General features: G+C 44.0%; 1 protein-coding gene across 1 annotated transcript; it reads right to left on the bottom strand.

Moving 5' to 3' along the window:
* Positions 1-13110: 13110 nt before the first annotated feature.
* On the bottom strand, positions 13111-59864 carry LOC311108682 (low-density lipoprotein receptor class A domain-containing protein 4-like; the record flags this gene model as incomplete). The annotated part of the gene is made up of 3 exons (XM_084151392.1): positions 59471-59864; positions 14494-14648; positions 13111-13647 (listed from the first exon to the last, which is right to left on the bottom strand). Exons 1-3 carry the CDS (start codon positions 59565-59567, stop codon positions 13111-13113), a joined length of 789 nt encoding a protein of 262 aa, XP_084007518.1. The 5' UTR covers positions 59568-59864.
* Between the last annotated feature and the right edge of the window lie 12225 nt (positions 59865-72089).

Genomic DNA, 72089 nt, shown 5'->3' with positions numbered 1-72089 from the left:
GATGTAGCTCAGTTGATAGAGCATGGCGTTTGCAACGCCAGGGTTGTGGGTTCGATTCCCACGGGGTACCAGTATAAAAAAAAAATATTCAAAAAAATTGTATTCACTAACTGTAAGTCGCTCTGGATAAGAGCGTCTGCTAAATGACGTAAATGTAAATGTGTTCTTCGGCTTTCAAGCAACCCCCTTTTTTCTCCAAACATAACGATGGTCATTATGGCCAAACGGTTCTATTTTTGTTTCATCAGACCAGAGAACATTTCTCCAAAAAGTACGATCTTTGTCCCCATGTGCAGTTGTAAACCGTAGTCTGGCTTTTTTATGGCGGTTTTGGAGCAGTGGCTTCTTCCTTGCTGAGCGGCCTTTCAGGTTATGTCAATATAGGACTCGTTTTACTGTGGATATAGATACTTTTTTACCTGTTTCCTCCAGCATCTTCACAAGGTCCTTTTCTGCTGTTCTGGGATTGATTTTCACTTTTCGCACCAAAGTACGTTAATCTCTAGGAGACAGAACGCGTCTCCTTCCTGAGTGATATGATGGCTGCGTGGTCCCCTGGTGTTTATACTTGCATACTATTGTTTGTACAGATTAACGTGGTACCTTCAGGCATTTGGAAATTGCTCCCAAGGATTAACCAGATTTGTGGAGGTCTACAATTTATTTTCTGAGGTCTTGGCTGATTTCTTTTGATTTTCCCATGATGTCAAGCAAAGAGGCACTGAGTTTGAAGGTAGGCCTTGAAATAGATCTACAGGTACACCTCCAATTAACTCAAATGATTTCAATTAGCCTATCAGAAGCCTCTAAAGCCATTACATCATTTTCTGGAATTTTCCAAGCTGTTTAAAGGCACAGTCAACTTAGTGTATGTAAACTTCTGACCCACTGGAATTGTGATACAGTGAATTATAAGTGAAATAATCTGTAAACGATTGTTTGAAAAATGACTTGTGTCATGCACAAAGTAGATGTCCTAGCCGACTTGCCAAAACTATAGTTTGTTAACAAGAAATTTGTGGAGTGGTTGAAAAACGAGTTTTAATGACTCCAACCTAAGTGTATGTAAACTTCCGACTTCAACTGTATATAGCCAAGTTATCGTTACTCAATGTGTATTTATTCCTCGCGTTATTATTTTTCAACTATTTCTCTATTTGTCTCTCTGCATTGTTGGGAAGGGCCTGTATGCATTTCACTGTTTTACGAAGCGTGTGACAAATACAATTTGATTTAATATAGTTCATGCAGAGTTAAACTGAAGTAGGGAACGACCATGTGTATTTACACAGCTGGAGCCTTTTACTAAGAAAACAGGTCCTTTCCTGCTGCTGCTGCAAACCAAGGGCGATATTCTATCATACAGTATTTTAAAGTTGCATTGTGAAAACCCCATCCAGTAAAATATGACAGAGACACATCAGTGGTTCACTTTTGAAGTTGTATATTAATCTGCAGTTTGACCACAGCATTATAAACCCAAGCATCACATCTTGGGACTACAACAGCACCTGGAACAACATTTTTAGATTCGTCATTTTCAGTAAAAGTATTGCAATAACAGACCTTAGGCCTAAAACCTAGTACGTCACAATAACAGACCTTAGGCCTAAAACCTAGTACGTCACAATAACAGACCTTATGCCTAAAACCTAGTACGTCACAATAACAGACCTTAGGCCTAAAACCTAGTACGTCACAATAACAGACCTTAGGCCTAAAACCTAGTACATCATAATTGCTTGAAAAAAAAAAAAGAGGCTAAATACACAACAGTTTTACCTCTGTGCGTGTGTATATATATTTGTATATGTGTGTCTATATACAGCTATTATATATATATATATGGACACAGAGGGGGGAAATGAGAAGGGGTCATTATGTAAATAAATCAGATGTTAAAAAACCCATGATGGGAGCAGTCCTGTCTGGTGACTGTCTAACTGTTGAGACATTATTCAACATTAAAAACTGTCTGTCTGTCTGTCAGCAGTGTGACAATAGACTCTGTTGAATGGAAAGAGGAGTGGACTGCAGGAGATCAGTCACAGCCCAACGTTAGTTCTTCAAGCTAGTGCAGGAAACGTAAAAGGTCTATAGCCTGTGGCTTGAACAATAATGACAATGAATATATCATCTCTGAAAACCACACAACTGCTGCCACTTATTTGGTGCTTTTGAAAATGGTATTGCTATGTACATTACCTTTAGATTAGAATGAACATGCTCAACGGTTATCGTACAGTGGAGTCTTAGTACATAAATAATGACAGCAGTTAACATTACTTTTCTTCCAATATACTGTGTGCCACATTCACATAATAACATTTATCAAACAAAGGGAAAGAAAATGATCGTTTGTTGAGCGGTATCATCCACTCAGTGTACTTTCACCTGGTTAACACCTTTCATAACATCACCTGGTTATCACCTTTCACAACATCACCTGGTTAATACCTTTCATAACATCACCTGGTTAACACCTTTCATAACATCACCTGGTTAACACCTTTCATAACATCACCTGGTTAACACCTTTCATAACATCACCTGGTTAACACCTTTCACAACATCACCTGGTTAACACCTTTCACAACATCACCTAGTCGTCAATGCCTTTACTGAGAGCGATTCTACATTTCGCAAATAACTCCATTACAAAATGGCCTCTATAAGACTTAAACCAAAACTCTGACTTGAGATAAGAACGCACCAAGCTAAAATCTTTGACCATATTCTTTCCTGTTTGACAGGCTCTGCTTCCTTCCACAACAGTGTAGCATCTTGGTGTTATTATCTCTGGTCAGTGCCAGCCTGGGCTGATGTGCTAGACTAGAGACTAGAGAATGTCCTGTCAGAGAGTTGATGCTGAGCATGTAGTTTAGGCAGACACAACTACTGTTGAAATGAACCTAGTCGTCTAAATCTGCTTGAGTTCTTGACTGTTGAGAAGCACTACGACAGCAGTCAAACTATTTGTGCTCATTGATAAAAGGCAGAAAGATATGTTCAGCCTGTGCTCTACAGGCTGTTGGACAGCTCTGCATTACTTTGCAAACCTTTTTCTTGTTCATTAAAATAAAGAGCACATTTGAACTGATGGCATTTACACATTTGATGCTGCCTTCTTAAAATGTTGATATAGTCTAGACATTATATTAACAATATTTTCTGTGGTTTTCTACCCACTGGGCAGGATATGTGCATAACATATTACAGTTATATACAGCACCTTACTAACACAGACAGATTTGTGAAAAAGCACAGTTGGAAGTGAGGCACAACAAAGGTGGGAGCTTTTGAGTGCAAGTGGGGTCCTATGTCTGCTCATAACATGACATTAGGGTTCCTATGTCTGCTCATAACATGACATTAGGGTTTCCTATGTCTGCTCATAACATGACATCAGGGGTCCTATGTCTGCTCATAACATGACATTAGGGTTTCCTATGTCTGCTCATAACATGACATTAGGGGGTCCTATGTCTGCTCATAACATGACATTAGGGTTTCCTATGTCTGCTCATAACATGACATTAGGGGTCCTATGTCTGCTCATAACATGACATTAGGGGGTCCTATGTCTGCTCATAACATGACATTAGGGGGTCCTATGTCTGCTCATAACATGACATTAGGGGATCCTATGTCTGCTCATAACATGACATTAGGGTTCCTATGTCTGCTCATAACATGACATTAGGGGTCCTATGTCTGCTCATAACATGACATTAGGGTTTCCTATGTCTGCTCATAACATGACATTAGGGTTTCCTATGTCTGCTCATAACATGACATTAGGGGTCCTATGTCTGCTCATAACATGACATTAGGGTTCCTATGTCTTCTCAACAAGGACATTAGGGGTCCTATGTCTGCTCATAACATGACATTAGGGTTCCTATGTCTGCTTAAACATGACATTAGGCATCTTATTTACTCACATCATAGTATTGCTGCAGAAAACAGTAAATACATTTTATTCCTCCTTTTAAGATGACAGCAGACAGAATGGGAAGAGAACATGAGAAATAACTCTATAACAGAGAAAATCAGTAGAATGCTATAGAACAGGGGAACACATTAATAGAACAGGAGAACGCAGGAATATAACAGGGCAAAGCAGGAATAGAACAGGGGAAAGCAGGAATAGAACAGGAGAAAGCAGGATTAGAACAGAAAGACAGCGGTAGCAACAGCAACAGTGGTAGGTAGTGGTATGTACAGTCGTGGTCAAAAGTTTTGAGAATGACACAAGTATTGGTCTTCCCAATGTTCGCTGCTTCAGTGTTATGAGATATTTTTGTCAGATGTTACTATGGTATACTGAAGTATAATTACAAGCATTCCATAAGTGTCAAAGGCTTTTATTGACAATTACATTAAGTTTATGCAAAGAGTCAATATTTGTAGTGTTGACCCTTCTTTTTCAAGACCTCTGCAATCCGCCCTGGCATGCTGTCAATTAACTTCTGGGCCACATCCTGACTGATGGTAGCCCATTCTTGCATAATCAATGCTTGGAGTTTGTCAGAATTTGTGGGGTTTTGTTTGTCCACCCGCCTCTTGAGGATCGACCACAAGTTCTCAATGTGATTAAGGTCTGGGGAGTTTGCTGGCCATGGACCCAAAATGTCGATGTTTTGTTCCCAGAGCCACTTAGTTATCACTTTTGCCTTATGGCAAGGTGCTCCATCATGCTGGAAAAGGCATTGGTCATCACCAAACTGTTCTTGGATGGTTGGGAGAAGTTGCTCTCGGAGGATGTGTTGGTACCATTCTTTAATCATGGTTGTGTTCTTAGGCAAAATTGTGAGTGAGCCCACTCCCTTGGCTGAGAAGCAACCTCACACATGAATGGTCTCAGGATGCTTTACTGTTGGTTTGACACAGGACTGATGGTAGCGCTCACCTTGTCTTCTCCGGACAAGGTGTTTTCCGGATGCCCCAAACAATCGGAAAGGGGATTCATCAGAGAAAATTACTTTACCCCAGTCCTCAGCAGTCCAATCCCTGTACCTTTTGCAGAATATCAGTCTGTCCCTGATGTTTTTCCTGGAGAGAAGTGGCTTCTTTGCTGCCCTTCTTGACACCAGGCCATCCTCCAAAAGTCTTCGCCTCACTGTGCTTGCAGATGCACTCACACCTGCCTGCTGCCATTCCTGAGCAAGCTCTGGACTTTAGGAGACGGTCCTTCTTGGGCTGGACTTTCTTGGGCGCCCTGACGCCTTCTTCACAACAATTGAACCTCTCTCCTTGAAGATCTTGATTATCCGATAAATGGTTGATTTAGGTGCAATCTTACAAGCAGCAATATCCTTGCCTGTGAAGCCCTTTTTGTGCAAAGCAATGATGACGGCACGTGTTTCCTTGCAGGTAACCATGGTTAACAGAGGAAGAACAATGATTTCAAGCACCACCCTCCTTTTAAAGCTTCCAGTCTGTTATTCTAACTCAATCAGCATGACAGAGTGATCTCCAGCCTTGTCCTCGTCAACACTCTCACCTGTGTTAACGAGGGAATCACTGACATGATGGCAGCTGGTCCTTTTGTGGCAGGGCTGAAATGCAGTGGAAATATCTTTTGGGGATTAAGTTCATTTTCATGGCAAAGAGGGACTTTGCAATTAATTGCAATTCATCTGATCACTCTTCATGACATTCTGGAGTATATGCAAATTGCCATCATCAAAACTGAGGCAGCAGACTTTGTGAAAATTAGTATTTGTGTCATTCTCAAAACGTTTGACCACGACTGTAGGGGTAGTGACGGTAGCAGCAGCGATAGCAACAGCAGCAGCAGTACGGTACTGGTACTAAAGCAGTATGGTACTGGTACTAAAGCAGTACGGTACTGGTACTAAAGCAGTATGGTACTGGTACTAAAGCAGTACAGTACTGGTACTAAAGCAGTATGGTAAAGGTACTAAAGCAGTATGGTACTGGTACTAAAGCAGTACGGTACTGGTACTAAAGCAGTATGGTAAAGGTACTAAAGCAGTATGGTACTGGTACTAAAGCAGTATGGTACTGGTACTAAAGCAGTACGGTACTGGTACTAAAGCAGTATGGTACTGGTACTAAAGCAGTATGGTACTGGTACTAAAGCAGTACGGTACTGGTACTAAAGCAGTACGGTACTGGTACTAAAGCAGTATGGTACTGGTACTAAAGCAGTACGGTACTGCTACTAAAGCAGTATGGTACTGGTACTAAAGCAGTACAGTACTGGTACTAAAGCAGTATGGTACTGGTACTAAAGCAGTACGGTACTGGTACTAAAGCAGTACGGTACTGGTACTAAAGCAGTACAGTACTGGTACAAAAGCAAAAAAAGCAGTACGGTACTGGTGCTAAAGCAGTACGATACTGGTGCTAAAGCAGTATGCTACTGGTACTAAAGCAAAAAAAGCAGTACGGTACTGGTGCTAAAGCAAAAAAAAGCAGTACGGTATTGGTGCTAAAGCAGTACGGTACTGGTGCTAAAGCAGTACAGTACTGGTGCTAAAGCAGTACGGTACTGGTACTAAAGCAAAAAAGCAGTACGGTACAGGTGCTAAAGCAGTATGGTACTGGTGCTAAAGCAGTACGGTACTGGTACTAAAGCAAAAAAGCAGTACGGTACAGATGCTAAAGCAGTATGGTACTGGTACTAAAGCAGTATGGTACTGGTACTAAAGCAGTACGGTACTGGTACTAAAGCAAAAAAAGCAGTATGGTACTGGTACTCAAGGAGTACGGTACTGGTGCTAAAACAGTACGGGACTGGTACTAAAGCAAAAAAAGCAGTACGGTATTGGTGCTAAAGCAGTACGGTACTGGTGCTAAAGCAGTACGGTACAGGTGCTAAAGCAGTATGGTACTGGTGCTAAAGCAGTACGGTACTGGTACTAAAGCAAAAAAGCAGTACGGTACAGGTGCTAAAGCAGTATGGTACTGGTACTAAAGCAGTATGGTACTGGTACTAAAGCAGTACGGTACTGGTACTAAAGCAGTACGGTACTGGTACTAAAGCAAAAAAAGCAGTATGGTACTGGTACTCAAGGAGTACGGTACTGGTGCTAAAGCAGTACAGTACTGGTACTAAAGCAAAAAAAGCAGTACGGTACTGGTACTAAAGCAGTACGGTACCGGTACTAAAGGAGTACGGTACTGGTGTAAAAGCAGTACGGTACTGGTACTAAAGCAGTACGGTACTGGTACTAAAGCAGTACAGTACTGGTACTAAAGCAGTACGGTACAGGTGCTAAAGCAGTACGTTACTGGTGCTAAAGGAGTACTGTACTGGTGCTAAAGCAGTACGGTACAGGTGCTAAAGCAGTACGGCACCGGTGCTAAAGCAGTACGGTACTGGTAATAAAGCAGTACGGTATTGGTACTAAAGCAGTACAGTACTGGTGCTAAAGCAGTACGGTACTGGTGCTAAAGCAGTACGGTACTGGTACTAAAGCAAAAAAGCAGTACGGTACTGGTGCTAAAGCAGTACAGTACTGGCGCTAAAGCAGTATGGTACTGGTACTAAAGCAAAAAAAGCAGTACGGTACTGGTACTAAAGCAGTACGGTACCGGTACTAAAGGAGTACGGTACTGGTGTTAAAGCAGTACGGTACTGGTACTAAAGCAGTACGGTACTGGTACTAAAGCAGTACGGTACAGGTGCTAAAGCAGTACGTTACTGGTGCTAAAGCAGTACGTTACTGGTGCTAAAGCAGTACGGTACAGGTGCTAAAGCAGTACGGTACAGGTGCTAAAGCAGTACGGTACCAGTGCTAAAGCAGTACGGTACTGGTAATAAAGCAGTACGGTATTGGTACTAAAGCAGTACAGTACTGGTGCTAAAGCAGTACGGTACTGGTGCTAAAGCAGTACGGTACTGGTACTAAAGCAGTACGGTATTGGTACTAAAGCAGTACAGTACTGGTGCTAAAGCAGTACGGTACTGGTACTAAAGCAGTACGGTACAGGTGCTAAAGCAGTACGGTACAGGTACTAAAGCAGTACAGTACTGGTACTAAAGCAGTTCGGTACTGGTACTAAAGCAGGGAGAATACACTGACAGTACACTGATCACTGCCTCTTTAGAAAGATGCTCCCTGGAAATAATCTTGAAATAATGTGACCCTATGAAAGCTTGGATTAAAATGAGATTAATATGACTAAGCATAGCTAGGCATAACTAAAATGTTTATCTTTGAATGCTATCTGAAACTCGACTCAATACATGAATACTTCAGTCAGCTAGTGTGGAGAGATGTAGGATCATCATCACACAGACACATCATGCTCCTGGAGGAAGCTAAGAGATGATAGTGTTTGATAAAGGACTGACACACACAGGGGAGGATTGCTATAGTACACAGCCAACCAGGGGAGGACTGCTATAACACACAGCCAACCAGGGGAGGACTGCTATAGCACACAGCCAACCAGGGGAGGATTGCTATAACACACAGCCAACCAGGGGAGGACTGCTATAGCACACAGCCAACCAGTGGAGGACTGCTATAGTACACAGCCAACCAGGGGAGGACTGCTATAGTACACAGCCAACCAGTGGAGGACTGCTATAGGAGGACCGCTATAGTACACAGCCAACCAGTGGAGGACTGCTATAGTGTCGACTAGTAAATGAGGAGGACTGCTATAGAGTAGACTAGTAAATGGGGAGACTAGTAAAAGGGCAGCTACATAGGGCGGCAGGTAGCTTAGTGGTTAAGAGTGTTGTGCCAGTAACCGAAAGGTCGCTGGTTCTAATCCCCGAGCCAACTAGGTGAAAAATCTGTCGATGTGCCCTTGAGCAAGGCACTTAACCCTGATTGCTCATGTACGTCGCTCTGGATAAGAGCGTCTGCCAAATGACAAAAAAATAAATGCTGAGAACATTGAGCTATAGAGAAACCTCTGTCTAGAGGAGTCTGCTGGATGGACAGAGAGATATTTTAAAACAACTGGAGGGCTATGTGTTGCTAGCTTATACAGTGTACAGTGGGGAAAAAAAGTGGTGGCTGACTAAATACTTTTTTCCCCCACTGTATATAATTCTTAGTAATGGGTACAATACGTTTTTACAAGACAACATCAAAACAACTTGAGTGAGGTATGAAGCAGTAGAATTCACAGGTTATGAGAATGCGGTAAAATGGAAGACAGACTAACACAAACGTTGTTGATGCGCAGTGTGCAGGTGGCCGTTCTATCATCTCTGACCACAGTACATCCGCCATCATTTTCTATTCACTTTCTGAGGATTCTACATGTTGAATCGCTAGCCTTCATCCACACACAGCAGCTGATCTACTGCACACGGCTGACGTTCCTGTAGGTCTGTCTTCTCTCTAATGGACATCCAGACCAGTGGGCTAGCTAGTTGTTCTGTAAGTCTGTCTTCTCTCTAATGGACATCCAGACCAGTGGGCTAGCTAGTTGTTCTGTAAGTCTGTCTTCTCTCTAATGGACTTCCAGACCAGTGGGCTAGCTAGTTGTTCTGTAAGTCTGTCTTCTCTCTAATGGACATCCAGACCAGTGGGCTAGCTAGTTGTTCTGTAGGTCTGTCTTCTCTCTAATGGACTTCCAGACCAGTGGGCTAGCTAGTTGTTATGTAAGTCTGTCTTCTCTCTAATGGACATCCAGACCAGTGGGCTAGCTAGTTGTTCTGTAAGTCTGTCTTATCTCTAATGGACATCCAGACCAGTGGGCTAGCTAGTTGTTCTGTAAGTCTGTCTTCTCTCTAATGGACATCCAGACCAGTGGGCTAGCTAGTTGTTCTGTAGGTCTGTCTTCTCTCTAATGGACTTCCAGACCAGTGGGCTAGCTAGTTGTTCTGTAAGTCTGTCTTCTCTCTAATGGACTTCCAGACCAGTGGGCTAGCTAGTTGTTATGTAGGTCTGTCTTCTCTCTAATGGACTTCCAGACCAGTGGGCTAGCTAGTTGTTCTATAAGTCTGTCTTCTCTCTAATGGACATCCAGACCAGTGGGCTAGCTAGTTGTTCTGTAAGTCTGTCTTCTCTCTAATGGACTTCCAGACCAGTGGGCTAGCTAGTTGTTCTGTAAGTCTGTCTTCTCTCTAATGGACTTCCTGACCAGTGGGCTAGCTAGTTGTTCTGTAAGTCTGTCTTCTCTCTAATGGACTTCCAGACCAGTGGGCTAGCTAGTTGTTCTGTAGGTCTGTCTTCTCTCTAATGGACTTCCAGAACAGTGGGCTAGCTAGTTGTTCTGTAGGTCTGTCTAAAGTGATGATGTCAGAGAAAGGAAAAGTACATCCATCCAGCAGACTGAGGGCAGACAATGACACGTTCCAAATGGCACCCTATCCACATATAGGAAATAGGCTGCCATTTGGGACCAAGCCTGTACTGCACTATATAGGAAATAGGCTGCCATTTGGGACTCAGACAATCTCTCAGTGGCCTGGTCAGTGTTGTGGATTAGTTAGAAGGTTTTACGGTCTTACTAAGTCTCCCTCTATTGTACTGTACTGTGTGGTAGTGGGACTGATAGATACTAGGCTGGGTATGACTGGGTAGTTGGTGTACTGTGTGGTAGTGGGACTGATAGATACTAGGCTGGGTATTACTGGGTAGTTGGTATACTGTATGGTAGTGGGACTGATAGATACTAGGCTGGGTATGACTGGGTAGTTGGTGTACTGTGTGGCAGTGGGACTGATAGATACTAGGCTGGGTATTACTGGGTAGTTGGTGTACTGTGTGGTAGTGGGACTGATAGATACTAGGCTGGGTATGACTGGGTAGTTGGTGTACTGTGTGGTAGTGGGACTGATAGATACTAGGCTGGGTATGACTGGTTAGTTGGTGTACTGTGTGGTAGTGGGACTGATAGATACTAGGCTGGGTATGACTGGGTAGTTGGTGTACTGTGTGGTAGTGGGACTGATAGATACTAGGCTGGGTATGACTGGGTAGTTGGTGTACTGTGTGGTAGTGGGACTGATAGATACTAGGCTGGGTATGACTGGGTAGTTGGTGTACTGTGTGGTAGTGGGACTGATAGATACTAGGCTGGGTATGACTGGGTAGTTGGTGTACTGTGTGGTAGTGGGACTGATAGATACTAGGCTAGGTATTACTGGGTAGTTGGTGTACTGTGTGGTAGTGGGACTGATAGATACTAGGCTGGGTATGACTGGTTAGTTGGTGTACTGTGTGGTAGTGGGACTGATAGATACTAGGCTAGGTATTACTGGGTAGTTGGTGTACTGTGTGGTAGTGGGACTGATAGATACTAGGCTAGGTATTACTGGGTAGTTGGTGTACTGTGTGGTAGTGGGACTGATAGATACTAGGCTGGGTATGACTGGGTAGTTGGTGTACTGTGTGGTAGTGGGACTGATAGATACTAGGCTGGGTATTACTGGGTAGTTGGTGTACTGTGTGGTAGTGGGACTGATAGATACTAGGCTAGGTATTACTGGGTAGTTGGTGTACTGTGTGGTAGTGGGACTGATAGATACTAGGCTGGGTATGACTGGGTAGTTGGTGTACTGTGTGGTAGTGGGACTGATAGATACTAGGCTGGGTATGACTGGGTAGTTGGTGTACTGTGTGGTAGTGGGACTGATAGATACTAGGCTGGGTATGACTGGGTAGTTGGTGTACTGTGTGGTAGTGGGACTGATAGATACTAGGCTGGGTATGACTGGGTAGTTGGTGTACTGTGTGGTAGTGGGACTGATAGATACTAGGCTGGGTATGACTGGGTAGTTGGTGTACTGTGTGGTAGTGGGACTGATAGATACTAGGCTGGGTATGACTGGGTAGTTGGTGTACTGTGTGGTAGTGGGACTGATAGATACTAGGCTGGGTATGACTGGGTAGTTGGTGTACTGTGTGGTAGTGGGACTGATAGATACTAGGCTGGGTATTACTGGGTAGTTGGTGTACTGTGTGGTAGTGGGACTGATAGATACTAGGCTGGGTATGACTGGGTAGTTGGTGTACTGTGTGGTAGTGGGACTGATAGATACTAGGCTGGGTATGACTGGGTAGTTGGTGTACTGTGTGGTAGTGGGACTGATAGATACTAGGCTGGGTATGACTGGGTAGTTGGTGTACTGTGTGGTAGTGGGACTGATAGATACTAGGCTGGGTATGACTGGGTAGTTGGTACTCCAATAGAAAGAGCTTGAGGCCTGACCTACCATCTCCTCCCACTATACCTTACCTATCCACCAACCAACCAATCAACCACTCCTGACAGGACAACAACACATCATCACATATAGCTCTTCTCTAGTCAACAAGTAGACAACTTTAGATAACGCTTCTTTTTTAAATGTTAGTTACTTAGACAAGTCAGTTCTGCTCCTCTGTTTTCACGGTAACCTTGGCACTAAGATTTGGTTGTGCACAGACCCTGGTCTGTATAAAACTCCTCCTCCATCTTGGTTGTACACAGACCCTGGTCTGATTAAAACTCCTCAGTCCATCTTGGTTGTACACAGACACTGGTCTGTATAAAACTCCTCAGTCCATCTTGGTTGTACACAGACACTGGTCTGTATAAAACTCCTCCTCCATCTTGGTTGTGCACAGACCCTGGTCTGTATAAAACTCCTCAGTCCATCTTGGTTGTACACAGACACTGGTCTGTATAAAACTCCTCCTCCATCTTGGTTGTACACAGACACTGGTCTGTATAAAACTCCTCAGTCCATCTTGGTTGTACACAGACACTGGTCTGTATAAAACTCCTCAGTCCATCTTGGTTGTACACAGACACTGGTCTGTATAAAACTCCTCCTCCATCTTGGTTGTACACAGACACTGGTCTGTATAAAACTCCTCAGTCCATCTTGGTTGTACACAGACCCTGGTCTATATAAACTCCTCAGTCCGGCACGGGGTCGGTACAGGTTGATAATGTTTTGTTTAGTTGTAGCAGGTTGATAATGTTTTGTTTAGTTGTAGCAGGTTGATAATGTTTTGTTTAGTTGTAGCAGGTTGATAATGTTGTGTTTAGTTGTAGCAGGTTGTAGCAGGTTGATAATGTTTTGTTTAGTTGTGCATCCTGGGAGTGTCGGTCCATAGAGAGAAAGGCCACACCTCTTTACAGGGGGTGAGGAGTCTCAGACAGCATAGTCCCTCCCCCATCTCACCTCAGCTCCTCCCCCTCCCTGGCCTTGGCAGGTATTGTGCTTTCTGATTGGCCCTGCTGGCTGGTCCCACCCCCCGTCCAGGTCCCGTGTGTGTTATTGCTGTGCGGGTGGTGAAATAAGGCGGAGCCAGGGTAGTGCTGACCAATCACCTCGCAATATGGCGGAGGCGGGCCCTCCATGCGTCTGTGGCTGCTGCTATTGGCCACGCTGATACCAGAGTTACTGCTGGGTGGTCTCGCCCCCCACCCCCCTCCACTGCGCATGTCTATCAGGTCACTGTGGAAGATGGTTCTGTTGGGGGGGGCTCTGACCGACTCTCTGTTTAACTCCAACTGCTGTTCTGGGTCCCTCAGCTGTAAGGCACATGGACCCTGGTAGGGCGGGGGCTCCTCTCCGTCAGACAGGGAGATGGAGGGGGGAAGGTGGATGTCGTGGGGCAGGTAGGGGTAGGTGGGCTGGAAGCGACTGAAACGCTCCCGGTACATAAAGGAGGAGGCTGTGAACCTCTCCCTGGCCTGGGGAACGTACAGCACCTAGACAAAGAGATAGATAGAGGGTTAGATACATACAGAACCTAACCCTAACCCTGGCCTGTACAGCACCTAGACACTGAGAGTTAGACTCCTGATTCAGGACAGCACCTAGACACAGACAGTTAGACTCCTGATTCAGGACAGCACCTAGACACAGACAGTTAGACTCCTGATTCAGTACAGCACCTAGACACAGACAGTTAGACTCCTGATTCAGGACAGCAGCTGGACAGAGAGACCAGACAGGGTTAGATACAGTCATCAATACCTACCACAGCCATATGAAACAATATAGTGGTTCCATTACTAAACAGATTGGCTCCAGTGAGTTCATCCAATACAGTGGCATTTCATCTCGTTCTATTTCAGACTGATGATCAGAGAGACTGATGTCAGTGACTCAGGGGACTGTGTGTATGGCTAATGGGCAGTAATGTCCCCATCACATCAGAGAGACTGATGTCAGTGACCACCAAGCCTCCCTCCTCGGACTGCACACACACACACACACACACACACACACACACACACACACACACTGCCTGGGGTTTTACCTCGGAGGCACCTTGTCGAGAGCCGCTGTCCGACGGCCAAAGACACCCATCCTGATAACAGAAAGAGACAGTCTGAATATGTGGAGGAAACCATGAACTTAATGGCTATCAAATATTGGTCTGCCTGACTCAATAATACATGTTACGAACAAGAACCAGCTCCAATTTGTGTGTGTTCTCTGTGTCTGTGTACAGGGGCAGTGCAGCTGTCTAGACGGGCGTCTGGTGAATTACACACGAAGAGAGGAGAGATGACTGGAGGACTGGGTATATACACACATACTGTACTGACCTGCTGTAGGTGTTGTTCTCGCCTCCGGGCCGGGCTCTGTCTGGTTCTGAAGAACCAGGTAGACAGCTTGTAGTGGTTCAACAGACAGATAATCACCACCACCATCACTGTCATCAGCACCATTATTATGATGATCTGAACAAATTCCAGTTCAGCTGGAGAAGAGAAGAGAGACAGAGAGAGAGACAACAGGCTTGATTTAACACCCACAATACACACAACATGGCTGCAAATCAATCACTGTCAATGATTGTTTGTGAGGTACTGTATGTAGGATGATGGCATTGAGAAAGCGTATATTTGCGATGATGGGTTCTTTTACATATCCCCCACCAGGTAGAAGCAGAGGTCAACATGTAAAGCTCATCCAGAGGCTCAGAGCGCTTCAGTCTACAGGCCACACACAGACAGGAAGACAGATACAGAGATACAGTGATGCTGGGTATCCCAGGTTATCTGAGTTTCATCATGAACACAACAGGACCACTATAGACAGGACCACTACAAGACAGGACCACTACAAGACAGGACAACTATAGATAGGACAACTATAGACAGGACTACTATAGACAAGACCACTATAAACAAAACCACCACAAGACAGGACAACTATAGACAGGACCACTATAGATCAGACCACTATAGACAGGACCACGAAAAGACAGGACCACGAAAAGACAGGACCACGAAAAGACAGGACCACGAAAAGACAGAACGACTATAGAGAGGACCACGAAAAGACAGAACCACTATAGAGAGGACCACGAAAAGAGAGGACCACGAAAAGACAGGACCACTACAAGACCAGACAACTATAAAACAGGAACACTATACTGAAGCCTTCCTCTAGAGACCACACTATAGACAGGACCTGTCTCATATGAACTAAGACTGACCCTCTTCTCCTCATGAACTAAGACTGACCCTCTTCTCTTCATGAACTAAGACTGACCCTCTTCTCTTCCTGAACTAAGACTGACCCTCTTCTCTTCATGAACTAAGACTGACCCTCTTCTCTTCATGAACTAAGACTGACCCTCTTCCCTTCATGAACTAAGACTGACCCTCTACTCTTCATATGAACTAAGACTGACCCTCTTCTCTTCATGAACTAAGACTGACCCTCTTCTCTTCATGAACTAAGACTGATCCTCTTCTCTTCATATTAACTAAGACTGATCCTCTTCTCTTCATATGAACTAAGACTGACCCTCTTCTCTTCATATGAACTAAGACTGACCCTCTTCTCTTCATATGAACTAAGACTGATCCTCTTCTCTTCATATGAACTAAGACTGACCCTCTTCTCTTCATATGAACTAAGACTGACCCTCTTCTCTTCATGAACTAAGACTGACCCTATTCTCTTCATGAACTAAGACTGACCCTCTTCTCTTCATGAACTAAGACTGACCCTCTTCTCTTCATGAACTAAGACTGACCCTCTTCTCTTCATATGAACTAAGACTGACCCTCTTCTCTTCATGAACTAAGACTGACCCTCTTCTCTTTATATGAACTAAGACTGATCCTCTTCTCTACATATGAACTAAGACTGATCCTCTTCTCTTCATGTGAACTAAGACTGACCCTCTTCTCTTCATGAACTAAGACTGACCCTCTTCTCTTCATATGAACTAAGACTGATCCTCTTCTCTTCATATGAACTAAGACTGACCCTCTTCTCTTCATGAACTAAGACTGACCCTCTTCTCTACATATGAACTAAGACTGATCCTCTTCTCTACATATGAACTAAGACTGATCCTCTTCTCTTCATGTGAACTAAGACTGGTCCCCTTCTCTTCATGTGAACTAAGACTGATCGTCTTCTCTTCATATGAACTAAGACTGACCCTCTTCTCTTCATATGAACTAAGACTGATCCTCTTCTCTTCATATGAACTAAGACTGACCCTCTTCTCTTCATGAACTAAGACTGACCCTCTTCTCTTCATGAACTAAGACTGACCCTCTTCACCTCATATGAACTAAGACTGACCCTCTTCTCTTCATGAACTAAGACTGACCCTCTTCTCTTCATGAACTAAGACTGATCCTCTTCTCTTCATGAACTAAGACTGACCCTCTTCACCTCATATGAACTAAGACTGACCCTCTTCTCTTCATGAACTAAGACTGACCCTCTTCTCTTCATATGAACTAAGACTGACCCTCTTCACCTCATATGAACTAAGACTGACCCTCTTCTCTTCATGAACTAAGACTGACCCTCTTCTCTTCATATGAACTAAGACTGATCCTCTTCTCTTCATGTGAACTAAGACTGATCCTCTTCTCTTCATATGAACTAAGACTGATCCTCTTCTCTTCATATGAACTAAGACTGACCCTCTTCTCTTCATATGAACTAAGACTGATCCTCTTCTCCTCATGAACTAAGACTGACCCTCTTCTCTTCATGAACTAAGACTGACCCTCTTCTCTTCATATGAACTAAGACTGATCCTCTTCTCTTCATGTGAACTAAGACTGATCCTCTTCTCTTCATATGAACTAAGACTGACCCTCTTCTCTTTATATGAACTAAGACTGATCCTCTTCTCTACATATGAACTAAGACTGATCCTCTTCTCTTCATGAACTAAGACTGACCCTCTTCTCTTCATGAACTAAGAATGACCCTCTTCTCTTCATGAACTAAGACTGACCCTCTTCTCTTCATGAACTAAGACTGACCCTCTTCTCTTCATGAACTAAGACTGACCCTCTTCTCTTCATGAACTAAGACTGACCCTCTTCTCTTCATGAACTAAGACTGACCCTCTTCTCTTCATGTGAACTAAGACTGATCCTCTTCTCTTCATATGAACTAAGACTGACCCTCTTCTCCTCATGAACTAAGACTGACCCTCTTCTCTTCATGAACTAAGACTGACCCTCTTCTCTTCATGAACTAAGACTGACCCTCTTCACTTCATATGAACTAAGACTGACCCTCTTCTCTTCATGAACTAAGACTGACCCTCTTCTCTTCATGAACTAAGACGGACCCTCTTCTCTTCATGAACTAAGACTGACCCTCTTCTCTTCATATGAACTAAGACTGACCCTCTTCTCTTCATGAACTAAGACTGACCCTCTTCTCTTCATGAACTAAGACTGACCCTCTTCTCTTCATGAACTAAGACTGACCCTCTTCTCTTCCTGAACCAAGACTGACCCTCTTCTCTTCATATGAACTAAGACTGATCCACTACAACAGAGGCCTGTTTGATCTCTGTCTCTGTATCCAATAGACAGCAACAGAGGAGATCCCCTACAACAGAGGCCTGTTTGATCTCTGTCTCTGTATCCAATAGACAGCAACAGAGGAGATCCCCTACAACAGAGGTCTGTTTGATCTCTGTCTCTGTATCCAATAGACAGCAACAGAGGAGATCCCCTACAACAGAGGCCTGTTTGATCTCTGTCTCTGTATCCAATAGACAGCAACAGAGGAAGGTGTTCTCTGTCTCTCCCTCTCTAACATACATTATTTGACAGAACTCTGATAACAACCAGAGACTGACCCAATTTAACAGTCTATCTGATCTAACGGTTAGCTTGAGTGTTTTTAGAACATGGGAAGAGCCCTTGTTTGTCAACTGCATGTTAGCGTGGTGATTACAATGACTGACAGTAAGACATGTATTCTACACAATGTTACTGTGCCAAACCACCAGACTAAACCAAGCAGCCTTTAGCCTAGTTGCTGAACAGCCTCACCAGACTAAACCAAGCAGCCTTTAGCCTAGTTGCTGAACAGCCTCACCAGACTAAACCAAGCAGCCTTTAGCCTAGTTGCTGAACAGCCCACCAGACTAAACCAAGCAGCCTTTAGCCTAGTTGCTGAACAGCCCACCAGACTAAACCAAGCAGCCTTTAGCTTAGTTCTGAACAGCCCACCAGACTAAACCAAGCAGCCTTTAGCCTAGTTGCTGAACAGCCCACCAGACTAAACCAAGCAGCCTTTAGCCTAGTTCTGAACGTTCTCACCAGACTAAACCAAGCAGCCTTTAGCCTAGTTCTGACCGCCTCACCAGACTAAACCAAGCAGCCTTTAGCCTAGTTGCTGAACAGCCCACCAGACTAAACCAAGCAGCCTTTAGCCTAGTTCTGAACGGCCTCACCAGACTAAACCAAGCAGCCTTTAGCCTAGTTGCTGAACAGCCCACCAGACTAAACCAAGCAGCCTTTAGCCTAGTTCTGAACAGCCCACCAGACTAAACCAAGCAGCCTTTAGCCTAGTTCTGAACGGCCTCACCAGACTAAACCAAGCAGCCTTTAGCCTAGTTGCTGAACGGTCTCACCAGACTAAACCAAGCAGCCTTTAGCCTAGTTCTGAACGGCCTCACCAGACTAAACCAAGCAGCCTTTAGCCTAGTTCTGAACGGCCTCACCAGACTAAACCAAGCAGCCTTTAGCCTAGTTGCTGAACAGCCCACCAGACTAAACCAAGCAGCCTTTAGCCTAGTTCTGAACAGCCCACCAGACTAAACCAAGCAGCCTTTAGCCTAGTTCTGAACGGCCTCACCAGACTAAACCAAGCAGCCTTTAGCCTAGTTGCTGAACGGTCTCACCAGACTAAACCAAGCAGCCTTTAGCCTAGTTCTGAACGGCCTCACCAGACTAAACCAAGCAGCCTTTAGCCTAGTTCTGAACGGCCTCACCAGACTAAACCAAGCAGCCTTTAGCCTAGTTGCTGAACAGCCCACCAGACTAAACCAAGCAGCCTTTAGCCTAGTTCTGAACGGCCTCACCAGACTAAACCAAGCAGCCTTTAGCCTAGTTGCTGAACAGCCCACCAGACTAAACCAAGAAGCCTTTAGCCTAGTTCTGAACAGCCCACCAGACTAAACCAAGCAGCCTTTAGCCTAGTTCTGAACGGCCTCACCAGACTAAACCAAGCAGCCTTTAGCCTAGTTGCTGAACGGTCTCACCAGACTAAACCAAGCAGCCTTTAGCCTAGTTCTGAACGGCCTCACCAGACTAAACCAAGCAGCCTTTAGCCTAGTTCTGAACGGCCTCACCAGACTAAACCAAGCAGCCTTTAGCCTAGTTGCTGAACAGCCCACCAGACTAAACCAAGCAGCCTTTAGCCTAGTTGCTGAACAGCCCACCAGACTCAACCAAGCAGCATTTAGCCTAGTTCTGAACAGCCCACCAGACTAAACCAAGCAGCCTTTAGCCTAGTTCTGAATGGCCTCACCAGACTAAACCAAGCAGCCTTTAGCCTAGTTGCTGAACAGCCCACCAGACTAAACCAAGCAGCCTTTAGCCTAGTTGCTGAACAGCCCACCAGACTAAACCAAGCAGCATTTAGCCTAGTTCTGAACAGCCCACCAGACTAAACCAAGCAGCCTTTAGCCTAGTTCTGAACGGCCTCACCAGACTAAACCAAGCAGCCTTTAGCCTAGTTCTGAACGGCCTCACCAGACTAAACCAAGCAGCCTTTAGCCTAGTTCTGAACGGCCTCACCAGACTAAACAAAGCAGCCTTTAGCCTAGTTGCTGAACAGCCCACCAGACTAAACCAAGCAGCCTTTAGCCTAGTTCTGAACGGCCTCACCAGACTAAACCAAGTAGCCTTTAGCCTAGTTGCTGAACAGCCCACCAGACTAAACCAAGCAGCCTTTAGCCTAGTTCTGAACAGCCCACCAGACTAAACCAAGCAGCCTTTAGCCTAGTTCTGAACGGCCTCACCAGACTAAACCAAGCAGCCTTTAGCCTAGTTGCTGAACAGCCCACCAGACTAAACCAAGCAGCCTTTAGCCTAGTTGCTGAACAGCCCACCAGACTAAACCAAGCAGCCTTTAGCCTAGTTCTGAACAGCCCACCAGACTAAACCAAGCAGCCTTTAGCCTAGTTGCTGAACAGCCTCACCAGACTAAACCAAGCAGCCTTTAGCCTAGTTGCTGAACAGCCCACCAGACTAAACCAAGCAGCCTTTAGCCTAGTTGCTGAACAGCCCACCAGACTAAACCAAGCAGCCTTTAGCCTAGTTGCTGAACAGCCTCACCAGACGGCTAGCTGGGTTTTTCTTTGATGGTAAGACACTTAAGGGCAATTCCACAGAATTATGCTTTGACTCAAAAACCATTGATTTCAAAATTTAACAAGCCTTAGAACTCTATGTATGCACAAGGACTACTCTAAACAATTTACATATAACATTTCACAAAAACACATTTATTGGAAGAACTGTGCAGATGCAAACCTTGTTAACAGAATTATGGTAAGATCTCCCTCAGTTTTCTATGCCACCACATTTTCCAAAAACTCTTAAATATCTACTCCGAATTAAGATTCAAAGATGTCTGCAGAAAGAATGGGGTGTCAGCAATGATATGGCACCTTGAGTTTGATTTTTGTTATTTTGGTTATTGAACTACTGTCGGTGATGGTGATGGGGATGGGGGGATGGGGGGCTGGGGGCTGGTGATGGGGCTGGGGGGCTGTGGGGCTGGGGGGCTGGGGGGCTGTGGGGCTGTGGCTGGGGGGCTGTGGGGCTGGGGCCTTTAGTTACTATGACCCTAGCATTTAGTTACTATACCCCCAGCCTTTAGTTACTATGACCCCAGCCTTTAGTTACTATGACCCCAGCCTTTAGTTACTATGACCCCAGCCTTTAGTTACTATGACCCCAGCCTTTAGTTACTATGACCCACAGCCTTTAGTTACTATGACCCCAGCCTTTAGTTACTATGACCCCAGCCTTTAGGTACTATGACCCCAGCCTTTAGTTACTATGACCCCAGCCTTTAGTTACTATACCCCCAGCCTTTAGTTACTATGCCCCAAGCCTTTAGTTACTATGACCCCAGCCTTTAGTTACTATGACCCCAGCCTTTAGTTACTATACCCCCAGCCTTTAGTTACTATGACCCCAGTCTTTAGTTACTATGACCCCAGCCTTTAGTTACTATACCCCCAGCCTTTAGTTACTATACCCCAGCCTTTAGTTACTATGACCCCAGCCTTTAGTTACTATGACCCCAGCCTTTAGTTACTATGACCCCAGCCTTTAGTTACTATACCCCCAGCCTTTAGTTACTATGACCCCAGCCTTTAGTTACTATGACCCCCAGCCTTTAGTTACTATACCCCCAGCCTTTAGTTACTATACCCCCAGCCTTTAGTTACTATGACCCCAGCCTTTAGTTATTATGCCCCTAGCCTTTAGTTACTATGCCCCCAGCCTTTAGTTACTATGACCCCCAGCCTTTAGTTACTATGACCCCCAGCCTTTAGTTACTATGACCCCAGCCTTTAGTTACTATGCCCCCAGCCTTTAGTTACTATGCCCCCAGCCTTTAGTTACTATGCCCCCAGCCTTTAGTTACTATGACCCCAGCCTTTAGTTACTATAACCCCCAGCCTTTAGTTACTATAACCCCCAGCCTTTAGTTACTATGACCCCAGCCTTTAGTTACTATGACCCCAGCCTTTAGTTACTATGACCCCAGCCTTTAGTTACTATAACCCCCAGCCTTTAGTTACTATACCCCAGCCTTTAGTTACTATGACCCCAGCCTTTAGTTACTATAACCCCCAGCCTTTAGTTACTATGACCCCAGCCTTTAGTTACTATGACCCCAGCCTTTAGTTACTATGACCCCAGCCTTTAGTTACTATGACCCCAGCCTTTAGTTACTATGACCCCAGCCTTTAGTTACTATGACCCCCAGCCTTTAGTTACTATGACCCCAGCCTTTAGTTACTATGACCCCAGCCTTTAGTTACTATGACCCCAGCCTTTAGTTACTATGACCCCAGCCTTTAGTTACTATGACCCCAGCCTTTAGTTATTATGACCCCAGCCTTTAGTTACTATGACCCCAGCCTTTAGTTACTATGACCCCAGCCTTTAGTTACTATGACCCCAGCCTTTAGTTACTATGACCCCCAGCCTTTAGTTACTATGACCCCAGTCTTTAGTTACTATGACCCCAGCCTTTAGTTACTATGCCCCCAGCCTTTAGTTACTATGCCCCCAGCCTTTAGTTACTATGACCCCAGCCTTTAGTTACTATACCCCAGCCTTTAGTTACTATACCCCAGCCTTTAGTTACTATGACCCCAGCCTTTAGTTACTATGCCCCCAGCCTTTAGTTACTATACCCCAGCCTTTAGTTACTATATCCCCATCCTTTAGTTACTATGACCCCAGCCTTTAGTTACTATGCCCCCAGCCTTTAGTTACTATACCCCAGCCTTTAGTTACTATGACCCCAGCCTTTAGTTACTATGACCCCAGCCTTTAGTTACTATAACCCCCAGCCTTTAGTTACTATGACCCCAGCCTTTAGTTACTATGCCCCCAGCCTTTAGTTACTATAACCCCCAGCCTTTAGTTACTATGCCCCCAGCCTTTAGTTACTATGCCCCCAGCCTTTAGTTACTATGCCCCCAGCCTTTAGTTACTATGACCCCAGCCTTTAGTTATTATGACCCCAGCCTTTAGTTACTATGACCCCAGCCTTTAGTTACTATGCCCCCAGCCTTTAGTTACTATGACCCCCAGCCTTTAGTTACTATGACCCCAGCCTTTAGTTACTATGACCCCAGCCTTTAGTTACTATGACCCCAGCCTTTAGTTACTATGACCCCAGTCTTTAGTTACTATGACCCCAGCCTTTAGTTACTATGACCCCCAGCCTTTAGTTATTATGACCCCAGCCTTTAGTTACTATGGCCCCAGCCTTTAGTTACTATGACCCCAGCCTTTAGTTACTATGACCCCAGCCTTTAGTTACTATGACCCCCAGCCTTTAGTTACTATGACCCCAGCCTTTAGTTACTATGACCCCAGCCTTTAGTTACTATGACCCTAGCCTTTAGTTACTATGCCCCCAGCCTTTAGTTACTATGACCCCAGCCTTTAGTTACTATGACCCCAGCCTTTAGTTACTATGACCCCAGCCTTTAGTTACTATGACCCCATCCTTTAGTTACTATGACCCCATCCTTTAGTTACTATGACCCCAGCCTTTAGTTACTATGACCCCAGCCTTTAGTTACTATAACCCCCAGCCTTTAGTTACTATGACCCCAGCCTTTAGTTACTATGACCCCAGCCTTTAGTTACTCTGCCCCCAGCCTTTAGTTACTATGACCCCAGCCTTTAGTTACTATGACCCCAGCCTTTAGTTACTATGCCCCCAGCCTTTAGTTACTATGACCCCAGCCTTTAGTTACTATGACCCCCAGCCTTTAGTTACTATACCCCCAGCCTTTAGTTACTATGACCCCAGCCTTTAGTTACTATGACCCCAGCCTTTAGTTACTATGACCCCAGCCTTTAGTTACTATGACCCCAGCCTTTAGTTACTATGACCCCAGCCTTTAGTTACAATGCCCCCAGCCTTTAGTTACTATGACCCCAGCCTTTAGTTACTATGACCCCAGCCTTTAGTTACTATGACCCCAGCCTTTAGTTACTATGACCCCAGCCTTTAGTTACTATGACCCCAGCCTTTAGTTACTATGACCCCCAGCCTTTAGTTACTATGACCCCAGCCTTTAGTTACTATTACCCCAGCCTTTAGTTACTATGACCCCAGCCTTTAGTTACTATGACCCCAGTCTTTAGTTACTATGACCCCAGCCTTTAGTTACTATGACCCCCAGCCTTTAGTTATTATGACCCCAGCCTTTAGTTACTATGGCCCCAGCCTTTAGTTACTATGACCCCAGCCTTTAGTTACTATGACCCCAGTCTTTAGTTACTATGACCCCCAGCCTTTAGTTACTATGACCCCAGCCTTTAGTTACTATGACCCCAGCCTTTAGTTACTATGACCCTAGCCTTTAGTTACTATGACCCCAGCCTTTAGTTACTATGACCCCAGCCTTTAGTTACTATGACCCCAGCCTTTAGTTACTATGACCCCAGCCTTTAGTTACTATGACCCCAGCCTTTAGTTACTATGACCCCAGCCTTTAGTTACTATGACCCCATCCTTTAGTTACTATGACCCCAGCCTTTAGTTACTATGACCCCAGCCTTTAGTTACTATGACCCCAGCCTTTAGTTACTATAACCCCCAGCCTTTAGTTACTATAACCCCCAGTCTTTAGTTACTATGACCCCAGCCTTTAGTTACTATGACCCCAGCCTTTAGTTACTCTGCCCCCAGCCTTTAGTTACTATGACCCCAGCCTTTAGTTACTATGACCCCAGCCTTTAGTTACTATGCCCCCAGCCTTTAGTTACTATGACCCCAGCCTTTAGTTACTATGACCCCCAGCCTTTAGTTACTATACCCCCAGCCTTTAGTTACTATGACCCCAGCCTTTAGTTACTATGCCCCCAGCCTTTAGTTACTATGACCCCAGCCTTTAGTTACTATGACCCCAGCCTTTAGTTACTATGACCCCAGCCTTTAGTTACTATGCCCCCAGCCTTTAGTTACTATGACCCCAGCCTTTAGTTACTATGACCCCAGCCTTTAGTTACTATGCCCCCAGCCTTTAGTTACTATGACCCCAGCCTTTAGTTACTATGACCCCAGCCTTTAGTTACTATGACCCCAGCCTTTAGTTACTATGACCCCCAGCCTTTAGTTACTATGACCCCCAGCCTTTAGTTACTATAACCCCAGCCTTTAGTTACTATGACCCCCAGCCTTTAGTTACTATGACCCCAGCCTTTAGTTACTATGACCCCATCCTTTAGTTACTATGACCCCAGTCTTTAGTTACTATGACCCCAGCCTTTAGTTACTATGACCCCAGCCTTTAGTTACTATACCCCCAGCCTTTAGTTACTATGACCCCAGCCTTTAGTTACTATGACCCCCAGCCTTTAGTTACTATGACCCCCAGCCTTTAGTTACTATGACCCCATCCTTTAGTTACTATGACCCCCATCCTTTAGTTACTATGACCCCAGCCTTTAGTTACTATGACCCCCAGCCTTTAGTTACTATGACCCCAGCCTTTAGTTATTATGACCCCAGCCTTTAGTTACTATGACCCCAGCCTTTAGTTACTATGACCCCAGCCTTTAGTTACTATGACCCCAGCCTTTAGTTATTATGACCCCAGCCTTTAGTTACTATGACCCCAGCCTTTAGTTACTATGACCCCAGCCTTTAGTTACTATGACCCCCAGCCTTTAGTTACTATGACCCCAGCCTTTAGTTACTATGACCCCCAGCCTTTAGTTACTATGACCCCAGCCTTTAGTTACTATGACCCCAGCCTTTAGTTACTATGACCCCAGCCTTTAGTTATTATGACCCCAGCCTTTAGTTACTATGACCCCAGCCTTTAGTTACTATGACCCCAGCATTTAGTTACTATGACCCCCAGCCTTTAGTTACTATACCCCAGCCTTTAGTTACTATGCCCCCAGCCTTTAGTTATTATGACCACAGCTTTTAGTTATTATGACCCCAGCCTTTAGTTACTATGATCCCCAGCCTTTAGTTACTATGACCCCAGCTTTTAGTTATTATGACCCCAGCCTTTAGTTACTATGATCCCAGCCTTTAGTTACTATGACCCCAGCCTTTAGTTACTATGATCCCCAGCCTTTAGTTACTATGACCCCCAGCCTTTAGTTACTATGACCCCAGCCTTTAGTTACTATGACCCCAGCCTTTAGTTACTATGACCCCAGCATTTAGTTACTATGACCCCCAGCCTTTAGTTACTATACCCCAGCCTTTAGTTACTATGCCCCCAGCCTTTAGTTACTATGACCCCCAGCCTTTAGTTACTATGACCCCCAGCCTTTAGTTACTATAACCCCAGCCTTTAGTTACTATGACCCCCAGCCTTTAGTTACTATGACCCCAGCCTTTAGTTACTATGACCCCATCCTTTAGTTACTATGACCCCAGTCTTTAGTTACTATGACCCCAGCCTTTAGTTACTATGACCCCAGCCTTTAGTTACTATACCCCCAGCCTTTAGTTACTATGACCCCAGCCTTTAGTTACTATGACCCCAGCCTTTAGTTACTATGACCCCAGCCTTTAGTTACTATGACCCCAGCCTTTAGTTACTATACCCCAGCCTTTAGTTACTATGACCCCAGCCTTTAGTTACTATGACCCCCAGCCTTTAGTTACTATGACCCCAGCCTTTAGTTACTATGACCCCAGCCTTTAGTTACTATGACCCCAGCCTTTAGTTACTCTGCCCCCAGCCTTTAGTTACTATGACCCCCAGCCTTTAGTTACTATGACCCCAGCCTTTAGTTACTATGACCCCCAGCCTTTAGTTACTATGACCCCAGCCTTTAGTTACTATGACCCCCAGCCTTTAGTTACTATGACCCCAGCCTTTAGTTACTATGACCCCATCCTTTAGTTACTATGACCCCAGCCTTTAGTTACTATACCCCAGCCTTTAGTTACTATGACCCCAGCCTTTAGTTACTATGACCCCAGCCTTTAGTTATTATGACCCCAGCCTTTAGTTACTATGACCCCAGCCTTTAGTTACTATGACCCCAGCCTTTAGTTACTATGACCCCAGCCTTTAGTTACTATGACCCCAGCCTTTAGTTACTATGACCCCAGCCTTTAGTTACTATGCCCCCAGCCTTTAGTTACTATACCCCCAGCCTTTAGTTACTATGACCCCCAGCCTTTAGTTACTATGACCCCAGCCTTTAGTTACTATGACCCCAGCCTTTAGTTACTATGACCCCAGCCTTTAGTTATTATGACCCCAGCCTTTAGTTACTATGACCCCAGCCTTTAGTTACTATGACCCCAGCCTTTAGTTACTATGACCCCCAGCCTTTAGTTACTATGACCCCAGCCTTTAGTTACTATGACCCCCAGCCTTTAGTTACTATGACCCCAGCCTTTAGTTACTATGACCCCAGCCTTTAGTTACTATGACCCCAGCCTTTAGTTACTATGACCCCAGCCTTTAGTTACTATGACCCCCAGCCTTTAGTTACTATGACCCCCAGCCTTTAGTTACTATGACCCCAGCCTTTAGTTACTATGACCCCCATCCTTTAGTTACTATGACCCCATCCTTTAGTTACTATGACCCCCATCCTTTAGTTACTATGACCCCAGCCTTTAGTTACTATGACCCCCAGCCTTTAGTTACTATGACCCCAGCCTTTAGTTATTATGACCCCATCCTTTAGTTACTATGACCCCAGCCTTTAGTTACTATGACCCCAGCCTTTAGTTACTATGACCCCAGCCTTTAGTTATTATGACCCCAGCCTTTAGTTACTATGACCCCAGCCTTTAGTTACTATGACCCCAGCCTTTAGTTACTATGACCCCCAGCCTTTAGTTACTATGACCCCAGCCTTTAGTTACTATGACCCCCAGCCTTTAGTTACTATGACCCCAGCCTTTAGTTACTATGACCCCAGCCTTTAGTTACTATGACCCCAGCCTTTAGTTATTATGACCCCAGCCTTTAGTTACTATGACCCCAGCCTTTAGTTACTATGACCCCAGCATTTAGTTACTATGACCCCCAGCCTTTAGTTACTATACCCCAGCCTTTAGTTACTATGCCCCCAGCCTTTAGTTATTATGACCACAGCTTTTAGTTATTATGACCCCAGCCTTTAGTTACTATGATCCCCAGCCTTTAGTTACTATGACCCCAGCTTTTAGTTATTATGACCCCAGCCTTTAGTTACTATGATCCCAGCCTTTAGTTACTATGACCCCAGCCTTTAGTTACTATGATCCCCAGCCTTTAGTTACTATGACCCCAGCTTTTAGTTATTATGACCCCAGCCTTTAGTTACTATGATCCCAGCCTCTGGAACAGCCTGCCAGAGAACCTGAGGGAGGCTGAAACTGTGGACATATTTAAAAGAGATCTTAAAACACATATTTTTAGCGTTGCTTTTCTTCAGGGAGCTTTTTAGTCCTTCAGTTTTTATTGTTCTTATTTAGTTGTTTATCCTCTTATGTTTGTTGTTGTAAATATTTCACTTTTTATTTTCATTGTTTTTATGAGTTTTTTCCTATTAAGCAGGTTGTGTTGCATTCCATGTCTGAAATGTGCTGTATAAATAAAGCTTGATTTGATCTGAAGAAGCCATATCAGGCTGGCTTGTCTACCTATTTTAGTTGGCTACTGGCCAGGTTGGAAGGCTTTAGAAAACCAAGCAATAACTACATGTAGTGAATAAGACTTACATTCCTTTCAGTCTTTTACACAGATTGGAGCAGAGATGCAGAGGAGCATATTTAGTTTCTTTAAAAAAAGGAACCACCAGTCAGGAGACAGACAGCTCAAGAGGTATGTTTAGATCTGCAGAATAATATACATATTTTAAACATAGAATTAAGCATAATGATTATGGCTCTAGATTGCAGGAAAAATATGTTTCAGGTGCAAAATTATCCAACTTAAGGACGGGGGCGACCATCCCCCAGCCATCCTCACATACTTTTGCCCCCTCAAATTTTTGGAGTGCTTGACTCCCCTGAACACTGCTCTCTCTCCCTCCAGACAGTAGACCAGCCAGCCCCTCTCCTTCTCCCGGGGCCCTCAGGTCAGCAGTCAGCTGGAAGGGGGAAGGGGATGGGGTCTTCACCAGAACAGACCAGACATTTAAATTGTAGTCATTTAGCAGACGCTCTTATCCAGAGTTACAGTTGTGAGTGCGTACATTGTCGTACACAGACACTGCTCTCTCTCCCTCCAGACAATAGACCAGCCAGCCCCTCTCCCTCTGCCCCAGGGCCCTGGGGTCAGCAGTAAGCTGGTGGGGGGAGGGGGGGAAGTAGTCTAGCACTACCAGACTCAGGGGAGGAGGCTGCAGTCTGGGGGAGAGGTGGTTGAGAGTCAGACGTCCTCTGAATCACTGATGAATACAGAGGATGTTGACTCCAGACACCACAAATATCCTAGATCAGCCAAATGGCACACTGAGGTGGAAACTGAGCTGCACTTCCTAACTTCCTGCCAAATGTATGACCATATTAGAGACACATATTTCCCTCAGATTACACAGACCCACAAGGAATTCGAAAACAAAGCCCAATTTTGATAAACTCCCATATCTATTGGGTGAAATAGCACAGTGTGCCATCACAGCAGCAAGATGTGTGACCTGTTGCCACGAGAAAAGGGCAACCAGTGAAGAACAAACACCATTGTAAATACAGTGGGGGAAAAAAGTATTTAGTCAGCCACCAATTGTGCAAGTTCTCCCACTTAAAAAGATGAGAGAGGCCTGTAATTTTCATCATAGGTACACGTCAACTATGACAGACAAATTGAGAAAAAAAAATCCAGAAAATCACATTGTAGGATTTTTTATGAATTTATTTGCAAATTATGGTGGAAAATAAGTATTTGGTCACCTACAAACAAGCAAGATTTCTGGCTCTCACAGACCTGTAACTTCTTCTTTAAGAGGCTCCTCTGTCCTCCACTCGTTACCTGTATTAATGGCACCTGTTTGAACTTGTTGTCAGTATAAAAGACACCTGTCCACAACCTCAAACAGTCACACTCCAAACTCCACTATGGCCAAGACCAAAGAGCTGTCAAAGGACAACAGAAAAAAAATGTGTAGACCTGCACCAGGCTGGGAAGACTGAATCTGCAATAGGTAAGCAGCTTGGTTTGAAGAAATCAACTGTGGGAGCAATTATTAGGAAATGGAAGACATACAAAACCACTGATAATCTCCCTCAATCTGGGGCTCCACGCAAGATCTCACCCCGTGGGGTCAAAATGATCACAAGAATGGTGAGCAAAAATCCCAGAACCACACGGGGGGACCTAGTGAATGACCTGCAGAGAGCTGGGACCAAAGTAACAAAGCCTACCATCAGTAACACACTACGCCGCCAGGGACTCAAATCCTGCAGTGCCAGACGTGTCCCCCTGCTTAAGCCAGTGCATGTCCAGGCCCGTCTGAAGTTTGCTAGAGTGCATTTGGATGATCCAGAAGAGGATTGGGAGAATGTCATATGGTCAGATGAAACCAAAATAGAACTTTTTGGTAAAAACTCAACTCGTCGTGTTTGGAGGACAAAGAATGCTGAGTTGCATCCAAAGAACACCATACCTACTGTGAAGCATGGGGGTGGAAACATCATGCTTTGGGGCTGTTTTTCTGCAAAGGGACCAGGACGACTGATCCCTGTAAAGGAAAGAATGAATGGGGCCATGTATCGTGAGATTTTGAGTGAAAACCTCCTTCCATCAGCAAGGGCATTGAAGATTAAACGTGGCTGGGTCTTTCAGCATGACAGTGATCCCAAACACACCGCCCGGGCAACGAAGGAGTGGCTTCGTAAGAAGCATTTCAAGGTCCTGGAGTGGCCTAGCCAGGCTCCAGATCTCAACCCCATAGAAAATCTTTGGAGGGAGTTGAAAGTCCGTGTTGCTCAGCGACAGCCCCAAAACATCACTGCTCTAGAGGAGATCTGCATGGAGGAATGGGCCAAAATACCAGCAACAGTGTGTGAAAACCTTGTGAAGACTTACAGAAAACGTTTGACCTGTGTCATTGCCAACAAAGGGTATATAACAAAGTATTGAGAAACTTTTGTTATTGACCAAATACTTATTTTCCACCATAATTTGCAAATAAATTCATAAAAAATCCTACAATGTGATTTTATGGATTTTTTTTCTCATTTTGTCTGTCATAGTTGACATGTACCTATGATGAAAATTACAGGCCTCTCTCATCTTTTTAAGTGGGAGAACTTGCACAATTGGTGGCTGACTAAATACTTTTTTCCCCCACTGTACAACCCATATTTATGTTAATTTATTTTCCCTTTTGTACTTGAACTACTTGCACATCATTACAACACTGTACAGTGAGGGAAAAAAGTATTTGATCCCCTGCTGATTTTGTACGTTTGCCCACTGACAAAGACATGCTTAAATACTTATTTCCCTCATTAAAATGCAAATCAATTCATAACATTTTTGACATGCGTTTTTCTGGATTTTTTTGTTGTTATTCTGTCTCTCACTGTTCAAATAAACCTACCATTAAAATTATAGACTGATCATTTCTTTGTCAGTGGGCAAACGTACAAAATCAGCAGGGGATCAAATACTTTTTTCCCTCATTGTATATAGACATAATATGACATTTCGAATGTCTTTATTCTTTTGGAACTTCTGAGTGTAATATTTACTGTTCACTTTTTATTGTTTATTTCACTTTTGTTTATCCATTTCACTTGCTTTGGCAACGTTAACAGATGTTTCCCATGCCAATAAAGACCTTAAATTGAATTGAGAGAGAGAGAGATGGAGGGAGAGAGAGGGACAGAGAGAGACAGAGAGAGAGAGAGAGAGAGAGAGAGAGAGAGAAATAGACTCTTCTGCTGGGTTGTTGAGTTCTTGTAGCAACAGATCACAAATCTGACCATGATAACCTCTAAATAACACATTCGCTAGGAATCTGTGCTCCATGCAACATATAGAACAACCTGTTCTTGGGAAACGTACATGTTTCAGGCGTATTGGGTGAGATTTTGAAGAGGAAGATTGAACTGAAAACAACCCTAACATTTGTAATACACCTGGTATGTTACTGTGGGAGCAGGTCAAGCGCTGGCCTAACAGTTACAGCACAACACATTGATTTACATGTATCGCTGAAGAAACATTAGGCATACAGACAGTTTGATTCATTCAGCAGACAGTGGGTTTCCATCTCAGACAGTGCATCTGTATTTCAGACAGTCTGTATATTTCACAGTGTAATAATTTCAGACAGTATGTATATTTCACAGTGTTATCATTTCCGACAGTGTTATCATTTCAGAAAGTATTATCTCAGACAGTGCTATCATTTCAGACAGTGCTATTATCTCAGACAGTGTTATAATTTCAGACAGTGTTATCTCGGACAGTGTTATCATTTCAGACAGTGTTATTATCTCGAACAGGCTGTATGTTTCAGACAGTGTTATCATTTCAGACAGTGTTATACTTTCAGACAGCATTATCATTTCAGACAGTGTTATGAATTCAGACAGTCTGTATATTTCAGAAAGTGTTTTCATTTCAGACAGTGTTTTCATTTCAGACAGTGTTCTCAGACAGTGTTATTATCTCGAACAGGCTGTATGTTTCAGACAGTGTTATCATTTCAGACAGTGTTATACTTTCAGACAGCATTATCATTTCAGACAGTGTTATCATTTCAGACAGTGTTATCATTTCAGACAGTGTTATCATTTCAGACAGTGTTATCATTTCAGACAGTGTTTTCATTTCAGACAGTGTTTTCATTTCAGTGTTATCATCTCAGACAGTGTTATCATCTCAGACAGCGTTATCATCTGTGTTATCATCTCAGACAGCATTATCATCTCAGACCATCTAGAGAGTAAATAGCTGTTGACCCTCCGAGACATCCGACACACACACCCCTCTCTAGTCTGACTAATGGCCTGTCACACACACACACCACACACACAGGGGCATTTTGAGAACAAGTAGAGGGGGTGGGGGGTGAGAAACCCAGACACAAAGGGAGGGAGCCCAGTCACTGACTGGCTGAATGTGGTTCCCTCAGCTGACTGACTGACTGGCTGAATGTGGTTCCCTCAGCTGACTGACTGACTGGCTGAATGTGGTTCCCTCAGCTGACTGACTGGCTGAATGTAGTTCCCTCAGCTGACTGACTGAATGTAGTTCCCTCAGCTGACTGACAGGTTGAATATAGTTCCCTCAGCTGACTGACTGACTGGCTGAATGTGGTTCCCTCAGCTGACTGACTGGCTGAATGTGGTTCCCTCAGCTGACTGACTGGCTGAATGTAGTTCCCTCAGCTGACTGACTGGCTGAATGTAGTTCCCTCAGCTGACTGACTGACTGGCTGAATGTAGTTCCCTCAGCTGACTGACTGACTGACTGAATGTAGTTCCCTCAGCTGACTGACTGACTGAATGTAGTTCCCTCAGCTGACTGACTGACTGAATGTAGTTCCCTCAGCTGACTGACTGGCTGGCTGAATGTAGTTCCCTCAGCTGACTGACTGGCTGAATGTGGTTCCCTCAGCTGACTGACTGGCTGAATGTGGTTCCCTCAGCTGACTGACTGGCTGAATGTGGTTCCCTCAACTGACTGACTGACTGGCTGAATGTGGTTCCCTCAGCTGACTGACTGGCTGAATATAGTTCCCTCAGCTGACTGACTGGCTGAATGTGGTTCCCTCAGCTGACTGACTGACTGGCTGAATGTGGTTCCCTCAGCTGACTGACTGGCTGAATGTAGTTCCCTCAGCTGACTGACTGAATGTAGTTCCCTCAGCTGACTGACAGGTTGAATATAGTTCCCTCAGCTGACTGACTGACTGGCTGAATGTGGTTCCCTCAGCTGACTGACTGGCTGAATGTGGTTCCCTCAGCTGACTGACTCGCTGAATGTAGTTCCCTCAGCTGACTGACTGGCTGAATGTAGTTCCCTCAGCTGACTGACTGACTGGCTGAATGTAGTTCCCTCAGCTGACTGACTGACTGAATGTAGTTCCCTCAGCTGACTGACTGGCTGGCTGAATGCAGTTCCCTCAGCTGACTGACTGGCTGGCTGAATGTAGTTCCCTCAGCTGACTGACTGACTGAATGTAGTTCCCTCAGCTGACTGACTGGCTGGCTGAATGTAGTTCCCTCAGCTGACTGACTGGCTGAATGTGGTTCCCTCAGCTGACTGACTGGCTGAATGTGGTTCCCTCAGCTGACTGACTGGCTGAATGTGGTTCCCTCAGCTGACTGACTGGCTGAATGTGGTTCCCTCAGCTGACTGGCTGGCTGAATGTAGTTCCCTCAGCTGACTGACTGGCTGAATGTAGTTCCCTCAGCTGACTGACTGGCTGAATATAGTTCCCTCAGCTGATTGACTGGCTGAATGCAGTTCCCTCAGCTGATTGACTGGCTGAATGCAGTTCCCTCAGCTGACTGACTGGCTGGCTGAATGCAGTTCCCTCAGCTGACTGACTGGCTGGCTGAATGTAGTTCCCTCAGCTGACTGACTGGCTGAATGTAGTTCCCTCAGCTGACTGACTGGCTGGCTGAATGTAGTTCCCTCAGCTGACTGACTGGCTGAATGTGGTTCCCTCAGCTGACTGGCTGGCTGAATGTAGTTCCCTCAGCTGACTGACTGGCTGAATGTGGTTCCCTCAGCTGACTGACTGGCTGAATGTAGTTCCCTCAGCTGACTGGCTGGCTGAATGTGGTTCCCTCAGCTGACTGACTGGCTGAATGTGGTTCCCTCAGCTGGCTGACTGGCTGAATGTAGTTCCCTCAGCTGACTGACTGGCTGGCTGAATATAGTTCCCTCAGCTGACTGACTGGCTGAATGTGGTTCCCTCAGCTGACTGACTGGCTGAATATAGTTCCCTCAGCTGACTGACTGGCTGGCTGAATGTAGTTCCCTCAGCTGACTGACTGGCTGAATGTGGTTCCCTCCGCTGACTGACTGGCTGAATGTAGTTCCCTCAGCTGGCTGGCTGGCTGACTGTAGCTTGTCTCAGCTGACTGACTGGCTGGCTGAATGTAGTTCCCTCAGCTGACTAACTGGCTGGCTGAATGTAGTTCCCTCAGCTGACTGACTGGCTGAATGTGGTTCCCTCAGCTGACTGACTGACTGAATATAGTTCCCTCAGCTGACTGACTGGCTGAATGTAGTTCCCTCAGCTGACTGTCTGGCTGAATGTAGTTCCCTCAGCTGACTGACTGGCTGAATGTGGTTCCCTCAGCTGACTGACTGGCTGAATGTAGTTCCCTCAGCTGACTGACTGGCTGAATGTGGTTCCCTCAGCTGACTGACTGACTGACTGGCTGAATGTGGTTCCCTCAGCTGACTGACTGGCTGAATGTGGTTCCCTCAGCTGACTGACTGACTGAATATAGTTCCCTCAGCTGACTGACTGACTGAATATAGTTCCCTCAGCTGACTGACAGGCTGAATGTAGTTCCCTCAGCTGACTGACTGACTGGCTGAATGTAGTTCCCTCAGCTGACTGACAGGCTGAATATAGTTCCCTCAGCTGACTGACAGGCTGAATATAGTTCCCTCAGCTGACTGACTGACTGAATATAGTTCCCTCAGCTGACTGACAGGCTGAATGTAGTTCCCTCAGCTGACTGACTGACTGAATATAGTTCCCTCAGCTGATTGACTGGCTGAATGTAGTTCCCTCAGCTGACTGACTGGCTGGCTGAATATAGTTCCCTCAGCTGACTGACTGACTGGCTGAATGTAGTTCCCTCAGCTGACTGACTGGCTGAATGTAGTTCCCTCAGCTGACTGACTGGCTGAATATAGTTCCCTCAGCTGATTGACTGGCTGAATGTAGTTCCCTCAGCTGACTGACTGGCTGGCTGAATGTAGTTCCCTCAGCTGACTGAATGGCTGAATGTAGTTCCCTCAGCTGACTGACTGGCTGGCTGAATATAGTTCCCTCAGCTGACTGACTGGCTGAATGTGGTTCCCTCAGCTGACTGACTGGCTGAATGTGGTTCCCTCAGCTGACTGGCTGGCTGAATGTAGTTCCCTCAGCTGACTGACTGGCTGAATGTAGTTCCCTCAGCTGACTGACTGGCTGAATGTGGTTCCCACAGCTGACTGACTGGCTGAATATAGTTCCCTCAGCTGACTGACTGGCTGAATGTGGTTCCCTCAGCTGACTGACTGGCTGAATGTGGTTCCCTCAGCTGACTGGCTGGCTGAATGTAGTTCCCTCAGCTGACTGACTGGCTGAATGTAGTTCCCTCAGCTGACTGACTGGCTGAATATAGTTCCCTCAGCTGACTGACTGGCTGAATGTAGTTCCTTCAGCTGACTGGCTGGCTGAATGTAGTTCCCTCAGCTGACTGACTGGCTGAATGTAGTTCCCTCAGCTGACTGACTGGCTGAATGTAGTTCCCTCAGCTGACTGACTGGCTGAATGTGGTTCCCACAGCTGACTGACTGGCTGAATGTAGTTCCCTCAGCTGACTGACTGGCTGGCTGAATATAGTTCCCTCAGCTGACTGACTGACTGAATATAGTTCCCTCAGCTGACTGACTGGCTGAATGTGGTTCCCTCAGCTGACTGGCTGGCTGAATGTAGTTCCCTCAGCTGACTGACTGGCTGAATGTAGTTCCCTCAGCTGACTGACTGGCTGAATGTAGTTCCCTCAGCTGACTGACTGGCTGAATGTAGTTCCCTCAGCTGACTGACTGGCTGGCTGAATGTAGTTCCCTCAGCTGACTGACTGGCTGAATGTGGTTCCCTCAGCTGACTGGCTGGCTGAATGTAGTTCCCTCAGCTGACTGACTGGCTGAATGTAGTTCCCTTAGCTGACTGACTGGCTGAATGTGGTTCCCTCAGCTGGCTGGCTGACTGTAGCTTTTCTCAGCTGACTGACTGGCTGAATGTGGTTCCCTCAGCTGACTGACTGGCTGAATGTAGTTCCCTCAGCTGACTGACTGGCTGAATGTAGTTCCCTCAGCTGACTGACTGGCTGAATGTAGTTCCCTCAGCTGATTGACTGGCTGAATGTAGTTCCCTCAGCTGACTGACTGGCTGGCTGAATGTAGTTCCCTCAGCTGACTGACTGGCTGAATGTGGTTCCCTCAGCTGACTGGCTGGCTGAATGTAGTTCCCTCAGCTGACTGACTGGCTGAATGTAGTTCCCTTAGCTGACTGACTGGCTGAATGTGGTTCCCTCAGCTGGCTGGCTGACTGTAGCTTTTCTCAGCTGACTGACTGGCTGAATGTGGTTCCCTCAGCTGACTGACTGGCTGAATGTAGTTCCCTCAGCTGACTGACTGAATGTAGTTCCCTCAGCTGACTGGCTGAATGTAGTTCCCTCAGCTGGCTGGCTGACTGTAGCTTTTCTCAGCTGACTGACTGGCTGAATGTGGTTCCCTCAGCTGACTGACTGGCTGAATGTAGTTCCCTCAGCTGGCTGGCTGACTGTAGCTTTTCTCAGCTGACTGACTGGCTGAATGTGGTTCCCTCAGCTGGCTGGCTGACTGTAGCTTGTCTCAGCTAGCAGGACCCAGTCTGAGGTCGTGAGGGTTGACCTCTCCTCTTCTCTGCCTAGTGCCTCAGCCTGTTCCTTGACTCCCATAGACAAGCAGCTCTTTCTAATTGTAATACCATATCTCCTGCCTGCAGTCCTCTGTAACAACCCTACACTCTTAAAAAATTATTCCAAAAGGGTTGTTCGGCTGTCCCCATAGGAGAACCCTATTTGGTTCCAGGTAGAACTCTTTTGGGTTCCATGTAGAACCCACTGTGTAAAGGACCACACTGCAGCCCACAGAGCCTGACACAGAGCAAGACACACTATAGCCCACAGAGCCAGACACAGAGCCAGACACAGAGCCAGACACAGAGCCATACACAGAGCATTACACAGAGCCAGACACAGAGCCAGACACAGAGCCAGACACAGAGCCAGACACACTATAGCCCACAGAGCCAGACACAGAGCCTGACACACTATAGCCCACAGAGCCAGACACAGAGCCACACACAGAGCCTGACACAGAGTCAGACACAGAGCATTACACAGAGCCAGACACACTATAGCCCACAGAGCCAGACACAGAGCCAGACACAGAGCCAGACACAGAGCCAGACACAGAGTCAGACACAGAGCCAGACACACTATAGCCCACAGAGCCAGACACAGAGCCAGACACAGAGCCTGACACACTATAGCCCACAGAGCCAGACACACTATAGCCCACAGAGCCAGACACAGAGCCATACACAGAGCATTACACAGAGCATTACACAGAGCCAGACACAGAGCCTGACACACTATAGCCCACAGAGCCAGACACAGAGCCAGACACAGAGCCATACACAGAGCATTACACAGAGCATTACACAGAGCATTACACAGAGCCAGACACAGAGCCTGACACACTATAGCCCACAGAGCCAGACACAGAGCATTACACAGAGCCAGACACACTATAGCCCACAGAGCCAGACACAGAGCCAGACACAGAGCCAGACACAGAGTCAGACACAGAGCCAGACACACTATAGCCCACAGAGCCAGACACAGAGCATTACACAGAGCCAGACACACTATAGCCCACAGAGCCAGACACACTATAGCCCACAGAGCCTGACACACTATAGCCCACAGAGCCAGACACAGAGCCTGACACAGAGCCTGACACACTATAACCCAGACACAGAGCATTACACAGAGCCAGACACAGAGCATTACACAGAGCCAGACACACTATAGCCCACAGAGCCAGACACAGAGCCTGACACAGAACCTGACACACTATATCACACAGAGCCTGACACACTATAGCCCACAGAGCCAGACACTGAGCCAGACACAGAGCCAGACACAGAGCCAAACACACTATAGCCCACAGAGCCTGACACACTATAGCCCACAGAGCCAGACACACTATAGCCCACAGAGCCAGACACTGAGCCAGACACAGAGCCAGACACAGAGCCAGACACAGAGCCTGACAGAGCCAGACCACACTATAGCCCACAGAGCCAGACACAGAGCCAGACCACACTATAGCCCACAGAGCCAGACACAGAGCCTGACACACTATAGCCCACAGAGCCAGACATAGAGCCTGACACAGAGCCTGACACAGAGCCAGACACAGAGCCAGACACAGAGCCAGACACACTATAGCCCACAGAGCCTGACACACTATAGCCCACAGAGCCATACACACTATAGCCCACAGAGCCTGACACAGAGCCTGACACAGAGCCTGGCACAGAGCCTGGCACAGAGCCTGACACAGAGCCAGACACAGAGCCAGACACAGAGCCAGACACAGAGCCAGACACAGAGCCAGACACACTATAGCCCACAGAGCCAGACACAGAGCCAGACACAGAGCCAGACACAGAGCCAGACACAGAGCCAGACACAGAGCCAGACACACTATAGCCCACAGAGCCAGACACAGAGCCAGACACAGAGCCAGACACACTATAGCCCACAGAGCCAGACACACTATAGCCCACAGAGCCTGACACAGAGCCAGACACAGAGCCTGACACAGAGCCTGACACAGAGCCTGACACAGAGCCAGACACAGAGCCAGACACAGAGCCAGACACAGAGCCAGACACAGAGCCAGACACAGAGCCAGACACAGAGCCAGACACACTATAGCCCACAGAGCCAGACACAGAGCCTGACACAGAGCCTGACACAGAGCCTGACACAGAGCCTGACACAGAGTCAGACACACTATAGCCCACAGAGCCAGACACAGCCAGACACAGAGCCAGACACAGAGCCAGACACACTATAGCCCACAGAGCCAGACACAGAGCCTGACACAGAGCCTGACACAGAGCCTGACACAGAGTCAGACACACTATAGCCCACAGAGCCAGACACAGCCAGACACAGAGCCAGACACAGAGCCAGACACAGAGCCAGACACACTATAGCCCACAGAGCCAGACACAGAGCCTGACACAGAGCCTGACACAGAGCCTGACACAGAGTCAGACACACTATAGCCCACAGAGCCAGACACAGCCAGACACAGAGCCAGACACAGAGCCAGACACAGAGCCAAACACACTATAGCCCACAGAGGCAGACACACTATAGCCCACAGAGGCAGACACACTATAGCCCACAGAGGCAGACACAGAGCCAGACACAGAGCCAGACACACTATAGCCCACATAGCCAGACACAGAGCCAGACACAGAGCCAAACACAGAGCCAAACACACTATAGCCCACAGAGCCAGACACAGAGCCAGACACAGAGCCAGATCACACTGCAGCCCACAGAGCCAGATCACACTGCAGCCCACAGAGCCAGACACAGATCCAGACACAGAGCCAGATCCCACTGCAGCCCACAGAGCCAGAAACAAGCCAGGCTGAATCTACTGAACAAAACAAGGCTCCATTGAGAGAGTCTAACCAATGTGGAAACTCCCTGTGAAACTAATGACAGTTAGCTAGTAACACAGAGCTGGGTTTGACTTCAGCACTCTGGTTTAGAATGAATGTACAAGAGACTCATTATTCTACATTACTAACAGAAACAGACTCTCTAACCCCATAAACACCAACACACATCAAAGCCAGCTGTGCACTGGACAGGGAAATGAGGGAACCTAACTAATATTGGTATGGGAGTGAGGGTCAACTAGTGTGTGTCACCTCCACACCTGAACACTACAACACTGACACCAGTCTGCCTGCCAGTGGACGTGGCCTACATGTGAAGACAGGTCAATAAACATCATACTTCTTTCTAAAGAAGGTTGCACAACAAAACATTATCTATGGTATAATAAAATACTCTCAACTAGCTATGTTAGACTTCATTGTGTCCTTTCCTGGCAAGATGACATGGAGCACTAGAACACACCAGACCAGGAACATAGCAGACAGTGACAGTGGTGCCAGGACCAGACCAGACAGACCATAGCAGACAGTGACAGTGGTGTCTTGGTTACATGATGGCGTCAGTTCATCCCAGCCTAACTGCCAAATCACCATCTAATATCCTGCTGCATTCTTTTCACCTTGTGTTGCTGTCTGGCCCTGGTCCCAGGGGAAATGACACATCACACTGAAACACTACCTGTCTGTCTGTTATACAGTGGGGGAAAAAAGTATTTAGTCAGCCACCAATTCTGCAAGTTCTCCCACTTAAAAAGATGAGAGAGGCCTGTAATTTTCATCATAGGTACACGTCAACTATGAAAGACAAATTGAGAATTTTTTTTCCAGAAAATCACATTGTAGGATTTTTTATGAATTTATTTGCAAATTATGGTGGAAAATAAGTATTTGGTCACCTACAAACAAGCAAGATTTCTGGCTCTCACAGACCTGTAACTTCTTCTTTAAGAGGCTCCTCTGTCCTCCACTCGTTACCTGTATTAATGGCACCTGTTTGAACTTGTTATCAGTATAAAAGACACCTGTCCACAACCTCAAACAGTCACACTCCAAACTCCACTATGGCCAAGACCAAAGAGCTGTCAAAGGACACCAGAAACACAATTGTAGACCTGCACCAGGCTGGGAAGACTGAATCTGCAATAGGTAAGCAGCTTGGTTTGAAGAAATCAACTGTGGGAGCAATTATTAGGAAATGGAAGACATACAAGACCACTGATAATCTCCCTCGATCTGGGGCTCCACGCAAGATCTCACCTCGTGGGGTCAAAATGATTACAAGAACGGTTAGCAAAAATCCCAGAACCACACGGGGGGACCTAGTGAATGACCTGCAGAGAGCTGGGACCAAAATAACAAAGCCTACCATCAGTAACACACTACGCTGCCAGGGACTCAAATCCTGCAGTGCCAGACGTGTCCCCCTGCTTAAGCCAGTACATGTCCAGGCCCGTCTGAAGTTTGCTAGAGTGCATTTGGATGATCCAGAAGAGGATTGGGAGAATGTCATATGGTCAGATGAAACCAAAATATAACTTTTTGGGAAAAACTCAACTCGTCTCACCATCTAATATCCTGCTGCCTTCTTTTCACCTTGTGTTGCTGTCTGGCCCTGGTCCCAGGGGAAATGACACATCACACTGAAACACTACCTGTCTGTGTTATACAGTGGGGAAAAAAGGTATTTAGTCAGCCACCAATTGTGCAAGTTCTCCCACTTAAAAAGATGAGAGAGGACGGTAATTTTCATCATAGGTAAACGTCAACTATGACAGACAATATGAGAAAAAATAATCCAGAAAATCACATTGTAGGATTTTTAATGAATTTATTTGCAAATTATGGTGGAAAATAAGTATTTGGTCAATAACAAAAGTTTCTCAATACTTTGTTATATACCCTTTGTTGGCAATGACACAGGTCAAACGTTTTCTGTAAGTCTTCACAAGGTTTTCACACACTGTTGCTGGTATTTTGGCCCATTCCTCCATGCAGATCTCCTCTAGAGCAGTGATGTTTTGGGGCTGTCGCTGGGCAACACAGACTTTCAACTCCCTCCAAAGATTTTCTATGGGGTTGAGATCTGGAGACTGGCTAGGCCACTCCAGGACCTTGAAATGCTTCTTACGAAGCCACTCCTTCGTTGCCCGGGTGGTGTGTTTGGGATCATTGTCATGCTGAAAGACCCAGCCACGTTTCATCTTCAATGCCCTTGCTGATGGAAGGAGGTTTTCACTCAAAATCTCACGATACATGGCCCCATTCATTCTTTCCTTTACACGGATCAGTCGTCCTGGTCCCTTTGCAGAAAAACAGCCCCAAAGCATGATGTTTCCACCCCCATGCTTAACAGTAGGTATGGTGTTCTTTGGATGCAACTCAGCATTCTTTGTCCTCCAAACACGACGAGTTGAGTTTTTCCCAAAAAGTTCTATTTTGGTTTAATCTGACCATATGACATTCTCCCAATCCTCTTCTGGATCATCCAAATGCACTCTAGCAAACTTCAGACGGGCCTGGACATGTACTGGCTTAAGCAGGGGGACACGTCTGGCACTGCAGGATTTGAGTCCCTGGCGGCGTAGTGTGTTACTGATGGTAGGCTTTGTTATTTTGGTCCCAGCTCTCTGCAGGTCATTCACTAGGTCCCCCCGTGTGGTTCTGGGATTTTTGCTAACCGTTCTTGTAATCATTTTGACCCCACGAGGTGAGATCTTGCGTGGAGCCCCAGATCGAGGGAGATTATCAGTGGTCTTGTATGTCTTCCATTTCCTAATAATTGCTCCCACAGTTGATTTCTTCAAACCAAGCTGCTTACCTATTGCAGATTCAGTCTTCCCAGCCTGGTGCAGGTCTACAATTTTGTTTCTGGTGTCCTTTGACAGCTCTTTGGTCTTGGCCATAGTGGAGTTTGGAGTGTGACTGTTTGAGGTTGTGGACAGGTGTCTTTTATACTGATAACAAGTTCAAACAGGTGCCATTAATACAGGTAACGAGTGGAGGACAGAGGAGCCTCTTAAAGAAGAAGTTACAGGTCTGTGAGAGCCAGAAATCTTGCTTGTTTGTAGGTGACCAAATACTTATTTTCCACCATAATCTGCAAATAAATTCATAAAAAATCCTACAATGTGATTTTCTGGAAAAAAAAATCTCAATTTGTCTGTCATAGTTGATGTGTACCTATGATAAAATTACAGGCCTCTCTCATCTTTTTAAGTGAGAGAACTTGCACAATTGGTGGCTGACTAAATACTTTTTTTCCCCAATGTACATCACACTGTAACTGTCTGTCTGTTATACGTCACACTGTAACTGTCTGTCTGTTATACATCACACTGTAACTGTCTGTCTGTTATACATCACACTGTAACTGTCTGTCTGTCTGTTATACATCACACTGTAACTGTCTGTCTGTTATACATCACACTGTAACTGTCTGTCTGTCTGTTATACATCACACTGTAACTGTCTGTCTGTTATACATCACACTGTAACTGTCTGTCTGTTATACATTACACTGTAACTGTATGTCTGTCTGTTATACATCACACTGTAACTGTATGTCTGTCTGTTACACATCACACTGTAACTGTATGTCTGTCTGTTACACATCACACTGTAACTGTCTTTCTGTTACACATCACACTGTAACTGTCTGTCTGTTACACATCACACTGTAACTGTCTGTCTGTTATACATCACACTGTAGCTGTCTGTCTGTTATACATCACACTGTAACTGTCTGTCTGTCTGTTATACATCACACTGTAACTGTCTGTCTGTCTGTCTGTAATACATCACACTGTAACTGTCTGTCTGTTATACATCACACTGTAACTGTCTGTCTGTTATACATCACACTGTAGCTGTCTATCTGTCTGTTATACATCACACTGTAACTGTCTGTCTGTTATACATCACACTGTAACTGTCTGTCTGTCTGTTATACATCACACTGTAAATGTCTGTCTGTTATATATCACACTGTAACTGTATGTCTGTCTGTCTGTTATACATCACACTGTAACTGTCTGTCTGTCTGTCTGTTATACATCACACTGTAACTGTCTGTCTGTTATACATCACACTGTAACTGTCTGTCTGTTATACATCACACTGTAACTGTCTGTCTGTCTGTTATACATCACACTGTAACTGTCTGTCTGTCTGTTATACATCACACTGTAACTGTCTGTCTGTCTGTTACACATCACACTGTAACTGTCTGTCTGTTATACATCATACTGTAACTGTCTGTCTGTCTGTCTGTTATACATCACACTGTAACTGTCTGTCTGTTATACATCACACTGTAACTGTCTGTCTGTCTGTTATACATCACACTGTAACTGTCTGTCTGTCTGTTATACATCACACTGTAACTGTCTGTCTGTCTGTTACACATCACACTGTAACTGTCTGTCTGTTATACATCATACTGTAACTGTCTGTCTGTCTGTCTGTTATACATCACACTGTAACTGTCTGTCTGTTATACATCACACTGTAACTGTCTGTCTGTCTGTTATACATCACACTGTAACTGTCTGTCTGTTATACATCACACTGTAACTGTCTGTCTGTTATACATCACAATGTAACTGTCTGTCTGTCTGTTATACATCACACTGTAACTGTCTGTCTGTCTGTTATACATCTCACTGTAACTGTCTGTCTGTCTGTTATACATCACACTGTAACTGTCTGTTATACATCACACTGTAACTGTCTGTCTGTCTGTTGTATATCATACTGTAACTGTCTGTTTGTTATACATCACACTGTAACTGTCTGTCTGTTACACATCACACTGTAACTGTCTGTCTGTTATACATCACACTGTAACTGTCTGTCTGTCTGTTACACATCACACTGTAACTGTCTGTCTGTCACACATCACACTGTAACTGTCTGTCTGTTATACATCACACTGTAACTGTCTGTCTGTTATACATCACACTGCAACTGTCTGTCTGTCTGTTATACATCACACTGTAACTGTCTGTCTGTCTGTTATACATCACACTAACTGTCTGTCTGTCTGTTATACATCACACTGTAACTGTCTGTCTGTTATACATCACACTGTAACTGTCTGTCTGTTATACATCACAATGTAACTGTCTGTCTGTCTGTTATACATCTCACTGTAACTGTCTGTCTGTTATACATCACACTGTAACTGTCTGTTATACATCACACTGTAACTGTCTGTCTGTCTGTTGTATATCATACTGTAACCGTCTGTCTGTTATACATCACACTGTAACTGTCTGTCTGTTATACATCACACTGTAACTGTCTGTCTGTTATACATCACACTGTAACTGTCTGTCTGTCTGTTATACATCACACTGTAACTGTCTGTCTGTTATACATCACACTGTAACTGTCTGTCTGTCTGTTATACATCACACTGTAACTGTCTGTCTGTTATACATCACACTGTAACTGTCTGTCTGTTATACATTACACTGTAACTGTATGTCTGTCTGTTATACATCACACTGTAACTGTATGTCTGTCTGTTACACATCACACTGTAACTGTATGTCTGTCTGTTACACATCACACTGTAACTGTCTTTCTGTTACACATCACACTGTAACTGTCTGTCTGTTACACATCACACTGTAACTGTCTGTCTGTTATACATCACACTGTAGCTGTCTGTCTGTTATACATCACACTGTAACTGTCTGTCTGTCTGTTATACATCACACTGTAACTGTCTGTCTGTCTGTCTGTAATACATCACACTGTAACTGTCTGTCTGTTATACATCACACTGTAACTGTCTGTCTGTTATACATCACACTGTAGCTGTCTATCTGTCTGTTATACATCACACTGTAACTGTCTGTCTGTTATACATCACACTGTAACTGTCTGTCTGTCTGTTATACATCACACTGTAAATGTCTGTCTGTTATATATCACACTGTAACTGTCTGTCTGTCTGTCTGTTATACATCACACTGTAACTGTCTGTCTGTCTGTCTGTTATACATCACACTGTAACTGTCTGTCTGTTATACATCACACTGTAACTGTCTGTCTGTTATACATCACACTGTAACTGTCTGTCTGTCTGTTATACATCACACTGTAACTGTCTGTCTGTCTGTTATACATCACACTGTAACTGTCTGTCTGTCTGTTACACATCACACTGTAACTGTCTGTCTGTTATACATCATACTGTAACTGTCTGTCTGTCTGTCTGTTATACATCACACTGTAACTGTCTGTCTGTTATACATCACACTGTAACTGTCTGTCTGTCTGTTATACATCACACTGTAACTGTCTGTCTGTCTGTTATACATCACACTGTAACTGTCTGTCTGTCTGTTACACATCACACTGTAACTGTCTGTCTGTTATACATCATACTGTAACTGTCTGTCTGTCTGTCTGTTATACATCACACTGTAACTGTCTGTCTGTTATACATCACACTGTAACTGTCTGTCTGTCTGTTATACATCACACTGTAACTGTCTGTCTGTTATACATCACACTGTAACTGTCTGTCTGTTATACATCACAATGTAACTGTCTGTCTGTCTGTTATACATCACACTGTAACTGTCTGTCTGTCTGTTATACATCTCACTGTAACTGTCTGTCTGTCTGTTATACATCACACTGTAACTGTCTGTTATACATCACACTGTAACTGTCTGTCTGTCTGTTGTATATCATACTGTAACTGTCTGTTTGTTATACATCACACTGTAACTGTCTGTCTGTTACACATCACACTGTAACTGTCTGTCTGTTATACATCACACTGTAACTGTCTGTCTGTCTGTTACACATCACACTGTAACTGTCTGTCTGTCACACATCACACTGTAACTGTCTGTCTGTTATACATCACACTGTAACTGTCTGTCTGTTATACATCACACTGCAACTGTCTGTCTGTCTGTTATACATCACACTGTAACTGTCTGTCTGTCTGTTATACATCACACTAACTGTCTGTCTGTCTGTTATACATCACACTGTAACTGTCTGTCTGTTATACATCACACTGTAACTGTCTGTCTGTTATACATCACAATGTAACTGTCTGTCTGTCTGTTATACATCTCACTGTAACTGTCTGTCTGTTATACATCACACTGTAACTGTCTGTTATACATCACACTGTAACTGTCTGTCTGTCTGTTGTATATCATACTGTAACCGTCTGTCTGTTATACATCACACTGTAACTGTCTGTCTGTTACACATCACACTGTAACTGTCTGTCTGTTATACATCACACTGTAACTGTCTGTCTGTTATACATCACACTGTAACTGTCTGTCTGTCTGTTACACATCACACTGTAACTGTCTGTCTGTCTGTTATACATCACACTGTAACTGTCTGTGTGTTATACATCACACTGTAACTGTCTGTCTGTCTGTTATACATCACACTGTAACTGTCTGTCTGTTATACATCACACTGTAACTGTCTGTCTGTTATACATCACACTGTAACTGTCTGTCTGTCTGTTATACATCACACTGTAACTGTCTGTCTGTCTGTTATACATCACACTGTAACTGTCTGTCTGTCTGTTATACATCACACTGTAACTGTCTGTCTGTCTGTTATACATCACACTGTAACTGTCTGTCTGTCTGTTATACATCACACTGTAACTGTCTGTCTGTTATACATCACACTGTAACTGTCTGTCTGTTATACATCACACTGTAACTGTCTGTCAGTCTGTTATACATCACACTGTAACTGTATGTCTGTCTGTTACACATCACACTGTAACTGTCTGTCTGTTATCCATCATACTGTAACTGTATGTCTGTTACACATCACACTGTAACTGTCTGTCTGTTACACATCACACTGTAACTGTCTGTCTGTTATACATCACACTGTAACTGTATGTCTGTTAAACATCACACTGTAACTGTCTGTCTGTTATACATCACACTGTAACTGTCTGTCTGTCTGTTATACATCACACTGTAACTGTCTGTCTGTTATACATCACATGTAACTGTCTGTCTGTCTGTCTGTTGTATATCATACTGTAACTGTCTGTCTGTTATACATCACACTGTAACTGTCTGTCTGTTACACATCACACTGTAACTGTCTGTCTGTCTGTCTGTTACACGTCACACTGTAACTGTCTGTCTGTTATACATCACACTGTAACTGTCTGTCTATTATACATCACACTGTAACTGTCTGTCTGTTATACATCACACTGTAACTGTCTGTTATACATCACACTGTAACTGTCTGTCTGTTATACATCACACTGTAACTGTCTGTTATACATCACACTGTAACTCTCTGTCTGTTACACATCACACTGTAACTGTCTGTCTGTCACACATCACACTGTAACTGTCTGTCTGTTATACATCACACTGTAACTGTATGTCTGTTATATATCACACTGTAACTGTCTGTCTGTTATACATCACACTGTAACTGTCTGTCTGTTACACATCACACTGTAACTGTCTGTCTGTCACACATCACACTGTAACTGTCTGTCTGTTATACATCACACTGTAACTGTCTGTTATACATCACACTGTAACTGTCTGTCTGTCTGTTATACATCACACTGTAACTGTATGTCTGTTATACATCACACTGTAACTGTATGTCTATTATACATCACACTGTAACTGTCTGTCTGTTATACATCACACTGTAACTGTCTGTTATACATCACACTGTAACTGTCTGTCTGTTATACATCACACTGTAACTGTCTGTCTATTATACATCACACTGTAACTGTCTGTCTGTTATACATCACACTGTAACTGTCTGTTATACATCACACTGTAACTGTCTGTCTGTTATACATCACACTGTAACTGTCTGTTATACATCACACTGTAACTGTCTGTCTGTTACACATCACACTGTAACTGTCTGTCTGTCACACATCACACTGTAACTGTCTGTCTGTTATACATCACACTGTAACTGTATGTCTGTTATATATCACACTGTAACTGTCTGTCTGTTATACATCACACTGTAACTGTCTGTCTGTTATACATCACACTGTAACTGTATGTCTGTCTGTTATACATCACACTGTAACTGTCTGTCTATTATACATCACACTGTAACTGTCAGTCTGTTATACATCACACTGTAACTGTCTGTTATACATCACACTGTAACTGTCAGTCTGTTATACATCACACTGTAACTGTCTGTTATACATCACACTGTAACTGTCTGTCTGTTATACATCACACTGTAACTGTCTGTTATACATCACACTGTAACTGTCTGTCTGTTACACATCACACTGTAACTGTCTGTCTGTCACACATCACACTGTAACTGTCTGTCTGTTATACATAAAACTGTAACTGTCTGTTATACATCACACTGTAATTGTCTGTCTGTCTGTTATACATCACACTGTAACTGTCTGTCTGTCTGTTACACATCACACTGTAACTGTATGTCTGTTATACATCACACTGTAACTGTCTGTCTATTATACATCACACTGTAACTGTCTGTCTGTTATACATCACACTGTAACTGTCTGTTATACATCACACTGTAACTGTCTGTCTGTTATACATCACACTGTAACTGTCTGTCTATTATACATCACACTGTAACTGTCTGTCTGTTATACATCACACTAACTGTCTGTTATACATCACACTGTAACTGTCTGTTATACATCACACTGTAACTGTCTGTCTGTTACACATCACACTGTAACTGTCTGTCTGTCACACATCACACTGTAACTGTCTGTCTGTTATACATCACACTGTAACTGTATGTCTGTTATATATCACACTGTAACTGTCTGTCTGTTATACATCACACTGTAACTGTCTGTCTGTTATACATCACACTGTAACTGTCTGTTATACATCACACTGTAACTGTCTGTCTGTCTGTTATACATCACACTGTAACTGTCTGTTTGTCTGTTTTACATCACACTGTAACTGTCTGTCTGTTATACATCACACTGTAACTGTCTGTCTGTTATACATCACACTGTAACTGTCTGTCTGTTACACATCACACTGTAACTGTCTGTCTGTCACACATCACACTGTAACTGTCTGCCTGTCACACATCACACTGTAACTGTCTGTCTGTTATACATCACACTGTAACTGTCTGTTATACATCACACTGTAACTGTCTGTCTGTTACACATCACACTGTAACTGTCTGTCTGTCACACATCACACTGTAACTGTCTGTTATACATCACACTGTAACTGTCTGTCTGTTATACATCACACTGTAACTGTCTGTTATACATCACACTGTAACTCTCTGTCTGTTACACATCACACTGTAACTGTCTGTCTGTCTGTTATACATCACACTGTAACTGTATGTCTGTCTGTTATACATCACACTGTAACTGTCTGTCTGTCTGTTATACATCACACTGTAACTGTCTGTCTGTCTGTTATACATCACACTGTAACTGTCTGTCAGTCTGTTATACATCACACTGTAACTGTCTGTCTGTTATACATCACACTGTAACTGTCTGTCTGTTATACATCACACTGTAACTGTCTGTCAGTCTGTTACACATCACACTGTAACTGTCTGTCTGTTATCCATCACACTGTAACTGTATGTCTGTCTGTTACACATCACACTGTAACTGTCTGTCTGTTATCCATCATACTGTAACTGTATGTCTGTCTGTTATACATCACACTGTAACTGTCTGTCTGTTACACATCACACTGTAACTGTCTGTCTGTTACACATCACACTGTAACTGTCTGTCTGTTATACATCACACTGTAACTGTCTGTCTGTTATACATCACACTGTAACTGTCTGTCTGTCTGTTATACATCACACTGTAACTGTCTGTCTGTTATACATCACATGTAACTGTCTGTCTGTCTGTCTGTTGTATATCATACTGTAACTGTCTGTCTGTTATACATCACACTGTAACTGTCTGTCTGTTACACATCACACTGTAACTGTCTGTCTGTCTGTCTGTTACACGTCACACTGTAACTGTCTGTCTGTTATACATCACACTGTAACTGTCTGTCTATTATACATCACACTGTAACTGTCTGTCTGTTATACATCACACTGTAACTGTCTGTTATACATCACACTGTAACTGTCTGTCTGTTATACATCACACTGTAACTGTCTGTTATACATCACACTGTAACTGTCTGTCTGTCACACATCACACTGTAACTGTCTGTCTGTTATACATCACACTGTAACTGTATGTCTGTTATATATCACACTGTTACTGTCTGTCTGTTATACATCACACTGTAACTGTCTGTCTGTTACACATCACACTGTAACTGTCTGTCTGTCACACATCACACTGTAACTGTCTGTCTGTTATACATCACACTGTAACTGTCTGTTATACATCACACTGTAACTGTCTGTCTGTCTGTTATACATCACACTGTAACTGTCTGTCTGTCTGTTATACATCACACTGTAACTGTATGTCTGTTATACATCACACTGTAACTGTCTGTCTATTATACATCACACTGTAACTGTCTGTCTGTTATACATCACACTGTAACTGTCTGTCTGTTATACATCACACTGTAACTGTCTGTCTATTATACATCACACTGTAACTGTCTGTCTATTATACATCACACTGTAACTGTCTGTCTGTTATACATCACACTGTAACTGTCTGTTATACATCACACTGTAACTGTCTGTCTGTTACACATCACACTGTAACTGTCTGTCTGTCACACATCACACTGTAACTGTCTGTCTGTTATACATCACACTGTAACTGTATGTCTGTTATATATCACACTGTAACTGTCTGTCTGTTATACATCACACTGTAACTGTCTGTCTGTTATACATCACACTGTAACTGTCTGTCTGTTATACATCACACTGTAACTGTCTGTTATACATCACACTGTAACTGTCTGTCTGTTATACATCACACTGTAACTGTCTGTTATACATCACACTGTAACTCTCTGTCTGTTACACATCACCCTGTAACTGTCTGTCTGTCACACATCACACTGTAACTGTCTGTCTGTTATACATCACACTGTAACTGTATGTCTGTTATATATCACACTGTAACTGTCTGTCTGTTATACATCACACTGTAACTGTCTGTCTGTTACACATCACACTGTAACTGTCTGTCTGTCACACATCACACTGTAACTGTCTGTCTGTTATACATCACACTGTAACTGTCTGTTATACATCACACTGTAACTGTCTGTCTGTCTGTTATACATCACACTGTAACTGTCTGTCTGTCTGTTACACATCACACTGTAACTGTATGTCTGTTATACATCACACTGTAACTGTCTGTCTATTATACATCACACTGTAACTGTCTGTTATACATCACACTGTAACTGTCTGTTATACATCACACTGTAACTGTCTGTCTGTTACACATCACACTGTAACTGTCTGTCTGTCACACATCACACTGTAACTGTCTGTCTGTTATACATCACACTGTAACTGTATGTCTGTTATATATCACACTGTAACTGTCTGTCTGTTATACATCACACTGTAACTGTCTGTCTGTTATACATCACACTGTAACTGTCTGTTATACATCACACTGTAACTGTCTGTCTATTATACATCACACTGTAACTGTCTGTCTGTTATACATCACACTGTAACTGTCTGTCTGTTATACATCACATGTAACTGTCTGTCTGTCTGTCTGTTGTATATCATACTGTAACTGTCTGTCTGTTATACATCACACTGTAACTGTCTGTCTGTTACACATCACACTGTAACTGTCTGTCTGTCTGTCTGTTACACGTCACACTGTAACTGTCTGTCTGTTATACATCACACTGTAACTGTCTGTCTGTTATACATCACACTGTAACTGTCTGTTATACATCACACTGTAACTGTCTGTCTGTTATACATCACACTGTAACTGTCTGTTATACATCACACTGTAACTGTCTGTCTGTCACACATCACACTGTAACTGTCTGTCTGTTATACATCACACTGTAACTGTATGTCTGTTATATATCACACTGTTACTGTCTGTCTGTTATACATCACACTGTAACTGTCTGTCTGTTACACATCACACTGTAACTGTCTGTCTGTCACACATCACACTGTAACTGTCTGTCTGTTATACATCACACTGTAACTGTCTGTTATACATCACACTGTAACTGTCTGTCTGTCTGTTATACATCACACTGTAACTGTCTGTCTGTCTGTTATACATCACACTGTAACTGTATGTCTGTTATACATCACACTGTAACTGTCTGTCTATTATACATCACACTGTAACTGTCTGTCTGTTATACATCACACTGTAACTGTCTGTCTGTTATACATCACACTGTAACTGTCTGTCTATTATACATCACACTGTAACTGTCTGTCTATTATACATCACACTGTAACTGTCTGTCTGTTATACATCACACTGTAACTGTCTGTTATACATCACACTGTAACTGTCTGTCTGTTACACATCACACTGTAACTGTCTGTCTGTCACACATCACACTGTAACTGTCTGTCTGTTATACATCACACTGTAACTGTATGTCTGTTATATATCACACTGTAACTGTCTGTCTGTTATACATCACACTGTAACTGTCTGTCTGTTATACATCACACTGTAACTGTATGTCTGTCTGTTATACATCACACTGTAACTGTCTGTCTATTATACATCACACTGTAACTGTCTGTCTGTTATACATCACACTGTAACTGTCTGTTATACATCACACTGTAACTGTCTGTCTGTTATACATCACACTGTAACTGTCTGTTATACATCACACTGTAACTCTCTGTCTGTTACACATCACCCTGTAACTGTCTGTCTGTCACACATCACACTGTAACTGTCTGTCTGTTATACATCACACTGTAACTGTATGTCTGTTATATATCACACTGTAACTGTCTGTCTGTTATACATCACACTGTAACTGTCTGTCTGTTACACATCACACTGTAACTGTCTGTCTGTCACACATCACACTGTAACTGTCTGTCTGTTATACATCACACTGTAACTGTCTGTTATACATCACACTGTAACTGTCTGTCTGTCTGTTATACATCACACTGTAACTGTCTGTCTGTCTGTTACACATCACACTGTAACTGTATGTCTGTTATACATCACACTGTAACTGTCTGTCTATTATACATCACACTGTAACTGTCTGTCTGTTATACATCACACTGTAACTGTCTGTTATACATCACACTGTAACTGTCTGTTATACATCACACTGTAACTGTCTGTCTGTTACACATCACACTGTAACTGTCTGTCTGTTATACATCACACTGTAACTGTATGTCTGTTATATATCACACTGTAACTGTCTGTCTGTTATACATCACACTGTAACTGTCTGTCTGTTATACATCACACTGTAACTGTCTGTTATACATCACACTGTAACTGTCTGTCTGTCTGTTATACATCACACTGTAACTGTCTGTTTGTCTGTTTTACATCACACTGTAACTGTCTGTCTGTTATACATCACACTGTAACTGTCTGTCTGTTATACATCACACTGTAACTGTCTGTCTGTTACACATCACACTGTAACTGTCTGTCTGTCACACATCACACTGTAACTGTCTGTCTGTCACACATCACACTGTAACTGTCTGTCTGTTATACATCACACTGTAACTGTATGTCTGTTATATATCACACTGTAACTGTCTGTCTGTTATACATCACACTGTAACTGTCTGTCTGTCACACATCACACTGTAACTGTCTGTTATACATCACACTGTAACTGTCTGTCTGTTATACATCACACTGTAACTGTCTGTTATACATCACACTGTAACTCTCTGTCTGTTACACATCACACTGTAACTGTCTGTCTGTCTGTTATACATCACACTGTAACTGTCTGTCTGTCTGTTATACATCACACTGTAACTGTCTGTCTGTCTGTTATACATCACACTGTAACTGTCTGTCTGTCTGTTATACATCACACTGTAACTGTCTGTCAGTCTGTTATACATCACACTGTAACTGTCTGTCTGTTATACATCACACTGTAACTGTCTGTCTGTTATACATCACACTGTAACTGTCTGTCAGTCTGTTATACATCACACTGTAACTGTATGTCTGTCTGTTACACATCACACTGTAACTGTCTGTCTGTTATCCATCATACTGTAACTGTATGTCTGTCTGTTATACATCACACTGTAACTGTCTGTCTGTTACACATCACACTGTAACTGTCTGTCTGTTACACATCACACTGTAACTGTCTGTCTGTTATACATCACACTGTAACTGTCTGTCTGTTATACATCACACTGTAACTGTCTGTCTGTTATACATCACACTGTAACTGTCTGTCTGTCTGTTATACATCACACTGTAACTGTCTGTCTGTTATACATCACATGTAACTGTCTGTCTGTCTGTCTGTTGTATATCATACTGTAACTGTCTGTCTGTTATACATCACACTGTAACTGTCTGTCTGTCTGTCTGTTACACGTCACACTGTAACTGTCTGTCTGTTATACATCACACTGTAACTGTCTGTCTATTATACATCACACTGTAACTGTCTGTCTGTTATACATCACACTGTAACTGTCTGTTATACATCACACTGTAACTGTCTGTCTGTTATACATCACACTGTAACTGTCTGTTATACATCACACTGTAACTCTCTGTCTGTTACACATCACACTGTAACTGTCTGTCTGTCACACATCACACTGTAACTGTCTGTCTGTTATACATCACACTGTAACTGTATGTCTGTTATATATCACACTGTTACTGTCTGTCTGTTATACATCACACTGTAACTGTCTGTCTGTTACACATCACACTGTAACTGTCTGTCTGTCACACATCACACTGTAACTGTCTGTCTGTTATACATCACACTGTAACTGTCTGTTATACATCACACTGTAACTGTCTGTCTGTCTGTTATACATCACACTGTAACTGTCTGTCTGTCTGTTATACATCACACTGTAACTGTATGTCTGTTATACATCACACTGTAACTGTCTGTCTATTATACATCACACTGTAACTGTCTGTCTGTTATACATCACACTGTAACTGTCTGTCTGTTATACATCACACTGTAACTGTCTGTCTATTATACATCACACTGTAACTGTCTGTCTATTATACATCACACTGTAACTGTCTGTCTGTTATACATCACACTGTAACTGTCTGTTATACATCACACTGTAACTGTCTGTCTGTTACACATCACACTGTAACTGTCTGTCTGTCACACATCACACTGTAACTGTCTGTCTGTTATACATCACACTGTAACTGTATGTCTGTTATATATCACACTGTAACTGTCTGTCTGTTATACATCACACTGTAACTGTCTGTCTGTTATACATCACACTGTAACTGTATGTCTGTCTGTTATACATCACACTGTAACTGTCTGTCTATTATACATCACACTGTAACTGTCTGTCTGTTATACATCACACTGTAACTGTCTGTTATACATCACACTGTAACTGTCTGTCTGTTATACATCACACTGTAACTGTCTGTTATACATCACACTGTAACTCTCTGTCTGTTACACATCACCCTGTAACTGTCTGTCTGTCACACATCACACTGTAACTGTCTGTCTGTTATACATCACACTGTAACTGTATGTCTGTTATATATCACACTGTAACTGTCTGTCTGTTATACATCACACTGTAACTGTCTGTCTGTTACACATCACACTGTAACTGTCTGTCTGTCACACATCACACTGTAACTGTCTGTCTGTTATACATCACACTGTAACTGTCTGTTATACATCACACTGTAACTGTCTGTCTGTCTGTTATACATCACACTGTAACTGTCTGTCTGTCTGTTACACATCACACTGTAACTGTATGTCTGTTATACATCACACTGTAACTGTCTGTCTATTATACATCACACTGTAACTGTCTGTCTGTTATACATCACACTGTAACTGTCTGTTATACATCACACTGTAACTGTCTGTTATACATCACACTGTAACTGTCTGTCTGTTATACATCACACTGTAACTGTCTGTCTATTATACATCACACTGTAACTGTCTGTCTGTTATACATCACACTGTAACTGTCTGTTATACATCACACTGTAACTGTCTGTTATACATCACACTGTAACTGTCTGTCTGTTACACATCACACTGTAACTGTCTGTCTGTCACACATCACACTGTAACTGTCTGTCTGTTATACATCACACTGTAACTGTATGTCTGTTATATATCACACTGTAACTGTCTGTCTGTTATACATCACACTGTAACTGTCTGTCTGTTATACATCACACTGTAACTGTCTGTTATACATCACACTGTAACTGTCTGTCTGTCTGTTATACATCACACTGTAACTGTCTGTTTGTCTGTTTTACATCACACTGTAACTGTCTGTCTGTTATACATCACACTGTAACTGTCTGTCTGTTATACATCACACTGTAACTGTCTGTCTGTTACACATCACACTGTAACTGTCTGTCTGTCACACATCACACTGTAACTGTCTGTCTGTCACACATCACACTGTAACTGTCTGTCTGTTATACATCACACTGTAACTGTATGTCTGTTATATATCACACTGTAACTGTCTGTCTGTTATACATCACACTAACTGTCTGTCTGTCACACATCACACTGTAACTGTCTGTTATACATCACACTGTAACTGTCTGTCTGTTATACATCACACTGTAACTGTCTGTTATACATCACACTGTAACTCTCTGTCTGTTACACATCACACTGTAACTGTCTGTCTGTCACACATCACACTGTAACTGTCTGTCTGTCACACATCACACTGTAACTGTCTGTCTGTTATACATCACACTGTAACTGTCTGTCTGTTATACATCACACTGTAACTGTCTGTCTGTCACACATCACACTGTAACTGTCTGTCTGTTATACATCACACTGTAACTGTATGTCTGTTATACATCACACTGTAACTGTCTGTCGGTTATACATCACACTGTAACTGTCTGTCTGTTATACATCACACTGTAACTGTCTGTCTGTCTGTTATACATCACACTGTAACTGTCTGTCTGTTATAAATCACACTGTAACTGTCTGTCTGTTATACATCACACTGTAACTGTCTGTCTGTTATACATCACACTGTAACTGTCTGTCTGTCTGTTATACATCACACTGTAACTGTCTGTCTGTCTGTTATACATCACACTGTAACTGTATGTCTGTTATACATCACACTGTAACTGTCTGTCTGTCTGTTATACATCACACTGTAACTGTCTGTCTGTCTGTTATACATCACACTGTAACTGTCTGTCTGTCTGTTATATATCACACTGTAACTGGCTGTCTGTCTGTTACACATCACAATGTAACTGTCTGTTTGTCTGTCTGTCTGTTATACATCACACTGTAACTGTCTGTCTGTTATACATCACACTGTAACTGTCTGTCTGTCTGTTACACATCACACTGTAACTGTCTGTCTAGTCCTGTCTTCTGTAATAACATCTGCATTGAAATCAGTAGAACTGTCTGCATTCCTTTCAAACAACATCTCAACACAACAACGTAACCCAGCAAGTCCCATGAAACTGTCAACAGGGTAATATATCTTTCTTCATAGTGTATTTCGTCAAAATGTGTTACAATGTTGGAGTATGTTGCAGAAACTATTGCCACTCTATGTCAATAACCCAACGACGACAGCAAGACCCTAACGTAAACACAAACGACTTACAGCTAACACACCAGAACACCAACCAAAAACGGATATTTGACTATTTGACTGACAAAAAGTTCCTAAAACATAACCGAATTGTAGTTTAATAATCCCCTACAATTTAATAATCGCCTACAATGTGTACCTCTCGCTTATAACACATCGTCGTTTACATGTGCGCCATCGATGCGTAAAATGTAACAACATAGCGATAACACAGTATTACAACAGACATAACTTCGTTTTCCAAAGCGTCATACGCGATTTCCACTACAATGCTACTTACATATCTCCATTCCCTCCGGCTGGGGACCGGTGCAGTTACAAGAGCAAATGACATCAGAGTTGTTGTTGGGGCTGCCGGGCACCGTTATGTTTGGCATGGGGCTAACCGGGAAAATGGGACGCTGGTAATAACACCGGCCCGGGGAAGAGGCGCCGTGGTCGGCCCTTCAAAACTTCCAGCATGAGTCTGTCTCCGGTACCCGCTCACATTCCCTTGACGACGACATCATCCATGTTGCTACCAAGTTAAAGTAATTTGTTTTCGAGTGTACCTGCATACCATTTCTTCAGACTAGTGCATTCTCAGACAGAGTCAGTATCCAACTAGCCGTGTAGTTCCTTTCTCTCTCGGCTGTACTGGGGAAAACACCTCTCCGATCCGCTGAAGGCTGGCTTCACCGACTATGGCCCACCCCCAAACAAGGAAGCCACTCTCTTCAGCCAGACGTCCAGAAGGGGAGAGGAGAGGAGGGGAGGGTAGGGGCCACTGGGAGCAGACTGGTATCGTAGTGACAATAAGGGGGTTCGTTTATCTGGCCCGGGTTACCCCGGTGGGAGGAGTTTATATCGGGTGAAAAGTGATTGCATTGAGGGCTCCTCGCCAGGGGGCCCATGTAGGCGTGTTTTACACTGTCTGTCAGTCTGTTACACATCACACTGTAACTGTCTGTCTAGTCTTGTCTTCTGTAATAACATCTGCAACGAAATCAGTAGAACTGTCTGCATTCCATTCAAACAAAAAAAAAAAAAAAAAAAAAAAAAAAACAACATCTCAACACAGCACTGGGTGAAAGTTGATTGCATTTGTTTTGGGACCGGGCTGCCTAGAGGGCGTGAGCCAGGTGCACCATTCAAATGCCGAGTTCAAAACAACTGGGAACTCGGAACTCTCCGACTATCGACTTAAGTGCGTTCAAGACAAATGGGAACTCGGGGGAAAAAAACAAGCTCCGACTGGGAAAAATCTTTAGAACGGTCATCCAACTCGTAATTCCAACTCGGGAACTCAAGCCTCTTTCTAGAGCTACAACTTTCCGACCTGAAGATCACTGAAGTCATATTGACCTCGTATTTTTCAGAGTTCCCAGTTGTCTTGATAGCACCAAAAGCCCATGGCAAGTCAGCTCAAAACAAATAGCCCACGTTAACATATGTAGCTTAAGACACAAGGTTCATGAAATCAATAATATGCTAGTAACAGATGACATTCATATTCTGACAATCTCTGAAACTCACTTAGATAATACCTTTGATGATACAGTGGTAGCAATACAAGGTTGTAACATTTACAGAAAATACAGAAATGCCAATGGGGGCGGTGTTGTGGTCTATATTCAGAACCACATTCCTGTAAAGCTTAGAGAGGATCTCATGTTAAATACTGTTTAAGTAATATGGCTACAGGTTCACCTGCCTCACCTAAAGCCCATTCTGGTGGGAAGCTGCTATAGACCACCAAGTGCTAACAGTCAGTATCTGGATAACATGGGTGAAATGCTTGATAATATATGTGATATCAATATAGAGGTATACTTTCTGGGTGATTTAAATATTGACTGGCTATCATCAGGCTGCCCACTCAAGAGAAAGCTTCAAACTGTAACTAGTGCCTGCAACCTGGTTCAGGTTATCAATCAACCTACCAGGGTAGTTACAAACAGTACAGGAATGAAATCATCAACATGTATTGATTATATCTTTACTAATGTTGCAGAAATTTGTTTGAAAGCAGTATCCAAATCCATCGGATGTAGTGATCACAATATAGTAGCCATATCTACGAAAACCAAAGTTCCAAAGGCTGGGCCTAATATAGTGTATAAGGGGTCATACAATAAGTTTTGTAGTGATTCCTATGTTGTTGATGTGAAAAATATTTGTTGGTAATGAGGAGCAACCAGACGCTGCACTTGACACATTTATGAAATTGCTTATCCCAGTTATTAATAAGCACCCATTAAGAAAATGACTGTAAAAACTGTTAAATCCCTGTGGATTGAGGAGGAACTGAAAAATTGTATGGTTGAGAGGGATGAGGCAAAAGAGATGGCAAATAGGTCTGGCTGTACAACCGATTGGGCAACGTACTGCAAATTGAGAAATAATTTGACTAAACTGAATAAAAATAAGAAGAAACTACACTATGAAACAAAGATAAATTACATAAAGAATGATAGTAAAAAGCTTTGGAGGACCTTCAATGACATTTTGGCCAAAAAGGCAAACTCCGCTCCATCATTCATTGAATCAGATGGCTCATTCATCACAAAAGCCACTGGTATTGCCAACTACTTCAAGGACATTCAACAAGCACAGCACTTACATAAATGACTGATGATTGGCTGAGAGAAATTTATGATAAAAAGATTGTTGGGGCTGTTTTGTTAGACTTCAGTGCGGCTTTTGACATTATCGATCATAGTCTGTTGCTGGAAAAACATATATGTTATGGCTTTACACCCCCTGCTATATTGTGGATAAAGAGTTACCTGTCTAACAGAACACAGAGGGTGTTCTTTAATGGAAGCCTCTCCAACATAATCCAGGTAGAACCAGGAATTCCCCAGGGTAGCTGTCTAGGCCCCTTACTTTTTTCAATCTTTACTAACGACATGACTCTGGCTTTGAGTAAAGCCAGTGTGTCTATGTATGCGGATGACTCAACACTATACACGTCAGCTGCTACAGCAACTGAAATGACAGTAACACTAAAAAGAGCTGCAGTTAGTTTCAGAATGGGTGGCATGGAATAAGTTAGTGCTAAATATTTCAAAAACTAAAAGCATTGTATGTGGGACAAATCATTTACTAAACCCTAAACCTCAACTAAATCTTGTAATGAATGATGTGGAAATTGAGCAAGTTGAGGAGACTAAACTGCTTGGCGTAACCCTGGATTGTAAACTCTCATGGTCAAAACATATTGATACAACAGTAGCTAAGATGGGGAGAAGTCTGTCTATAATAAAGTGCTGCTCTGCATTCTTAACAGCACTACCAACAAGGCAGGTCCTACAGGCCCTAGTTTTGTCACACCTGGACTACTGTTCAGTCGTGTGGTCAGGTGACACAAAGAGGGACTTAGGAAAATTGCAATTGGCTCAGAACAGGGCAGCACGGCTGGCCCTTGGATGTACACAGAGAGCTAACATGAATAATATGCATGGCAATCTCTCCTGGCTCAAAGTGGAGGAGAGATTAACTTCATCACTACTTGTATTTGCGAGAGGTATTGACATGTTGAATGGACCGAGCTGTCTGTTTGAACTACTGGCACACAGCTCGGACACCCATGCATATCCCACAAGACATGCCACCAGAGGTCTCTTCACAGTCCCCAAGTCAAGAACAGACTATAGGAGGCACACAGTACTACATAGAGACATGACTACATGGAACTCTATTCCACGTCAAGTAACTCATGCCAGCAGTAAAATTAGATTAAAAAAACAGATAAAAATACACCTTATGGAACAGCGGGGACTGTGAAGCAACACAAACATAGACACATGCATACGATAACATACGCACTATACACACGTACACATGGATTTTGTGTTATAGATATGTGGTAGTAGAGTAGAGGCCTGAGGGCACACACTTAATATGTTGTGAAATCTGTTATGAATGGATTGTAATGTTTTTAAATGTATAACTGCCTTAATTTTGCTGGACCCCAGGAAGAGTAGCTGCTGCCTTGGCAGGAACTAATGGCTTGGCAGGAACTAATGGGGATCCATAATAAATACAAATACCTCACCACAAAACCACCACCACCACCACATCACCATCACCACTTCTCCACCACCTCACTACCATCACCTCACCACACAACCACCTCTCAATCACCACCACATCACCATCACCACTTCTCCATCACCTCACCACACAACCACCTCTCAATCACCATTTACATTACATTTACATTTTTCACCACCACATCACCATCACCACTTCTCCATCACCTCTCCATCACAACCACCTCACCACCACCCCCACTATCACCACCACCACTTCTCCATCACCTCACAACACAACCACCTCTCCACCACTACCACTACCACCACCATTACCTCACCACCACCACCTCACCAGAAAACCACCTCTCCACCATTACCTCACCACCACACCACCACCTCACCAGAAAACCACCTCTCCACCACCACCACCACAAAACTACCTCACCACCACCTCACCACAAAACCACCTCACCACCACACCAGAAAACCACCTCACCACCTCACCACCACCACCACCTGACCAGAAATCCACCTCACCACCACCACCACCTGACCAGAAAACCACCACCACCACCTCACCAGAAAACCACACCACCACCACCTCCTCCTCCTCACCTCTTCTGTACATAACTACAGTCGTAACATGCTTATAAAAGCCGCCTCCGTGAGTTCAAATACTCTTTAGAGTTCAGCAGGTACTCACACTCAGACCATAAAAAGGAAAAACCTCAAATTCTCTGCAAAATGAGTCACTTTCATTTCCATCCCTAACTCAGTTGTGAAGTTCAGCTGAGATGTCTGTGTTGTCTGCCCGGCGACAGAGTCCACTGGATCTGATTGGCCCGTGGGTCTGCAGGTGGAGGAACGGACGGCACTGCTGAACTGTGGGTCTCTCTCTCCCTCCCTCCCTCCCTCCCTCCCACTCTCTCCCCTCCTGTCCCCTCCCTCCCTCCCTCTCTCCCTCGTTGTCCTCTCTCTCTCTCAGAGGAACGGATGGCACTGCTGAGCTGTCTCCCTCCCTCCCTCCCTCTCTCTCTCTCTCTCTCTCTCTCTCTCTCTCCCTCCCTCCCTCCCTCCCTCCCCCTCGTTGTCCTCTCTCTCTCTCTCTCTCTCTCTCTCTCTCAGAGCAGCAGTTTAACCAGCCAGTAACAGAGCGAGAAAGGCTTGTTGTCCTCCCCAGCAGTAGAAAAACAACAGGGGGGTACGATCGGTGGGGTAAGATGGTGTGGCCAGCTCCCTGCCAGATCGAGGATGGGCTCTGTGATATTTAATAAACCTGTCACACCCCTCCTTCCTTCGCTTTCTCCCTCCCTACAGAGGAAGATAAACCCAGTAACCAAGAAACAGGCAACAACAATGGCTGATTGATTTTCAAACTATGAACTGAATTTCAATTCACTTCCTGAATCATGAACTGACTTGACCCCAACCCTGGGAGATTTACATTTACATTTTAGTCATTTAGCAGACGCTCTTATCCAGAGCGACTTACAGTTAGTGAGTGCATACATATATATATATATATATATGTTATTTTCTTCATACTGGCCCCCTGTGGGAATCGAACCCACAACCCTGGTGTTGCAAACGCCATGCTCTACCAACTGAGCTACATCCCTGCCGGCCATTCCCTCCCCTACCCTGGATGACGCTGGGCCAATTGTGCACCGCCCCATGGGTCTCCCGGTCGCGGCCGGCTACGACAGAGCCTGGATTCGAACAAGGATCTCTAGTGGCACAGCTAGTACTGCGATGCAGTGCCTTAGACCACTGCGCCACTCGGGAGGCCCGTGTGTGCTGTGGCTGTGTGGTAGTTTAGTTACCTCTCTCTCTCTCTCCCTCTCTCTCTCTCTCTCTCTCCTCTCCCTCAGTTAATGACCTCCGCCCCACAGAAAGAGAAGAGTCCATCATGTCAGCCCTTCATCATGGAGCACTGGGGAGCTGCTGGACTAGCTGCAAGCAAGGAAGCAGGCACACAAACACTCACACACACACACACACAAACACACACACACATCAAGTCTATGAATGAACAGGACTGCAGGTCAGCATATAGACTGCAGCAGACAGACAAGCAGACACAGAGCCAGGTCTGAACCAGAATGGATACCGCAGGCTGGCTGTGGGCCAGGTCTGCCCCAGAATGGATACCACAGGCCAGCTGTGGGCCAGGTCTGACCCAGAATGGATACCGCAGGCTGGCTGTGGGCCAGGTCTGACCCAGAATGGATACTGCAGGCTGGCTGTGGGCCAGGTCTGACCCAGAATGGATACTGCAGGCTGCCTCTGGCCTGTGGGCTGTGCAGCTGCAGACTGGAGAGTGCAAACTGGATGCCAACATGTGACAGTGGATTTTTTTTGTGCAAACTACAGGCTAGATACAGCATGTTGTAGGGTAGTATACCACCACACCAACCAAAGTACAGGCTAGATACAGCATGTTGTAGGGTAGTATACAAACACCAACCAAACTACAGACTAGATACAGCATGTTGTAGGGTAGTATACCACACCAACCAAACTACAGGCTAGATACAGCATGTTGTAGGGTAGTATACCACCACAACAACCAAACTACAGACTGGATACAGCATGTTGTAGGGTAGTATACCACCACAACAATCAAACTACAGGCTAGATACAGCATGTTGTAGGGTAGTATACCACCACAACAACCAAACTACAGACTGGATACAGCATGTTGTAGGGTAGTATACCACCACACCAACCAAACTACAGGCTAGATACAGCATGTTGTAGGGTCGTATACCACCACACCAACCAAACTACAGACTAGATACAGCATGTTGTAGAGTAGTATACCACCACTACAACCAAACTACAGGCTAGATACAGCATGTTGTAGGGTAGTATACCACACCAACCAAACTACAGACTAGATACAGCATGTTGTACAGTAGTATACCACCACAACAACCAAACTACAGGCTAGATACAGCATGTTGTTGGGTAGTATACCACACCAACCAAACTACAGGCTAGATACAGCATGTTGTAGGGTAGTATACCACCACAACAACCAAACTACAGACTGGATACAGCATGTTGTAGGGTAGTATACCACCACAACAACCAAACTACAGGCTAGATACAGCATGTTGTAGGGTAGTATACCACCACAACAACCAAACTACAGGCTAGATACAGCATGTTGTAGGGTCGTATACCACCACAACAACCAAACTACAGGCTAGATACAGCATGTTGTAGGGTAGTATACCACCACAACAACCAAACTACAGACTAGATACAGCATGTTGTAGGGTAGTATACCACCACAACAACCAAACTACAGACTAGATACAGCATGTTGTAGGGTAGTATACCACCACAACAACCAAACTACAGGCTAGATACAGCATGTTGTAGGGTAGTATACCACACCAACCAAACTACAGGCTAGATACAGCATGTTGTAGGGTAGTATACCACACCAACCAAACTACAGGCTAGATACAGCATGTTGTAGGGTAGTATACCACACCAACCAAACTACAGGCTAGATACAGCATGTTGTAGGTTAGTATACCACCACAACAACCAAACTACAGACTAGATACAGCATGTTGTAGGGTAGTATACCACACCAACCAAACTACAGGCTAGATACAGCATGTTGTAGGGTAGTATACCACACCAACCAAACTACAGGCTAGATACAGCATGTTGTAGGGTAGTATACCACCACAACAACCAAACTACAGACTAGATACAGCATGTTGTAGGGTAGTATACCACCACAACAACCAAACTACAGGCTAGATACAGCATGTTGTAGGGTAGTATACAACCACAACAACCAAACTACAGGCTAGATACAGCATGTTGTAGGGTAGTATACCACACCAACCAAACTACAGACTAGATACAGCATGTTGTAGGGTAGTATACCACCACAACAACCAAACTACAGGCTAGATACAGCATGTTGTAGGGTAGTATACCACCACAACAACCAAACTACAGACTAGATACAGCATGTTGTAGGGTAGTATACCACCACAACAACCAAACTACAGGCTAGATACAGTATGTTGTAGGGTAGTATACCACCACAACAACCAAACTACAGGCTAGATACAGCATGTTGTAGGGTAGTATACCACACCAACCAAACTACAGGCTAGATACACCATGTTGTAGGGTAGTATACCACCACAACAACCAAACTACAGGCTAGATACAGCATGTTGTAGGGTAGTATACCACACCAACCAAACTACAGACTAGATACAGCATGTTGTAGGGTAGTATACCACACCAACCAAACTACAGGCTAGATACAGCATGTTGTAGGGTAGTATACCACCACACCAACCAAACTACAGGCTAGATACAGCATGTTGTAGGGTAGTATACCACCACAACAACCAAACTACAGGCTAGATACAGCATGTTGTAGGGTAGTATACCACACCAACCAAACTACAGGCTAGATACAGCATGTTGTAGGGTAGTATACCACACCAACCAAACTACAGGCTAGATACAGCATGTTGTAGGGTAGTATACCACACCAACCAAACTACAGGCTAGATACAGCATGTTGTAGGTTAGTATACCACCACAACAACCAAACTACAGACTAGATACAGCATGTTGTAGGGTAGTATACCACACCAACCAAACTACAGGCTAGATACAGCATGTTGTAGGGTAGTATACCACACCAACCAAACTACAGGCTAGATACAGCATGTTGTAGGGTAGTATACCACCACAACAACCAAACTACAGACTAGATACAGCATGTTGTAGGGTAGTATACCACCACAACAACCAAACTACAGGCTAGATACAGCATGTTGTAGGGTAGTATACCACCACAACAACCAAACTACAGGCTAGATACAGCATGTTGCAGGGTAGTATACCACACCAACCAAACTACAGACTAGATACAGCATGTTGTAGGGTAGTATACCACCACAACAACCAAACTACAGGCTAGATAAAGCATGTTGTAGGGTAGTATACCACACCAACCAAACTACAGGCTAGATACAGCATGTTGTAGGGTAGTATACCACACCAACCAAACTACAGACTGGATACAGCATGTTGTAGGGTAGTATACCACACCAACCAAACTACAGGCTAGATACAGCATGTTGTAGGGTAGTATACCACACCAACCAAACTACAAGCTAGATACACCATGTTGTAGGGTAGTATACCACCACAACAACCAAACTACAGACTAGATACAGCATGTTGTAGGGTAGTATACCACCACAACAACCAAACTACAGGCTAGATACAGCATGTTGTAGGGTAGTATACCACACCAACCAAACTACAGGCTAGATACAGCATGTTGTAGGGTAGTATACCACCACAACAACCAAACTACAGGCTAGATACAGCATGTTGTAGGGTAGTATACCACACCAACCAAACTACAGGCTACATACAGCATGTTGTAGGGTAGTATACCACCACAACAACCAAACTACAGGCTAGATACAGCATGTTGTAGGGTAGTATACCACACCAACCAAACTACAGACTAGATACAGCATGTTGTAGGGTAGTATACCACACCAACCAAACTACAGGCTAGATACAGCATGTTGTAGGGTAGTATACCACACCAACCAAACTACAGGCTAGATACAGCATGTTGTAGGTTAGTATACCACCACAACAACCAAACTACAGACTAGATACAGCATGTTGTAGGGTAGTATACCACACCAACCAAACTACAGGCTAGATACAGCATGTTGTAGGGTAGTATACCACACCAACCAAACTACAGGCTAGATACAGCATGTTGTAGGGTAGTATACCACCACAACAACCAAACTACAGACTAGATACAGCATGTTGTAGGGTAGTATACCACCACAACAACCAAACTACAGGCTAGATACAGCATGTTGTAGGGTAGTATACCACCACAACAACCAAACTACAGGCTAGATACAGCATGTTGTAGGGTAGTATACCACACCAACCAAACTACAGACTAGATACAGCATGTTGTAGGGTAGTATACCACCACAACAACCAAACTACAGGCTAGATAAAGCATGTTGTAGGGTAGTATACCACACCAACCAAACTACAGGCTAGATACAGCATGTTGTAGGGTAGTATACCACACCAACCAAACTACAGACTGGATACAGCATGTTGTAGGGTAGTATACCACACCAACCAAACTACAGGCTAGATACAGCATGTTGTAGGGTAGTATACCACACCAACCAAACTACAGGCTAGATACAGCATGTTGTAGGGTAGTATACCACCACAACAACCAAACTACAGACTAGATACAGCATGTTGTAGGGTAGTATACCATCACAACAACCAAACTACAGGCTAGATACAGCATGTTGTAGGGTAGTATACCACACCAACCAAACTACAGGCTAGATACAGCATGTTGTAGGGTAGTATACCACCACAACAACCAAACTACAGGCTAGATACAGCATGTTGTAGGGTAGTATACCACACCAACCAAACTAAAGACTAGATACAGCATGTTGTAGGGTAGTATACCACACCAACCAAACTACAGGCTAGATACAGCATGTTGTAGGGTAGTATACCACCACACCAACCAAACTACAGGCTAGATACAGCATGTTGTAGGGTAGTATACCACCACAACAACCAAACTACAGACTAGATACAGCATGTTGTAGGGTGGTATACCACCACAACAACCAAACTACAGGCTAGATACAGCATGTTGTAGGGTAGTATACCACACCAACCAAACTACAGACTGGATACAGCATGTTGTAGGGTAGTATACCACCACAACAACCAAACTACAGGCTAGATACAGCATGTTGTAGGGTAGTATACCACACCAACCAAACTAAAGACTAGATACAGCATGTTGTAGGGTAGTATACCACACCAACCAAACTACAGGCTAGATACAGCATGTTGTAGGGTAGTATACCACCACACCAACCAAACTACAGGCTAGATACAGCATGTTGTAGGGTAGTATACCACCACAACAACCAAACTACAGACTAGATACAGCATGTTGTAGGGTGGTATACCACCACAACAACCAAACTACAGGCTAGATACAGCATGTTGTAGGGTAGTATACCACACCAACCAAACTACAGACTGGATACAGCATGTTGTAGGGTAGTATACCACACCAACCAAACTACAGGCTAGATACAGCATGTTGTAGGGTAGTATACCACACCAACCAAACTACAGACTGGATACAGCATGTTGTAGGGTAGTATACCACACCAACCAAACTACAGGCTAGATACAGCATGTTGTAGGGTAGTATACCACACCAACCAAACTACAGGCTAGATACAGCATGTTGTAGGGTAGTATACCACCACAACAACCAAACTACAGACTAGATACAGCATGTTGTAGGGTAGTATACCATCACAACAACCAAACTACAGGCTAGATACAGCATGTTGTAGGGTAGTATACCACACCAACCAAACTACAGGCTAGATACAGCATGTTGTAGGGTAGTATACCACCACAACAACCAAACTACAGGCTAGATACAGCATGTTGTAGGGTAGTATACCACACCAACCAAACTAAAGACTAGATACAGCATGTTGTAGGGTAGTATACCACACCAACCAAACTACAGGCTAGATACAGCATGTTGTAGGGTAGTATACCACCACACCAACCAAACTACAGGCTAGATACAGCATGTTGTAGGGTAGTATACCACCACAACAACCAAACTACAGACTAGATACAGCATGTTGTAGGGTGGTATACCACCACAACAACCAAACTACAGGCTAGATACAGCATGTTGTAGGGTAGTATACCACACCAACCAAACTACAGACTGGATACAGCATGTTGTAGGGTAGTATACCACCACAACAACCAAACTACAGGCTAGATACAGCATGTTGTAGGGTAGTATACCACCACAACAACCAAACTACAGGCTAGATACAGCATGTTGTAGGCTAGTATACCACCACAACAACCAAACTACAGACTAGATACAGCATGTTGTAGGGTAGTATACCACCACAACAACCAAACTACAGGCTAGATACAGCATGTTGTAGGGTAGTATACCACCACAACAACCAAACTACAGACTGGATACAGCATGTTGTAGGGTAGTATACCACCACAACAACCAAACTACAGGCTAGATACAGCATGTTGTAGGGTAGTATACCACCACAACAACAAAACTACAGACTAGATACAGCATGTTGTAGGGTAGTATACCACCACAACAACCAAACTACAGGCTAGATACAGCATGTTGTAGGGTAGTATACCACACCAACCAAACTACAGACTGGATACAGCATGTTGTAGGGTGGTATACCACCACAACAACCAAACTACAGGCTAGATACAGCATGTTGTAGGGTAGTATACCACCACAACAACCAAACTACAGACTAGATACAGCATGTTGTAGGGTCGTATACCACCACAACAACCAAACTACAGGCTAGATACATCATGTTGTAGGGTAGTATACCACCACAACAACCAAACTACAGGCTAGATACAGCATGTTGTAGGGTAGTATACCACCACAACAACCAAACTACAGGCTAGATACAGCATGTTGTAGGGTAGTATACCACCACAACAACCAAACTACAGACTAGATACAGCATGTTGTAGAGTAGTATACCACCACAACAACCAAACTACAGGCTAGATACAGCATGTTGTAGGGTAGTATACCACACCAACCAAACTACAGGCTAGATACAGCATGTTGTAGGGTAGTATACCACACCAACCAAACTACAGGCTAGATACAGTATGTTGTAGGGTAGTATACCACCACAACAACCAAACTACAGACTAGATACAGCATGTTGTAGGGTAGTATACCACCACAAC

This window comes from Coregonus lavaretus (assembly GCF_964263955.1).
Source record: "Coregonus lavaretus genome assembly, chromosome: 3".
Lineage (NCBI taxonomy): Eukaryota > Metazoa > Chordata > Actinopteri > Salmoniformes > Salmonidae > Coregonus > Coregonus lavaretus.
The sequence above is the reverse complement of the archived record's forward strand: the minus strand, read 5'-3'. Positions and strand labels throughout refer to the sequence as shown.